At 42.8% G+C, this 72,089-nt stretch overlaps 1 protein-coding gene across 1 annotated transcript; it reads left to right on the top strand.

Annotated features, from left to right (window-relative positions):
* Window positions 1–29,347: 29,347 nt before the first annotated feature.
* Window positions 29,348–53,696, top strand: FAM124B (family with sequence similarity 124 member B). The gene is made up of 2 exons (XM_081261671.1): window positions 29,348–30,369; window positions 51,593–53,696. Exons 1-2 carry the CDS (start codon window positions 29,638–29,640, stop codon window positions 52,220–52,222), a joined length of 1,362 nt encoding a protein of 453 aa, XP_081117797.1. The 5' UTR covers window positions 29,348–29,637; the 3' UTR covers window positions 52,223–53,696.
* Window positions 53,697–72,089: the final 18,393 nt, after the last annotated feature.

Raw genomic sequence — 72,089 nt, 5'->3', positions numbered from 1 at the left:
TAGCAAGATCCTGTCTCAAAAAAAAAAAAGGGCTGGGGAAGTGACTCATTGGTTAAGCACCCCTAGGTTCAACCATTGGTATCCCCCCCAAAAAAATAAACACATACAAAAAAAATACTGTAAATTGTTTAATTTTAAAAAATAAATAAACTTTTAAATTTAAACTTTTTAATTTAAAAAAATAAAATTTTTAAAGTTTTAAGATAATTAGATTCACATATGAATAAAATGCTATATATAAAATACATACATGTGCATTATATATAATTTAAGTAATAATAAGTCATTTCATTTACCCTTTACCCAGTTTCTTGCAGTAATACCATCTTGCAAAGCTATACTGCAATATCAGGCAGGATATTGACTTTGATACAGTTAAGGAGTGCGAGCATTCTAACACCATAGGGGGCCCTCATGGCACTTCGTTAATGTTTTCTAAATCCCAAGATTAATCTGTTATCTGTTTGACCATGGAACCCTTGGAATCACCTAACATCTACTGATTCTTAGGCTGCACTTTGGAAAAGGTTGCTTTCTGTCTTTAGTCCAAGAGAGTAATTAAGAACCCGGTGTACATAGCACCTTAGAGATCAGACAACCCTTTGTAAATGCATATTTGTCTTGAACTTTACAAGCATTGGATCTGTAATGGAACATCTAATTTGTTTCTCAAGGGCCAGCAGTGAAAGCCCTAGTGGTCTGGCGCCCTTTCTTGTGTGAGTGGCTCCTCTCTCAGAAAGGCAGAGCCTCCCCAACTTGTCACAAGCTCCCAAGCGGCTGGGATAAGCCTTCTCAGGGGCTTCTGAACTACATGAGAGGTACAGCCAGAAAGAAATGCATAATTCTGACTTGGGTTCATGCTTTTGACATCTCCCTTCCCACCTCCCACCTCCTTCGTCTTCTTCAAAATACATGGGCTCTTGAAAGACAAGTGGGGCGGTCCTTACCTCACCACATGATGCCACTCTAAGAAAATTTATAACCCTGAGGAGCCTAGCTGTGCCTTCCATAGATTGAAGATATCAAAGGCTTATCTTTATAAAACAGGTAACTCTTAAAGCTAGCCGTCTCCAGTTTGGCGCACATTTGACTGGAGATCAACTCACAGAAATGATGCCTACCAGGCTCTAGCTGAGACCCCCTCAGAGAAAAGGCTTTGTTGAAGAAGAAAGCAACCCAAGGATTAGAGGGCTTCTTGGAGTCATACTTGCACCTGGCAGGAGAGCAGATGGAGGAAGGAAATTCCAGGATTAACTTTTAAAAGAAAGTTTCACATTTTTTTCTTAAATGGTTTTCCAGAGTCAAAATCCTTTTGGAAGACCACAGTCTGCCTCCACTGCTAAGGAAAACCAGCATGTGTCCTTTCCTGTCCTGGTTGGGAGGGGAGCAGGAGCTGACATGATCCACTGAGCAGATCCTACTGCAGTGGAGAGGGAGAACAGAAGAAGGGACCAGCCTAAAAGGACACTTGCACACAAGCCAGACGCCGCAAAGGCCTCCGGTAAGAATTTGTGCAGCGTGATGCCGGGAGGGCAAGAGAAGAATAGAAAAACATTAAAATGAAACTGGAACTCTTAAATGTTTATTCTCTTTTTGGTTTTTAGTGGGGAGGGAGATTCTGTGAGCTGCAAAATAGCCGAGCCGAGCCGACTGGGTTTGCAGCAGGAGTGGTAGCGAACACCAGGCAGCCACCGACTTCTCTGAGGTCTTCAAGCTACCTGCTGGGTTCAGGCGGCCTTGAGGAATCTGGGCGGTATGCAGTTCTGAGGGCTGGTGGAGGGGCTGGAAAGACAAGCCTGAAAGAAAGGTCACCTGTGCGAGATGCGATAGCTTTGGACCTAGCTGTGTCCTTCAGGAGGAGTCACAGGTTGTTCTAGGGACGAGGAGGGTCACAGCCAAAGCGGTGTCGCTTAATGAGATGGCAGAGGGGGAGTTACACGTGAATCGTCAGAAAGGGATCATTATGGAAAGGACAAAGGAGGCCAACATTAAATGCTCAATTTGGACAAGCGGGGGTCTTAGTTCCGTTATTTGTGCTGCGGTCCTCCTGGAAGCCTTCCGGGAGAGCGCCCCTTCCCCAAAGGCCCCAGGTAGGCCTGGCTGGACCTCAGGCGGCCTCGGCTCAGCACGTTCTTGGCTGTTAGGGGACGTGGCTTCTGCAGTCGAGCCAGGGGCTTGTCGGCCACAGGTGGGGACCGCGGCGGGGCGGCAGTGACCCGAGCGCGGTGGAGGTGGCGCGGATTCCAGACCCGAGGGAACCGAGGGCATCCCAGAGCGTCTGCGGCGGCTGCCTCCGCCCAGGGGCACTGGGGCCAGTCTGGTGTCCCCGGGCTGCAGGGGCTGCGTTCCTTCGGGAAGGGAAGCGGCGTGCAGGTGCCAGCGTCCGCCTGCAGGTGCGGGCGCGGCGTCCGTGAGCTGCGGGGCGGCGCGCTGGGCTCGCGGGCCGCGTTCTCGTCGCCGCCCGGGTCCCGGGTCTCTGGCGGGGTCTCCTGGCCCGCTGTCGTCGGGTTCCTGACTCAGCGCCCACGGCCTGCGGCTTCGCATTTTTAATCTCCCCAAATCCGCCTTCCCTGAGCCCGAAGCCGCTTCTCCGCATTTTCCCAGCTCAGCCGCCACTTGGCGCCACAGGCAAAGTCACGGGAACTCCATCCTTCACTCCTCACCACCCCCGGCCGGACCCCGCGCCCTCCCGGCCAGCGCGGAGAGACCTGGCGGGGGCTGAGACCCGGGTTCTGACCGGGTTCTCCCTGGGTTCTCCCTGCGCGGGCAGGCCGTCCCGCCGAGCTGTCGCCGAGCCCCGTCGTCTCCTCGGACCCCGTTTGCGGGACCCCGCTCTTAGGTCTCCTCGCTGATTTTCCGCTTGTGGGCGACTTTCTTTTCTCCTGTGTGTTAAAAGGTGAGCGGAGATGCCAGCTCACCTTTAACGTTAGAGGAAAAGGTAGGAGGGGCTGAGAGTCTCTGTCGCCGGTGAAGCCACAGGTAGGTGAGTGGCGAGCCTGCAGCGACACGGAGGACTCCCCGCCCGAACAGGACGTGTCGGCATCCTCCCCCTTTCCAACCTGCGTTGGATCAGGTCGTGCGTTACCGAGGCCACATTGGTCCACTCCCTCTGAAGTGCTGACCCGTGACGGAGTGAAAACAATTCAAATGGCAAATCTGCCATTTACTCGCCATACTAATACCTTAGAGAATAATGGTTCGAGGTGCGGGGGGGGGGGGTGGACGGGGAGATCTGCCCCAGTAACCTCAACAACTCTGAGGAGTAGGAAATAATCCGTGGGGAAGAGTTTATCCCTTTACATCTTGCTGCGAATCAACAGAATTCAAGTTCAAGTGAGTGGGTTAGGTAGCTAGAAATGTCACGCAGAGCTGGTCCCCTACACGCAAACACGATGTAGAGGAGTCATTACCTCACAGCTGTAAGCTGGAGATTATGGGGCAAGGGAGGATTCTGAAACACTTTTGAACTAAGAAGTGAAGAAAGGAAATTGTGAATAACTCCTTTCCAACAGTGATCACTTTAATGGATTGCATAATTGCTTGCAAGCCAAAGATGGGAAATGTATGTGACTTAAATGACGAACCCTACAAAGTGTTTTGTAAACTGAGGATATTTCATCTTCTCTCCTTTCAATGCAACTGTAGGAGAACATGGAAGTTGGGGTCAAAAGAAATCAGTTCAGATCCTGTGTGACTTAATGCTTTGTGACCCCAAGGGGAAGACTCAGAGATTCTGCTTTCATCTGCTAAACGGGATTGTTGGGCAAATTAGATGATATAAAGTCCTGTGTACACTGGGAGCAGCTATTCCTAAATATAATTGTCACCACTAAAATTATTATTCATGACAATATTTGTGTAGCAATTATACTACTGGTTAAATAGGCACTCAATAATATTTTTTATAATAGAGAAAAGATCCTACTTCATAAACAATAGTGTCTAAGTCTTGTAGTCACACTTCCTGTTTCATCGGATTGACAGTAATTCACAAATTCAAATATTAGCATTTTCTTTGTTCTGATCTGTTCCATTTAAGAATAATAGAAAAATTTACATGCTGCCTTATAAAGAAGTTGGTTACCATCTGTAATCAAATTTATAATGGATTAAAACAAAACAAAAGACTGAGAATAGGGATCTTAGTAGGACTGCACAGAGAACTCCTTGTCCTTTTAAATCTATTCTGGTTTAGGATGTTTTCATATTTGTATTGTCATTCTCAAGTTCAGCATCTAGTCCTCCTAGGGTGCGAAGGTGCTTTGGAATGTCAGAAATAAAGTAAAAGCTATTTTTTTTTTTTTTGTCCAGAAATCCTTACATCCCAGGGGTCAATGGTGAAAAGGAAGAATAATTAAATAGTAAGTAAGTTAGTATTGCTCTCATTCCACTCTCAGGGACCATATAATGGGATTTACATGACAAAGGTTGAATTTACATGATAAAGAAGTCCTTTAGGTATTTTATAACTAAATCCTCTTAGGCAAAGACCTGCTCAGACTTGCCTGTGCTCACTAAATGTTATTTACAAGGTTTTCCAATTACATAACACACGGAGTGCACTGGGATATGACAGATGTTTGGAGCACATCTCAAAGGACCTGGAGTGGGAGTGTGTGGGGGAGGGGTGCAGCTGGGAGGGACCATGGACAAAAAAGCTCTCACATGAGTGACAGTGGGGGGCAGTGTGCTGTGGTCACCAACACAGTGGCTGTTGCATCACTGTGACTGTCCTAGTGATGATAAAGAGATGGGATGTGGAAGATCTTGGGCTGGATAGGAATCAGTTCCTGAATCCCTAAAGGGCAGAGCCCTTAGCATGCTGAAGAGGTTAGGAGAGAAAAGGAATGGGCTACTATGAATGAGCCATTGGACCCTGGGCGGGAATTTAGTGTGACGCAGGGGACCAATAAGAAAAAAGAATGACAAAGTTCAAAAGAAACTCAGTGTGTCTTTTGTGGCAGCTGCAGAATTTCCAGTGTAGGCAGTGATCTGGGGCAGCCAGCTCTAAGAGCATTTGCCTGGAAGCTCATTTGCAGGGCATATATCTTGGTTTCGTGTAGATTGCACATTGATTTGGAGTGGGTGGTGGTTGATTAAGGAGATGGGGTGTCTGCAGTGCCCCTCCCAACTGCTTGGATTATTTAGATCCTTTAAACTGAGACAAGGAAGAGGAGAGGAAGGAGAAAGGGTAACTATGAATTAGGTTCTCCAGAAAAACAGATGTAAGTAGATATAGGATATATAGCATATATATGTATGTATGTATCTGTATATATATGTGTATATATATGCAAGTATATATAATGAGATTACTTATAATGAGATTTCTTATAAGGAATGGTTCACATGGTAGGGAGGCCTGAGAACCAGGAGTACCAATGATATAGACCTCAGTCCAAGGGCCATGCAAGATCAGCTTCAGTGTTGGGGGTGGGGAGAGAGAGGATAAAGAAGAAGACATCTTGATTTTTTGTTTTTTCCAGACAGCATCTCTGTTGTTGCTTAGGCTGATCTTGAACTCTTGGGTTCAATTGATCCTCTCACCTTAGCCTCCCTAAGGCCTGGAACTATAGGTGTGGGCCACCGTGACTGGCACTTCCTTCTTTTTGTTTTATTCAGTCCCTCAATGGTTTGATGATGCTCACCCACACTAAGGAGACACACCCAGAAATATTGTTTAACCAGATACCTGGGCATCCTGCGTCCCAGGCAAGTTGACACATAAAATTAACCAGATATTAATTGCAAAACAAGGGAGTTTTAGTATAAGGACTCATTATTTTCCACAGAAACCCAGCACCCTCCACAGGCGCCATAAAAGAATCCTGATCGGTGGGCAGAGCAGTCATCCTATGTGTCTTCCTGGAGGGAACCTGGAGCCTCTGTTCTGCTCCAGTCACTGCTATTAGGAGCACCCTGTGTCCTCTGCTGCCATCTTCCCTCCTGGTCTCTGTGTGGCCCATTCATATCCCTTTAAAATGCCTACTGCTCCAATTTAGCCATGAGGTCAAATTAGGAGCCTTGTCCCTCACAGATGGCAGGGGAGTCACTCTGGAAGACTGTACTAAGAACTGTCCAGGATAGGCTGGGGCAGAGCTCAGAGGCAGAGCACTTCCCTAGCAGGTGTGAGCCCTGGGTTCCATCCCAAGCAGGGCAACAACAAACTCTCTGGAGCTGCTCCTACAGCAGAGTCCTGTAGGAGGGACCTCCATAGAAGGAGTTGGGACTTCCCCACCCAAGACACTGTTTTTTACTCTGAGAATGAGCTCAGAGCAGGAGCAAGGAGGACCAGGAAGTGTGCTCAATGTTCAGCAACTCCTGAGTATGTGGCTAGAAAACTGCCCCAGAGAATGTGAGGAACATTGTCCACCTGCAAGGACAGCCTCTGTTTTTAGCCTCTCTGGCTGGTCATTCCAGCCTCCTTTTGAATGCAATAATTGCAGTGATAACCCAGGGTTCATTACCTTGCAAGTACTGGCATAGCATTACACACTTTCTCTGCAGAATCCCCCATTTTCACAACTCCTCACGGGTGAGGTGAAGCATGCAGTTTACAGATGAATCATATATTCTTGTGAGACACACTAGCCCAAAGCTTAAGTGGGCTTAAAACCACCACTGTTTTATTTTTTTCAGATCCTGTGGGTCAGGGATGCAGGTAGGGCCCCACAGGTCCTTAGTGACAGGCATCTGACTGTCTCTCTTGTGATGTCCATTGGAGAAGCTATTGGGGGCTGGAGGATCCAAAATGGCCTCACTCACAGGTTGGGGCCTCAGTAATGGCCATGGTCTGGGGTTCTGGGTTTCCCCTGGGAAGTGTCTCTCTTGTTCCTGTTCTCCTTTTACTCTTTCTCCCCAGGGTCTCTCATCCTTCAGTAGTTTAGCCCAACCTTCTTTACATGGTGGCTGTCTTCTAAGAGGGCAAATACAGGACTTTCTTGAGAGGGAGATCAAAATATCCCACCACAAATATATTTCTTTGGCATATTTTGAATTGGTTATTCAAAGGAACTGCAGTCCTCTGCAGATGTAGGAATGGCTCTGAAAAGCTTTTTGTTTGTGAAAAGAAATTTACATCTGTCCATGTTAAATACAGATGCAGGCTAACACTTTTCTCTTTGATGTCTCCCTATCTGCCCAGGAATGATATTTTCACAGGAAGAAGAAATTGGGGTCTGACACCTTGTCCAGGCAGAGATGATGGTCCTCTGATGACTGTTACCTTGGAGACACCCTTTTCGCACCTTGCAAGCTTCCCTTCAGCTCCCATAGATTCTTCCCACCCCCACCTCCCAGCAGGTGCACATCCCTATTTCTTTCAGTAGCTTAAAATGCTACAGCTGCAACTATCTAGCCCACTTTTGAGTCTCATATTGTATGTGTGGCTTCCATGGCACAGAATAAAATTTGTTATGTTTGTTTTTTTTTTTTCCTGTTAATCTAGTGTTAGTTTACTTCATACACAAAGATGATCACATCTTCAGAGGAAAAATAAAAGGTTAAAAACTTCCTCAGTGGTGCACACCTGAAATCTCAGCTACTCAGGAGGCTAAGGCAGGAGGATGGTAAATTCAAGGTCAGCCTGGGCAGTTTAATGAGAACCTGTTTTTTTTTTTTTTTTTAAATCCCCACATGTACTAATCACATAGGGCTACTTCTGCAGTCATGGGCAGAAGCAAGCCATAAGGTCAGCTCATATTCTGGGGAGGAGAAATGAACTCTCCCTTCGGATGGTTGGAATGTTGCCCTCTGTCTTTGTAGACCATCTGCCCAAAGATGTGCTCTACCACGCGGCCTGCGCAGTGGTTTCATTAATGAGGTTCTAGGCATAAAGTTAGTTAGAAGAGATCGAAATAAAACACACAGACAGTTACCTTATTTATATTGCTAGGGCCGAGACGGCTCCCCTCTCTGGTTCCCACCTCTAACCGCCCAGCAGGGCAGCGAGGATTACTCAGGGCTAGCAGGAGAGAGAGAGAGCGAACACGCCTGGGAGTAGCCCTTTATTGGGGAACAAGAGATTCAGGGGAGAATTCCATCCAATGAAGGTTGAGGGGGGCTGCACTCCAAGGTCAGGGTCAGTGATTGGGTCCCCGGGGTCAGTGGTCAGGCACACCCCCACACAGATGGGCTCTCTCATCAGGAAAGGGTCGGGAAAGCTTCGACAGAGCCAAAGCGCCTCAGGCCCTTAACGGGAGTCACCCAATCACGTGTTAGAATGGCTTCCCACAATGTGCTCATTAAAGATGGTCCAGACAGAGTTGGACACACAAACATCCATGCTTGAAATTGTCTCAAATTTCCAGTAACAGCCCAGCCATTTTGGGGGCATTTTTTACTTGTTAGGTTTGTTTGTTTCATATTTAGCTGAAATATGCTTCTAGATCTAGGGTGATAATCTGAGTTTAGACTCCTTAAACATTCCTACAGCTATGCCATGGACTATTTTTAACAATTGGCCATGGTGGTTCTGGTAAAAGACTTCAGTGGTAAAGGACACTTATATACCCTTTTCTGCTATAAAGTGGTTTTGCACTGGGCTGGTCCCAGGGGATAGAGAAAAATGTCACAAAGATTCACAGTGCAAACCCTTGGATACTTGATGGACCAATCTCACACAAAATGGCAGTGCTTATAGCTCCAAATGACTTTTCCTCCTTATCTCTCACTCATTTGAATATGCCTCTTCCCAACTATTTTAGTTCTTTTCTGCCTGGATTCATTGGATGAATTATTCAAGAAAGGACTTTTACTGAGTTGCACCTTCCTCATTTTGTAGTTTATAGGTTCTCTGCTGAGAAACACTCTGGAAGGCTTTGAACCATCAGATTTCTCAGCAGTGGGTTCTTGGAGCTTGAACTTTTCTGGTAAACTGAATATTTAGGAGTAAGTATTTTAGCCCTTGTTGGAAAAATCTCAGAAAATATGTTAATTTCTGGCTTTTGTAACTATAATAGATGAAACATGTTTGAATTTTGTTTCACAAGTGAACATCCCTCCAATATATGTCGGCTTCCGGACTGTTATTTTCTCAGGCATTTCTGGTATGACTGATTGCCAAAGCTGAGTGTGCAGATATTGGGAGGTAGCTTTGTTGACAAAGTTGTAGTTTTAGTATAACTTTCCTTTTTTTTTTTTTTGATAAAATTAAAGGCAGACTCTCTTTTCAAAGTGTACTATCTACCTGGTGATTTTACTATGAACTTTAGCAAATTCTTTCAACCATGTGAAGGGAAACTATTTTGTCATTGTAATTGTGGTGCATTTTACCTCCTTTTGTCTGGTTCAAGAGGAAATAACTGATTAATATGTGATTGGTCTCCATAGCACACACCGCCAGCCCTTCCTCAGAGGAAGTTCCTGAACAATAGAGGAGGTGAACTTTTATTGGGTTCTGGTTATAACAAGTAGGCATGTCTGTCCTTACACATTCTGTTTTGAGTTTCCATTTCAGTTCAATCTTCCCTCTCTCACAAATTTCCCCACTAGACTTTTGAAACCTGCACAAAAATCAGATTTACATATATAACCATAAAAACAGTTTTAGGGCTGGGTGGCATTTGTATTTGATTGGACAAAGTTTAACTTTGAAAAAGAGTTATTTGATGATATTTATTTTAAAAAGAATACCGCTCCAATATAGTGGCGTTACTTGTCTGATATGATGCACATGCCAGGTCCAACTTAAATGTACACTCAGAAAGTGTGATAACTAAAGATGCTGTGCAGTTATAAAAGCTAGAAACCTTTCTGTGGTTAAAGCAACAACAACGACAACAACAACTTAGTGTAGACAGTGTGGGCGTTTCATCAAATCAGTGTCCGCAGCTGTGTCAGTTGCCTCTCGTGTTTGCTCTTCACAGTTCCTTCCACTCGTTCATGCATTTACTTCCCATGCTTTGAAAGACCAAGTATGTGTCAGGCACAGGCCAGAGATCTGAAAACGAATAGCTCTGTGGCCCTTCCCCTTTGAAGACAGACATTTTAGGGTAGTGGTAACGAGCGGTGAACACCCTGAGGCCCACAGAGGCCTGGGGAGGGCTTTAGAGGGCATGTGTCCAATCTCTAGGAAAGAGTTGAAGCTCTGAGACACCAGATTCAAAATAGGGGTGAGGGCCAGACAAGGGCATGGAATAGGGGATTCCTCATGAAGAGGCAGAAAGATGCAGCCTGTTGGGGAAACTGCCAACAGGTGGGCAAAGCTGAAGGCCTGTTCTCCTGAGGATGGTTGTCACACCCAGGAGTTAGGGCTCTTTTCTGCAGGGTAGACAGTGGGACCCTCAAAGGGTTTTAAGCATGTTTAATTACAGGGATGGTGACAATGAAGAGGAAGGTTAAGGTGAGAGTGTGTTGAAGCAGAAACGGAGAGGCAAATAAGACAGGAGGCAAAGGTCCCTACCAGAGCCTGGGAGGCACTCTCTGGGTTGAGCTGTTCCCTGTTAGTTGTGTCTCCTTGAAACAAGACTAACTAACTGCTCTGGGCTTCCATTTCCTCATCTTAACAGGGAGATGGCCATAGGATCTATTTTATGAAATTGTTGGGATACTTCAATGATTTAACACATGTAAAGCATCTGGCTCTGTGTCCAGAAGTTGGTGACACCATCAAATATGAACTCACAAAGCTTGTTCTGGTGGTCCAATAGAGAAAGGTTTAGGAAGAGGGGCCAATGAGAAGGTGTTTGAAGTTCACCAGATGAGGGAGCTTTGGGTCAGTGGTGGAATCAAAGGACTGATTCAAAAGATCTTTGGAAGTTTAACTCTTTAGGACTTGAAGGATAGGATGAACAGATAGGATGTGAGGAGAGAGAGGAATCAGTCAAGGGTGATGCCCCAGGTTGTTGGCTTGGGGGTTTGAGGAAGTGAGGTAACAAGGGGAGAAGAGGAGGAAGGAAGGGGTGGGGTGTTGGTCAGCATTTTGTCACTGTGACAATATTCCTGACAAGTACAATTTAGAGGAGGAAAAGTTTATTTTGGCTCATGGTTTCAGAGGTCTCAGTCCACGTTGGCTGACCACCACTCTGGTCTGAGGTGAGCAGAGCATCATGGAGCAAGGGCGTGGCAGAGAAAGCTGCCCAGCTTGCAGCATCCAGGAAGCAGAGACAGGTGACAGGGACAACGTAAAACCTCAAAGTCATACCCCTGTGACCAGCCACACCCTACCTGCCAAAAGTCTTCACTCGGTACACTAGTACTTTCAAATCATCAACGTATTAAATGGACTAATTCGCTGATTATATTACAGCTCCCATAACCTAATAATGAGCTTTTGGGGGATACCACATGGCCAAACCGTAAGAGGTGGGGAGTAGTGAGCTCAGTTTGACATGATGAATCTGGGGTGTCTGGGGACACCAAAGTGGAAATGCCTGGGTGGATCGGTGGACCAGCCCCAGGAATAAGGATTTAGACTCATGATGATATGAGTAGTAGGAGAAGCCATGGGAGTCGACCAGCTGGTGCAGAAAGGAAGAGCATGAAGGCCAAGCAGGAACCTGTGGAGATCCAGGTCTGAGAACTCTGGACCTCCCTCTCCTGGGCTGATGTTGACTTTGTAAGGAGTGGGAAGCTGTTCTTGTGTTGGACTGATCCACCAGGAGGCCAGCAGGCTGGAAGGGAAAATGACTACTGGTGTCAGGAAGGAAGAAAGAACCTGAAGATGACGGAAAGGTGGATAGGGATGATGTGGGCGGGGGGGGGGGGGGGGGACAGTCTTTCCTCCCGTCATGGGTTTGAGTCTCGGGCTTCTACAACGAACATCTGTTAACTAAAGAAGAAAATACCTTTACTTAATCTAAGTTACACAACACAGGAACTCTGACATGTGAGAATGAAGCCCTGAAAAAACAGTTAAAGCTGAGTGTTTTAATAGTTTTAATAAGATGTGGAGAGAGATAATAGGCAAAGAGAATCATCTAATGGTAGTAAACTGGGAAACTTGGCGAGCCCCCCGCCCCCCCCTTCGTGTGCTCAGATTCTTCTGTATTCCTTTGTCATTAGAGATAATGATATTCCTTTCCTTTGGGTGTAGGGAGGGCTCCTCTCAGTGAGGGCCTTATGACCTGCTTCAGGGGAGACCTTTCTGTTTTTGATGTTTCCTCAAACTTGTTCATCTTAAGTGTAGTCTGAGGTAGTGTGACCTCAACCCCACCGTCGCAGAAGTTGACAGAGCCGCTGTAGAAATGTTCCTAGGCAGGAGGGGGCATTAGCCAAGTGGTGACTAGCTGATCATCGGCGTTGGCTTGATGGTGAACAGCAATGGGGACAAGGGAGCTGGATGCAGCTGCTTCTCAGTGACTGCTGTTTATTGAGCACTTCCTGTGCATCCCAGATGGTGCCAAGCTTCTCAGATTGACGTGTTAATCCTCACAGCAACGTTCAGAAGTGGGCACTATTGTTATCCACATTTTACCAATTAAGAACCAGTTGGAAAGGGATGACCTGCCCAGTTCCACGTAACCAGCTGGCAGCAACAGGCTGTAAAGAATCTGGATGTGGCCACCTCGGGAAGCTGGGGTTGTTTCTTGACCATATGGGTCAATGTTTCTTCAGGAAATAAAGCATGTTCAAGTTGAGTAATTTGAGGTGAGTTTAATAAAGGGGCTATTTTTAAAGGTGTGAATAGGGTATAGGGGAGCCAAAAGAAATAGCATAGGACAAGGGGCAAGAAACCAAGAGGCACTATGGTGGCTTTCAGGCCTGGTGGGTAAGGGGAGAGGGCAAGGGTGGGATCCTAGAAGGGGTGGTGACAGAGCCGTGGTCTTTGGAGGTGGCCAGCCTGACATGACCCTGCAGACTCCAGGGAATCTGAGGCATAATTTCCTACCTTTGCAGCCTCCAGCCTCCAGAATCTCCTTAGTGGCCCAAGTCTCTTCCCAGCTTGCTGACAGCTGTGTCCTTACGTGGCAAAGAGAGTGAGAGAGGGGCTGGTGTTTCTTACAAGGAGACAAATCCTACTGAATCAGGGCCCCAACCTTTAGGACCTCATTGAACTACGATTACTTCCTTGGAGGCTTCACCTCCAAATACAGCCACATTGGAAGTTCGGGCTTTGCCATAAGAACTTTTGGGGTGAGGTACACACAGACAGTCCACAACACTAACCAAACTGGTTGAATACTGGCTCCCAAAAAATGTGCTGTATTCTTTGAGTCTGGTTTTCAGCATCATTGAAACTTTATCTCTTCTGTGTTCAGATCTCATTCCTGAATTGCTTTGTGAGATGTTATGTTGTTTGCTTTCTGAGTACCCCACTAGGATGGGGGAAAGCCAAATTTTTGTCTATTTTATCTTTAGAATAATACCTGGCGCACAGTTGGACCCAATAAATAGTCACTGAATAAAGGAAGGAATAAAGGTATGGATTTTTAAGTTAAGAAAAAAGAAGAAGCAGAAGAAAGAGAAGCAGAAGGAGAAGGGGAAGGAGGAGGAGGAGGAGGAGGAGGAGGAGGAGGAGGGGATCCAATTACTAGTATTTTTTAAAGGGAGGAAATTCTGAGTTTTCTGAAGAGTGATAAGTTTCCAGGCCATCCCACAAAAGGGTTTGCAGATTCAAAGCACAGAGCCTTTCAGAACACCCTTGTTCCTGTTTTTTTCTGGTCAGTTTTAATCTAAGCATTCAGCTGGGCTCAAAGCTCATCGTATTAGGTGGAAGAGTTAAAGGACATTCTGTGGAATAAAAAATATATTTTTTTCTTATTTTTGGTGTATTTGATGGTTTTTCACCATGATGATATTTGAAACCCAATATACTAGAAATTGTTTCTATAGTAATTGAAATATTCAACTAATTAAGCTGTCCTTCCATTACCATTTAGGAATTGTGGTGTTGCCACAGCAGCGTGTATTTAATAGTTTCCCCAAACACTTAAAAGTAATTCCATAAACAACTGTTATTTTGGCATATGATAACTATAGGAAATTAATACCTAAAAATATTGTTAAAGGTGGCTGGGGCCAGCACAGAAGAAAACAGGAACACTTTATTTCAAATTGGCCTCTTTTTTTGTATGGCCAAGTCAGCATCAGTGGAGAGGAAAATGTCTACTCTGACTTCATTCATACCACTATTTTAATACAGATGAAAGTTGAGAGCAACTCTGGAACCAATGAACCCACGTTCCTCTTTGTCCTTTCCAGTGCAATAGGTGCTGATTAGTCAACGTTACCGAACTGAATTCATGAAGCATTCCTGAGGTGTGCACAGCCACGCTGAGCGTCATTTGGAGGTAGAATCTCTGCTGCTCTCTGGTTTGTGGCCTCTCTGAGGAGGTATTAGTACTAGTGAAAGCGCTGTAGATGGTGGAGTGGAATGAGCCTGTGCTGTTCATGGAGTGGAGCTGCTCTGCCCTGGGCTGTCTTCCCTCTTTGCACTCACTCTCTTGGTGGTGATGTCAGCGAAGGCTTTTTAATAGCTTTATATAAAGTCTTTATGCTGTTGATTCTCAAATGCGTGTCTTCTACCTGGAGTCTTCCCACGTGCTTCCCAAATTTGCACGTTTGCAGCCTCTCACCTCCAGGACCAAGCACCGTCTTCCTGTCACCACCCCTCAGGCTCTCCAGGCCAGAAACCTGAGAGCATTTTAATTTCTCCCTTTCTTTTACCTCCCATATGCAACTTATCCCAAATCTTATAGGCTGCACTTCTTTAACCTCCCAAACAATTTCACCTATCTCCACACTGGTTGGAATCACTACTGCTGGAGTTTCAAGATGGCAGAAGAAGGTGACCTTCCTCTTTCAAGAAGATTACATTCCTGGCCGCTCCATGGCAGGAAACCAAGAGAGCATACAGGCAGCTTGTCAGCAAGGGGGGTGAAAAAATGGGGAGCTCTGCTGGAATTTAATACTGGACATTCAAAGCAGATCAGGGACTCAGGAGGTTGGATATGATAAAATAAGAAGAAATACCCAGTTGTACTGTCAGAGGCACCAGCCAGACGGTCCCTCCATGAGCAAAGTGGAGGGATGAGGGAATGAAAGGAACTCCCATTTTTAGGCAGCCTGAGGCCTATCTGGGTACGGAGAGATCAGAGATCAAAGACACTGCTCAACTAAACTGAAAAGTACGCTGCACAACATCCTTGTGCAGGAAAGAAGCCACATCTCTCCTGGCTGCCAGGGAGAATGGAGGAAGGAACCATTTTACAGCCGCACTGCAGGTACCAGCAGCTGAGGGAGCTGATTGCCAGCAAGCCCGAGTTTGGCCCAAAACACAGACCTGGCAAACGTACATGACACGACATATGGTGTGCCTAAGTGACCAGGAGAAAATCAAACGTGGAGAAGGGTTTACACAGAAAAATAATGGTCATGGAAACCCACCTGGCTCCCCTACTCCCTCTCCAATCTGGCTGCTTGCAGAACCCACTGGGAGAGACTCCCCTGGCTGGGAATTTGAAAAGGGAAAGGACCCACGTGATTAAGTTTGGAGATTATATGGGGTGATGGAAGGGACTAAGAGTTGGAACCCAGGGGAGATTCCTGGGGTGCAGTCTTCCTGAGCAGACAGCCAACTGCTGGGCCCTGGAAGTGTGAAGATTTAAAGTCTCCAGACCAATCACCATGCAATCAAGAACCTGGAGCATACCTAAGCCTAAACCCGGCCTCCAGGAGCTCCGCCTGCAGGATTTCCCCTCAGAATCCAGCAACCCCACCAGACACTGCTGAGAAGGGAAGCTGAGAATCTTTTGAACTACAAACGGAAGCAATTCTTCAACTTTTTATTGAGATTTCTTTTTTAAAAAAATTCTTTTTTTTTTTAATATTTATTTTTTAGTTCTCGGCAGACACAACATCTTTGTTGGTATGTGGTGCTGAGGATCGAACCCGGGCTGCACGCATGCCAGGCGAGCGCGCTACCGCTTGAGCCACATCCCCAGCCCTAAAAAAATTCTTAATTAATTAATTAATTTTTAGTTTTTCTTTTCTCTGTTTAATTGTGACCTGAATGGTTCATGGACACTTATACATATTCATATTTGTTTTCCCCCCTCATGTGTAGCGTTTTTGAAGCCAGTTATTTTTTTATGGATCAGTATTTTGGGGAGTAGGATGTTTGATTAGTATATTTTGACTTTGTTTTGTATTCTTTTATTTTTAATTTTTAAAATTTTTACTATACATATATATATTTTTTTCTCACTTATCTGCTTCCCTTGATTCTCTTTCTCTCTTTTCTTCTGCTAACAGCTGATCTCCATTGTTCTCTCACTCTTCCTCAAACCATGACTCTCTCTCACTGCATGGCACTAGCAGCCTTCTAACTGGTCTCCTGGCCAATCTGTTCTCTTCTCAGCAGCTGGCGTCGGAAACATAAACTCCATTCTATTACTCATTTAAAATCTTTCACCATTGTCCTCACCTGGGGTAAAACCACTCACAGGTGGAGATGTGCGAATGCATGTGAGAACTGGTCAAATCTGAGTTATGTCTGTAGCTAGTTAACCGTGTAATACTGAGGGTAGTCTCCTCTGTTGATATTGTACTACACTTACATAAGGTGTGACCTCTGGGGGAAATGAGTGAAGGACTGATGGAAATCTATGTGATGGAAATCTATGTGATAGAAATCTATGTACTAATTTTGTGATTTCATAGGAGTCTATACTTAGTTTAAAAAAATAACAGTTTTTAAAACAGCTGATTGAATAGAAAGAAACCCCTTCATTAACTTCCTATGACAGCAAATCCAACTCCTTACCACGGCCTGCAGAAATTATCGTTTACTGTGACTCCTGCCAACCTCATTTCCAGTCCTACCCAGTGTCATTTGCATATCCCAGTTTCTCTTCCCCAGCTACACTGGATGCCTGGCAGTTCCTAAAACATCACAAATGCCTTTCTGCTCCAGGACATTTGTATATGCTGTTCCATCTGCCTGGAGGGCGATTCCCAGGGATAGGTCTTCCTCATTCTTCACAGAAGTCTCCTGACAACTGATACATTCTGGGACCCCACTGGGCTCTTTAATAGAACTGCTTGTGGTCTGTAAGAGGTGTTTTTGTATTCATTGTATTCATTGGTACTCATTATATTCTAATGAGAGCAAGAGAAAGTGAACAAATTTTATCTATTTATTTATGAATGTATTCTTGTTCACAAATACAGTACAGGGCTGGGGTTGTGGCTCAGTGGCAGAGCGTTTGCCTGGCACATGTGAGGCACTGGGTTCAATCCTCAGCACCACATAAAAATGACTAAACAAAATAAAGATATTGTGTCCATGTATAACTAATATATATATATATATATATATATATATATATATATATATATATATATTGCAAACAAGTGAATATGCTTTGGGGTCCCAGAAGATGGGGACATCACTGTCAAAATAGCTTTAAGTATGTTTCATTTGAAGGCCTGTTAAAACTTGAATTAACAAAAGGTATTGGTAAAATGTTGGGGTGTGCATGCATGTCTATATGTTTGCACAATTAGGATTCAGTCTTCAAAATAGAAATATATCTCATGGATATGTACAATTTTATTTCATGTTTTGTCTACTTTGAAATTCTGCCATCTGTTATAAAACCAATTACAGAAGCTACAGCATGGTCTAAGTCTTTTTAAGTTCCCACCAATAACCTTTGAAATTATTTGGACTAATTTTGATATTTTCATGTAGAATAAAGGAGGGAGATGAGGTGCTGCATTTAGGCTAGTTTATCTAAAATACTTACTGTTTTATTCTTATTAAATATTTAAATTTTCAATTTCAAAAAATTTGAAAAATACATAAAGATAAAAACAAAAAGAAACAACCTAGTTATCTCATTATTCACATTTGTATTATCATATAAAGGACATTTTCTACAAATGTTTCCTTATTAAATTTAGAAACATACTATATATGAAATATTATATCCTCACTTTAAAATTGAGCATAAACAAGCAATTTTACATTAGTAGGTGTTATTTGAAACCAGTTTTGAAGGAATAGGTGCCAGAATTTATTTTACCATTCTCCCAGAGTGTGGATACATTCCAATTTATTATTATTTTCCTTGAAATGTATGCTACTTTTTTCTAGCTTTTACAAGTTTGCAACTAACAAATATCTCTGTCTACAAGTGCTTCTCTTATTTGCTTAGAATAGCTTCCTAGAAGGGGAATTACCGAATCAAACGATATTAACATTATTACAGCTCTAGATAACATATGGTCCGATTGTTTTCCAGAAAAACAAATGCATCTCCCTCTCTGCCTCTATATTACAGAGCTTCTTTGGCATTCCGCCTTCCTCTAGACTGAAATCTGTGTGAATCAGGCCCATCTTGGATTTGTTCCAAGAGATATCTTACTAAAGTACAGGAATGGCCTCACTCTGGGGTGGTCTTGCATCAAAAATGACCCTGAAGAATGGCTACCCAAAGACAGTATGATCTTAAGTCTCCTGCACATCTATTTCTTCTTTATTTTAGGGAGAGGTGTTAGTATTCAGGTCTGTTTTCTTGAGCTATGAGTGGGAGAGAAAAGTAGAGGGGGCTGGTTCGTTTAAATTCAAAGAGCATTTCTTCATATCAGTGGAAAATTACAATTTTTGAATAGATACCCGTATTTTGGCTGGCCCCATGGTGCTTGAAGAATTTAGGGCATGATTAAAAGAGATGAAAGGAAACAGTGTCAAAAGACCTAGAAAATCTAGTGTGGTGAGCCTGAAAACGGATTTCAAGCTTTGTGACCGGCCTAGTCGCAGCTGTGCCCCCTGTCACATTCGGGCCACTGGGAAACGACACGTGGAAGCCAGCGCTGACATTTAAGGAAGATTTTTTCTTTTTAATGTGACAACAAGAGAAAAATTGGAATTCCAACAGTCTGACAAGTTTTCTGGAAAAACCATCATTTTTATTCTTAATGGGGTAGGAGATGACTCCTCTGAGCCCAGTGGATATTTTTGGCTTGTCCATCTGTGTTTTGAGTATTTAATTCCAAAATCCTCTTGACTGAACACAGTGAGGAATTGTTCACAGTTTTGACTGTGGAGCTAGACAGTGAATTAACAAGGAAACAATGTCGTGTGTGTGTGTGTGTGTGTGTGTGTGTGTGTGTGTGTGTGTGTAGGGAATGTTGGTGCAGAATTATTTATTCTGTGGACAGGGAATCCAATCAGTACACCTAGGTTGCAAGTTCCCTCGTGGGCCTCCTCAGAGCCTGTGTGGTCACTGGTGAGGAGTCCTGGTCACCCCAGAGCAGCTAGACTCTGCATAAACATGCCTATCTGCAGAGCAGCAGCTCCCTGTGTTTCCTGTTGTTCCAGGACTTGAACAGCTGACAGAGATCCCAATCTGGGCTGGCCTTTGAAGGCGGCCTGGGTGTTAACTAATTATAGGCAAATGGACTATTACTTCTAAGAGTTTTTTTTTTTTTTTTTAACAGCATGTTTGTTGATAGTATGATTAGGCTATTTATAGGAATCTTTAAAGCACTTTTCTGAGTATCTTTCTGTAAACGCAGTAGGGATGGCAGAGAGGAGCAGCAGCCAGGGGAAGCTCTTTAGGTGAGAACAAGGTCCTAAGAGGGTGGGCATGACCCAGGAAGACCAGTAAAACAACTGTTGCCGAACAGATCATCCAACTCATCTTCACCAGCAATCTCAAGCTGGAGCCTGTCTGTCATGAGAGAATCCAGATTAATGGGAGAAAATGGTTCAGCCCAAACTCACCTCCTCCTGTGGGGACTCTCGTGGAGATGACTTATGATTACCATCCTGCAGCATGATGACTTTCTTCTTAGCAGAGAACTCAAATTATGCTTCATGAGCCAGCCATGGCTTGACTTACAATGCCAGGTGTGGACTGCTAAAGCGGATCCTTCCGGTGGGGACACAGGGGGCATGTGTGGTTCCCAGGAGGCAGGAGGGGCAGGGTGTTCTGAGTGGCTGCAGGAAGCCCTTGGTGGTGCCGGTTGCAAACATGCCTTCTGTCCAGCAGTCAGTAGCTTGCTCTAGGCCCGGCTCACACCATACCACAAGCTCTCAGTAAAGGTCCCTTGGTGAGACCTGGCATAAAGATGCACTTTCCAAACCACATAGCTGGCCTAACCCATGAGTGGAGAGGAGGAGACTAGCAGGGCATTTGTTGATCATGTGATTAACACTTGAAAACTATAGCTTCTTTTTATTTAGTTTTTCTTTATTTTTATTTGTCCTAATTAGTTATACATGACAGTAAAATGCATTTTAACACATCATACAGACATGCAGCATAACTTATTATTTTGGTGGTACATGATGTAGAATCTCAATGCTCATGTAATCATATATGCACATAGGGTAATAATGTCCAATTCATTCTGCTATTTTTCCTCCCGCTACCCCTTTCCTACTCTATGCTCCTTCCAGCCAATCCAAAGTACCTCTATTCTTCCCTAGTCACCCTCCCCTTATTGTGATTAACATCTGCATATCAGAGAAATCATTCAGCCTTTGATTTTTGGGGGGATTGACTTATTTCACTTAGCATAATATTCTCCAACTCCATGTATTTACAGGCAAATGCCATACTTTCAGTCTTCTTTAAGGCTGAGTAATATTCCATTGTGTATATATACCACACTTTTTTATCCATTTATCTGTTGAAGGGCACCTAGGTTGGTTCCATAGTTTGGCTATTGTGAATTGAGCTACTATTAACACTGATGTTACTGTGTTGCTGTAGTATGCAACTGGGATAGCTGGTCAAATGCTGGTTTCATTCCGAGTTTTCTGAGGAATCTCCATACTGTTTTCCAGAGCAGATGCCCAGTGTGATGTCCTTCTGGGTCTTTGTGGCTCTCCATCCAGTTTGTAGACAACCGACCATCTTTCCACATGGGTTGCCTTTATAAGGTATGCCACCCGCACCAGCTCTGTGAAGTGCCTCCCTGGAAAGGAGACTACCCTAGGTGGAAAGATGGTAATGAAATTTTACTTCCACTTGGTTCGCTCTGATCTTTTTCTCTATTCTGTTCTCAGATGAAATGAATGATCCCACAACAGAATAGCAGTTGGTACCAGCCTTTCCTCTAGTAACCTTAAATCTTACAGTACATGTGCACGGGGATGTGGTGATAGGTCTTAATTCACAGCAAAGGCAATTACCATTTAAAAATCACGACTCTTACCTGAGATATTTAGAAAATGGTTCCCACCACTTAACTGCTCTGGACTGCATCTGTGGACAAAGTCCGATATGATTGCATTCTAGTTCCCATTGAATCATTAACTGATGACCTGAGGGAACCCATCCACCTTCCTGGCCTCATATTCTCAATCTAAACAGCCAGGCTCGAGTTATAAGGCCCCACCCAGCTGCTGAGTTGGATGACTTCATCAAGTTAATGGCAGCTCCAACTTTCCCATTTTGTTGCTCCCCCCCTCCCATTAGGGACCTCTCCAAGCAGGCTCTTGTCTTCCTGTGAATGGGGAGGCTCTGTGATGGTCAGGGAGCCGTGAGTCAAGAGGCCCTTGTTCTTAATCTTTGCGTCTCAATTTGCTGAACAGGGGATTTCCAGTCATGGTCTACCTGGCGTAGGTTTCCCACATATAGAAATGACTCGCCTTCCTGCTTAAGATTCCGAATACATTTATGTTAAAATGTGCTTGAAACAATGTGTTCTGAGGTTGCTTAGAATTGGTTGGATTAAAAAAAAATGAGAACAAACAAATATGGAAGCACTGAGTGGAATAGCTGAAATTCAGCACATGTTGCCTACCCTAAAAGAGAAATGCATCCTTGTGTCTACACCCTGGGGCAGGCACGCACAGCACAGGCTCATTTCACTAATGACACAGTGACCAAAGGAAGAAACTGACCTGCCTATTCAAGAACAAGTCGGGGAGGTGGACCTTGCACATTCCAGCTAGGATTCCAACTCAGGTCTTCCCTCTTAGGCCAATTCTCTTTCCAGTGCTCCAACTCAGCTTTCCAAACTGTATATTTGAGCAATATCATTGTTTATATTTATGCTATGTGTAATCCAAGAGCTGTTCCCATTTTTTCTCATGTGTGATCCTGCGGAATAGATACCACCGACACATTTAGAAAGCCTTTCAGAATGATCCGCATTTGGCGAAAGATCCTGCCACAATACATTCGTACCAGGCAGAGAATCCACAGCCTCCATTTGTGTCTTATGAAAGTTCTTTTATAAAGCTGAAGAGACCAAAATTCCTGCTTTGTATTTTAAAAAGATTGGTTATGAATGCCGATGGTTGGTTTTCGCCTGTCTTCTTTCTATTTTTGCTGTCTGGTCGGCACAGCCGTGGCCTTTGGAAGCAGCTGGGATATAAATATAAAGTGGGAATGGAGGCCCATTAGCGAAGGGAACAGCTGATGAAGCACAGCAACGCTCCCACTCTGCAGGGCGGCCCGACCAGCCCTGGCACGTTGGTTTCGGTCTGATTGACTTGTCGGCTTTATGCTGAGCCGGCTTTAATGATTTAAGGGTTGGCATAGGAAGCAGGGTTTCTTGCCATGAGACGATCCATCTCTATTTGTAATCTACGTGGTAATTAAAACCAGACTTTTTGTTGGAGCATCAGCTTCGGCAGCATTCTGAAATGTGCAATTACGTGATGTGCCCACTTCCAGCTTATTTTTAAAGGTGCACATTATGTGTTAGTAAAATGTTTTTTAAAACATCATTTATGGTTTCATGTTGGTTGATGGGTATCATCCTTGTCAATTTGTAGATGGGTCGGTTGGTGACTATAAGTCCTCACCTTGGAAAGGTGCTAGTCTAAAAGCAAGGTGAGCGTTTATGATGACATTTGTGATTCCTTTTGCCAACCCTGGCCAAGTTTTGTTTCTATTCTCTTCCTTTGTTTTTTGGAGGGGCTGTTTCTTAAACTTCTCAGGAGGGAAGATCACGATTGATCGTTAGTAATAGTTGGTTACAACTCAAATTATTCACTCTAACGTTTTTCTATCAGGGAACTAGAAGTCATATGCGTGCACCAAGTAGAAAACTCTCCCCTTATTTTGCTCTCTGCTCACTATAGCAAGCACTGAGGAAGTGTACACGAACTGACAGCCACCCTGGCATAACAATGGTTGGATGCAGATGTGACCTCAGCTTCTGCAGGAATGCACAGCTCTTTTGCCTGTTCAGCGAACTCCAAATATTTTGTAGGAAAAAAAATACAGTTATATATATTTTTTCTATTACAATAATTAACGGTTGCTTTGGCTTTAAATATCCAGAGAGCACATGACTCAGACTTCTACCCTCCCATGTTTTCCATATGTGCCAGTGTTTAGAACAGTGCGTGGCTCAGTCTAAGTGCTCCGTAAGTACTAGCAACTATTCTTAATTGTCCATTAATTGTCTTGCTTTGCTGATTCTCTGGGTAGTTAGGAGCATTTTGAATCATGTGACATTTTTTCAGAGGTTCATGCATCAAAAACCTTCCTGTCACCACTCCAGGCAAACTTGCTCTTCTTTCAGAATTTCCTATCTTGGCACAGGGTACCACCAGTAATGTACGCTAGCTTACTCCACTGGCCTCCCACCTGCCACAGGGTCTTTGCATACACTGTTCCCTTTGCTAGGATGTTCTTCTTGCTTCTCCCAGTTAACTCCTGCTCTTTATCAAGGACCACACAGCTTAAGCCTCCTTCTGCAGAGATGGCCTGTTGGACTCCCCTGAACAGTCAAATCCTATGCACCCCCGTCTAGCACTTAGCACATTGTGCCATTTTACATTTAATCATGTGATTATTTTTTTGATTAATGTCTACCTCTTCCACCAGTGTATAAGCTCCTGAGAACTGAGGCGCTATTCAGTTTTTTTTTAAACATCATGTTATCCCTAGAACACAGTTGTGTCCCTGAATAAATATTGGTGAAAGAACGGATTAGAAGGTTGTAGCCCAGGTGTTGTGTGGAGTGGTTCACTTATTGTTTATAGTTTAATTACAAAAGTGATACAAAGTATTTGTAATAGATGGTAATAATGTAGAAATATATGAAGTAAGAATTAAAACTGTTCCTGTACCCTATAATCTCCTCTCCCAGATTATCCACTATTGACACACTATTAACACAAGCTTGGCTTACATTCTTCCAAAGTTTTTTCTCCCTCTATATTTAGTAATTGTATGCACTTATATAGTTCCTACAGGAAAACAGGATCATATGTATATTTTTGTTTGTATGTTTTATTTACCATTTTAGTGGAACTGTCTTTGTAGGTCTCTGCACAGTGTCTCATGATTATTCAAGTGATAATGAAATACTTCAGAAAGGTCTAAGGAAAATAAAGTGAGTACTCTTGAACTTACCACCCAACTTAAAAAAGATAGCAAATTCCCCTCCACCTGGGGTAACCACTACCTTGAATTTGGTGCTTTTTTATTCTAATGTATGTTTTTATTCTTTGACCACTGAGGTTTACATCTATAACCACTGAATAGTCTTTGCATATTTCTAAATTTTATATCAGTGGTCTGCATGTATTTTCTGCCTCCTGATATTCGTACTCAACATTTTGTGAGATTCATTCAAACTGAAACTAGTAGCCCAGGCAAGTTCATTTCCCTCACGCTATAATTAACAATCCAGTCTATTGTTGTGCATTTGGGTAGCCATTCCTCCTTCTCCTTTTTTGGATATTTCAATCAATGCAGCTATAAACACTCTTGCATCTGCCTTCTGCACACAGGGGAGAAGATTTCTCCTACTTGGGAGGGCAAGGGCTGGAGGGCAGGAAATGCCCATGTCCTTAGACATGGCCAACTCTAGTTCCTGAAGTTCTTTTTTATTTTTTGCCTACATGGTATCTCATAAAAATACCATACATTCATGTATTTCATAGTAGTCCATAAAGATGATGTACACTGATTTATTTATCTGTTCTCTACTGCATATACTGGATTTATCTGGGGGGCTTAAACAATATGAAATGTCACCTCTCTCTTGTCAGATGACCACAGCGGCAGGGCACGGGAGGGCTGGGAGGCCCTCTGCAGTACTGGGACTCAGTGGCCCCTTCCCATGGAGCTGCAGGGAAGTTTATCCTCAATGGATGGTGGAACAGGGATTAGGAACCTCTAGTCCTCAGTGGAGCTCAGCAGAGGCAGGCAAAGGGCTCAGGCCCCCAGCTCACATAACCCGCCAGAGCCTGGGAACTGAGTCCCAGCGGTAGGCCACAACAGAGAGGCAGGAGGAAACATGCTCCCTTTGTCTGCACCTGTAAAAACCCCAGTATCAGCTCCTGGGCTGCATTGTCCTGGAAAAGGGGAAACAGATGGCAACTTAATAGGAACCTGAGAGCATTGTTTGGGACTGAGCAGGGAGTGTCCTCTGGGAGCTGGGAGAGAAGTTTCAGCTAAGAATCACAGCAGCTTAGAGAAGGTGCTTTCTGCGCTACTTCCTCCCTCCCCACCTTGGCCCTAGGAGCTTGGAGCTGGAGAAGAATGCGCAGGGGCCTCCACTGTCAGCCTGCCCAAACTCCCCAGGGGCTGTGCCCAAGCACCTTTGGTGTGTGTGTGTGTGTGTGTGTGTGTGTGTGTGTGTGTATGTGTGTGTGTGTGTATGTGTGTGTGTGTGTGTGTGTGTGTGTGTGTGTGCACGCTGGGGGAAGGAGGGTTGGGATGGTGGAGTAGCTGGGATGGTGAAACACAGGTTAACCAGAGGGGCCTAGCCCATGAGGCATGCGTCTAGGCCTTGGGAGTAACTCTCACGTCCTTGTCTTCCTTTTTTTTTCTTTTCTGTGTCATGAACCTCAAAAGCTCTTGCCTCAATAGCTACAGATGCTGGGTCTTGCTTTCCTTAGGAGTGGTGGGGAACACGGTCCCCAACTCAGAAATACAAGCTGTGCCAGCAGCCAGCCACGTGGTGTTGGGAAAGTCCCGCAACCTCCCTGGGATTCTTACTGCTGAGGAGATGCCCAGGGTCCCCATCCACAACAGAGCCATTTGGGGCCTACTCTGCAGCGCAGATTACAGGCTGCTGTCGGGTGTCAGGAACTGAAAAATGAGCCCCTCCCAGTCTTACTCCAGTTCTGCCTCAGCTCTATGGTGCCTGATCTCTCCTGCACAGAAATGGAGAATCAGAGTTAAAGTTCTCTTGGGAACAAGAAAAACTGAGGCTTCGTGGCTCTGAGGTCTGCTTAGTGACAGCTGCTTCTTTTGAGTTAGCCTAGTTGAGAAAGTATAGTAAGTCCCAGATGTTATCCTGAAACACGAAGTGACAGAGTGACCATGTCTGCCCAGCCAGAGCCATGGCCTCAAATCCTTGCGCCTAAGACACAAGCTCCCACACAGGGTTAATACCCTAGGTACCTCTTCAATGTCACTTGTCCCCAGAGTCCTCCTGGTGTCCCATCCTCTTCCTACTTCCACTGTGTATTTTCTTCCTGGGTAACTAGGTGATTCCCATGGCCACTTCAAGGCCAGGGCTTCCCCAGACCATATCTCTGATCTGCTGCTCCTCCAGACATTGTGTGGAAAGGGCTGCTGGGGGTCTTCACCCTGGCGTCCCTGACATCCACTGACCAGGTCTACACTGCAGCCCTCATCCTCACCCAGACTCTCATAGGTACCACTCTGGGAGGCCTCCTGGACACATTCTGCCCACGTACCCCCAAGTTAACAAGCCCGCCCATTGGCTTCCCTTGTCCCTCCTGTCCATGGTTCCTCAAAGCACTGCCTCTTTTTCCAAGCCGAGTCCCCTGTGGTTCTGTTCATGTTACAATAAAGCCCCAGCCCTTCCTGGTGGCATGGGAGGCCCTTCCTGACCAGCCCACTGGCTGCTTTCCAGCCTCTCCCGCCTGCCCCCCTCTGTGCCCCCCTCCAGCCATCTTGGGCTGCTTGCAGCTCCTTCAGTGGCTTGTGGTCCTGAGGCTCCTGTTCCCATCAGCCTCCTCTCTCCCTGGTGCCAACCTGAGCGCCTTCCCTGTCTGCCTGATGCCATACACTTGTCAGGACTTAAGCAGCATCTCTTTTCCTCCAGGCTGCCTAGTGGCTCTCATCTAGGTGGCTCCATGGCACGCTGCAGTGCCCTCAATCACAGCACTGATGACATTGTTTTAGGTGCTTCTCCAAAGTGCAATGTCTGCACAGAGCCTGGCTTTCAAGATGTGGGATAAATAGACATAAGCTATACATTAAAAATGAAAAGAAAGTTTCTCAAAGTTTTCTTGGGGGCTAGGGTTGGGACTATCAGGGTTTTAACATATTCCACTGTATTTATGTGACTTGCAGAAGGGACAAATTTCCAATGACTTCCATGGGTTTCAACAAATCCTCATAACTATCTGGTTTCTTCGACTTCTTTTGACTACTTGTCACCAGCATCCCCACTTTGCTGTGAAGAGTGGGCCACCTGGAACTGACGCCTGGTGAAACCTGGGTGTCATTACCAAATTTAGGGAAAAAAAAGGAGGAGAATCACATGTTAGCTGCCTAAATGCTGAGGACCAAAGTGGATGGTTCCCCTGAGTCTTTTTGTCTGGGCCTTCCACAGAAGCTTTGTGCAAAATTTAAGATCATGGTGGATCACAGCTGAGAATCTGGCATTTGCAGCGGGCAGTGGGGGTTACGATGACGTGAGAGTCCATATTTCATGTTCTGTTCCTGGAGAATTCACTGCAGAGACAGCCTGCCCCTCACCCCTGCAAGTTCTTAACATTTTTGATGCCAACAAATTAATGAAATTTTAAATCCTGACCAAAATGATAACCCCAAGAGGGATAAAAATGTTTTTTGGCATAGGATAAAACTTTCCTACGTAAGAGCTCAAATATTTGCCTTATACGACGTGTTTTGTCTCAGGGGTATAAAGTTTCTCCTCTAATCTCTAGAATTATTTCTATTATTTCCAAAATTTCAAAAACTGTTTTAAAAAATCATGGTTTTATCTAAAGTGACCCATCATAGCTCTGTAAGCAGAAGGACAGTGGAAAGAAGAGGGGTTTATATCCAGAGATGAGAAGGTTATTATATTTAAATGCCAGCATATGACATGAATTAAGAGTTTAAAAAAATCGCAAGAGCTATAACACCTTAAAAAATACTCTAATGATTTTTCTTTTTGAAATTTGAAGCAAAGTGAAGTTGTTCATGGTAATTAAGAAGCAATTTATCTGTTGTAAGCTATATTTATATATTTTTCCAATGAAGAAAGCATGAGAATTATGAAATTCAAATGATTAACATCGTATATAGATTTAAAAGCAAATCTGAATAGAAATTATTTCTGTCCTTGGATGACAATTTTTCACTTTAAAATTGGTTATTGTACTACTAAAGGAATCCACCTATATAAAATCAAAGTTGGAACAAGTTACAGTTTTAATCTGAAAAGTTTCTTAATTTTTAAAAAGCAAAGTCACACTGTGTTCCATTATGGTGTTAATAAATTGCTTTTTAAAAAGAATTACATTTAGAAAAATGTGCCTGTCCACACCTTTTAAGAAGCACAGCTATTAGAATAGCAAATGATTTTTGAATTGCTATTTAGGACACATTAGCAGATTGTGTTTGAAGCTTGACAACACTCGGATGGAGGGCCATTCAATTTTAGATTCGCAGCTCACAGTCTCCCACAAATGTGTCAACTAGAAATTGCTGAGACATCCTTTCCCTACCAGTAGGAAGAAAATCTGGGCTGGACCTTCTGGGCTCCAGAGGGGCAGTGCAGGATGTGGACCTCTAGGTTCCTGGATTCAACTCTTTCTATGGCCACTTCTTAGCTGAGAGATTGTAAGCCAGTTACTCGGTTTTTCTATGTCCCAATTTCTTCATCAGCAACTGGGGACTAATGTTCCCTTCTTTTTAAGTTTGTAGGGTGATTAAATCAATTGATACGAAGTGTTTATGATTGCACTTAGTAGATCCTCAAGAGATAGAAGCAATTACTATTGTTGATTTGTAAATCTCTTTCCAAGGAATTTGTATGAATCAAGGGTTATTTTGTTGTTTGATATCTTCTTAGTACATCCAGACTCTTCTGTAGAGCAAACACTTATTTTTGTATTTAGATAAAATATTTTTCTCTCTGTGTCCTAGCATTAAAAGTTCAAAAACAAAATAAAAAAGACAAAGGGGTGGGGTGGGGGGAACTGGCAAGGGTTCAAGTTTTGAGAATTGTTTTAAAGAAGTCATTGTATTCAGGTGGCCTGGCAGGCTACTGTAAACACCAGGAGATGTGAGTAGGAAGTCAGAGCCCATTGTGGCTCAATCAAGTGGATGTCTTTTCAACTAAACAGATGGCTATCAGGCTACCAGGGCTGACTCCCATTCTTTTCTGCCTGGTCATTTCCTTTGCCGAGTGTCTGCAAGAACCACCCATTCGGGTGGTTCTCAGGATTATAGGTTTTTAGGTCAAACAGAAACCCTGGGGAATGCCTGAAAGAGCCAAATGAGCAGTTGCATGCTGCGCAGGCCGGGTGACGTGGAGCCACTGATGTAGTGTGTAGCGGAGGCTCCTGAGTCCATAACCATGTGACATTCCCTCCCTGTGCATCCACGGGCAGCCGAGCGTGTGCTCTCTGCCTGGGGGCCGAGTTCTGAAGGAACTGTTGGAGCTGAAGGTTTTGTGGTGGGCAAAGGCTCTGTGTGAGACCCCAGGGTGGCCTCACCGGCTCCTTCAGTGACCTCAGAAGTCTGAGCAGCGGCCTGCACGCTTGCTTTGCTTCGCACCACCATGGATGAGACCCAGGAGCCGTTGGCCATGACTGTACACCTCCTGGCTGACTCTGGGCATGGCTCGCTTCTGCAGCAGGCTCTGGACCAGCTCCTGGATTGCATCTGCCCAGGGATGCGCCTCTTCCTGGTGTCAGAGCGCGTCCGACCAGTGAAATACTACCAGAGGTACCACCCGAGGCGGTCCCGGTTCCCGGGGATGTCTGTGCTGCTCTTCCTGCATGAAAGCCGTGGAGAGGAGCGGCTGCTTCGTGTTCTGGACTCCCTGCAGCGTCCACCCTGGCAGTGCTACCCTACGCAGGATGTGCAGGGGAGACTTCGTCCCTACCTCCTTGCAAATCAGGAGTTCTACAGCTTGGACAACCAGATGCCTGTCTGGGGCGTCAGGCAGGTGCACTGTGGCACCGAGATCCTGAGGGTGACGCTGTACTGCAGTTTTGACAACTACGAGGATGCCATCAGACTCTATGAGATGATCCTGCAGAGAGAGGCCACTTTGCAAAAGAGCCACTTCTGCTTCTTTGCGCTCTACACCACTGAGAACTTGGCTCTGCAGCTCTCCCTGAAGCAGCTGCCCCTGGGAACTTCGGTGGACCCCAAAGAGTCTTGCGTGCTGCAGTTCAAGGTTCAAGAGATCGGCCAGCTGGTGCCTCTTCTACCCAACCCGTGTATTCCCATCAGCAGCACCAGGTGGCAGACGCAGGACTATGATGGTAACAAGATTCTGCTGCAGGTATTTCTCCTCTACCTTTGTGGTCTTGTACATGACATGGAACTGGGTAGTTTCACATCTCAGCAGGTATGAGTGTTGATTTAGTCTGATGGTTCTCAACCTTGGTTGCATATTAGAAGCCCTTGGGAGTTTTCAAAAAATTCCCAGACACTCTAGACCAGTTAGACCAGAATCTCTAGGTGCTCAGGGGCTTTTTTTTTTTTTTTTTTTTTTTTTTTTTTTTTTTTTAAACAAAGCTCTTTGGTCAATTCTAATATGCACTGATCTAATTAAGTATGCTCATGTGACAGGTAAGAAAGTCAGACTTGATGAGAAATTTGCAATACTATTGACTTAATTTTTAAGTATCTTAAATCACTGTCAAATTTTACTACAAATCAAGTTAGATGGTTAGGATCTCTTCAAATCTTAAAATTAAAACCTCCTTTCCTAACCATCCTATTGAAAGCAAACACAGCTAGTGTATATCACTGTTGTCTCTTACGTGTTCAATGTGGCAGCTGAGCTTTGCCACTTAGTAGCTATGTGACCTTGGGTCTCAGTTTCTTAATTACCTCAGTGAAGAATATTGCCATCCGCCTGCAACAAAGGTTCTCATCTGCACAGAATGCCCTAATACTTACCAACCACATCCTTAAGATAGTGCTCAAAACTTTATTTTATCTATTGTTGTTTCTATGTTGCCCTAAAGTTTTTAAATTGATAATTTTTTAATACTCATAACCATCTAGGAAGTTGCTTTTTTCTCATTTTGCAGATCGAAAAGCTGAGTTCAGTTACTTTCCCAAGATAAAGCTTAGTAAGTGTCTATCAGACTTCAAAGTCCATGTGGTTAACTGCTGTATCTCAGAGCTCTGAGTGTGTACGGGTGTGTAAGTGTGCACGCACAGGGACATATGCGATGGTTAGAACAAAATATTCCATGGCATCTGTCTTTGAGAAATGATCAGAATCCCTGTAAGTCCTTTTGGATAAAGTAATGACAGACTACAGTAGGACTTGTTTTTCCTTTTAGTTAATTTTTTTTGACATTGCTTTGACTTCTTAGTTAATAAAACATGAATCATACTGATTCTACATTAAATGCTTTCTGAATCATTTACCTTCTTGTTTACAAACTATGGCTAGGCACTTTCTTTTAAACAACTGTCTAATTTCTAAGGCACCTGAAGTTTCTCTTTCAGTTTTAATCTCCAGAACTTAAAGTCAGCCTCACTGGCAAACAAAAGCTGAACATGCCTGAGTGGGGCAGGAGACGCCTTCTTACTCATGCCTGTTTTAAAGGCTAACTGGTGTTTTCTTTGAAACCACAGCTTATACAATTAGTTACTGTGGAAAGTTGAATCAGAGTTGGAGAGAGTAGAAGGGTTTTTTTTTTTGAAAAGTGAAAAACCATGAAGAATATGGAACTAGCCCCCTGTCCTCTGGGGATTGTTTAGGAGTCTGCATTTGTCCTTTATTCTCAAAGCCCACCTGGAGACACTAACTCCTTCCTGGTCTTATCCAGAGTTCTCCAAGCTTCCTGTATTTCCGCTTTTCCACTCCAAAACACTAGCCTTGCTTGGTCCCACCACCTCCATGACATGCAAACAAAATGAGAGAGTGTCTTCTGGAAAATTCTGCCCTGGCTTCTTGTCATAATAGTGCTAGAGGAAAGTGCACAAAGGCTTGGTTGTAGTACACCACAAAAGACAGCATACCGTAGTTTCCGCTTGACTCTTACAGTGGAGTGAATTTTTCAGAATACAAAGTCCAGGGCAAGCTTTCTGGGAATGGAGGAAAAGGAATCGGGAGGGGGTAAAAATTTTGGCTTTGTAAGTAGTCCAGGTCCTAAACAGCATGCTTGGGATCCAACTCTCAGCTCTGCCACCTTCCTCTTGGTTTTGCCCTCAGCCAGCAGGCTGCCAACAGCCCCAGGGACTACATTCTTCATATGGCTCTGTTTTGGTGTGGATATGAAGTGTCCCCCAAAAGCTTATATGAGAGATAATGCACAAATTTTCAGAGTTGAAATGACTGGGTAGTGAGAGCCTTCACCTAATTGGTACATTGATCCACTGATATGGGTTAATTGAGTGGTAACTGTAGGCAGGCAGGGTGTGGAGTTAGGTCACCGGGGTGTGCCTTTGGAGGGCTATGTTTTGTCCCTGGTGAGGGGATTTTCTCTCTCTGTTTCCTGGTTTTCATTTACTTAGCTTCTTTCCTCCTCCACACCCTTCAGCAATGATGTGCCGCCTCACCTTGGATCCAGAGCTACGGAGTCGGCCATCTAGGGACTGGTAACCTCTAAAACTGTGATCCAAAATAAACTTTTCCTTCTCTAATTGTTCTTGTTGGATCTTTTGGTTACAGTGGTGGAAAAGCTGACAAAAACAGGCTCTGAGTGCCCACAATAGTCCAACCAAATTCCTGGATCCACTCTAATCAGACCCATTTGGACCTGATTCTCTTCTCTAAATCAGTAACTACACTCAGGAGAATGGGACCGTGGGTTCCTTTAGTCCTGAGGTGAAGGCCCTACTTTCTACCCTAAACTGCAGAGTCAAACTGGCCTCCGGGACTCTCAGGGAAGAGACAGTTTCTCCAGTGAAGATCAGAGCAGAAGAGACAGATACTTAGTGCCTCCAAATGATTGATGTCCAGTAAATAAAATCTATTCAAGGGAAAACCACAACCTCAGATTAATCCTCCCACAGGTAATCCCTCCTTGGGGCCAGGATGGAGGCATGTGTGCCCAGGGGCCTGAGTGTGTGGGGTGCTAGACCCAGGGGCCATGGAGAAGCTTTCCTAAGGAACAATGGCTGACCTGCATGAGCTGGATGGACAGAAGGAAGTAGCCAGCTGCAGAAAGGAGGAAGGGCATTCCTAACAGAGGGCCAGCAGGGCACTTCCATAGCAGGGCACATCCAGCAAAGTGTCTGGAGAGCTGTGTGGCTACAGTGAAGGCAGGAGTCGGGGGCTGGGGGGATGATAAGCAGGTGGCCAGAGGCCAAATCGTTAGGAGCATGGTCTGCCATGGGATATAAGAATCTTTTCTAGTTTTCTCCCGTGAAGCTGAGACCTAGACCAGTGTGTGGCATGTGGTGGGCAAATATATTCTTGTATGAATGAATGGGTTCCTTGATAAGTTAGTTCAAGTATAACCTTAGTGTAATGAGTGGTCACTGATGGATCCTACAAATGGTACTGTCATGTATAGTCTGTTATGTGGCTCAAATGAGAGAACATATGTGGAGGTGTTTGGTAAAGTAGAAATTGCCAGAGACCGTGCAAAAGCAATGCAGGTATCACCTGTGCTTGTCAGAAGGCCACAAGCTGTCTTGCAGAATCCATCCAGTCCACATGATCTTTCATCACTGCAGATTGTCTGATGTTTCTCAGAATCATGCTTCTTTATTCCCCAAATATTTATTGAGTGCCTTCCCTGGGCCAGACCCTGTTCTCATTTGGGCTGTTTTAATCCTGCAGCTTCAACTCTTAGTGGATGTACATATAGAGTGGATTTCCTCTTCTCTCTCCCCATTTTGCAGTCCCTTTTCTTTCTCCCTGTGTGTTTTTTAAAAATTTATTTATTTATTCTAATTTGTTATACATAACAGCAGAACACATTTCAATTCATAGTACTCATATAGAGCACAGTTTTTCATATCTCTGGTTGCTCACAAAGTAGAGTCATACCATTCGTGTCTTCATACATGTACTTTAGGGTAATGATGTCCATCTCATTTCGCCATCTTTCCTACCCCCATGCCCACGGCCTTCCCCTCCCTCCCCTTTGCTTTATCTAAAATTTCTCCATTTGTCCCACGCTTGTCCCCCATCTCCATTATGGATCAGCATCCACATATCAGAGAAAAACCTTCGGCCTTTGATGTTTTGGAATTGGTTACTTCGCTTAGCATAATATTCTCCAACTCCATCCATTTACCTGCAAATGCCATGATTTTATTCTCTTTTAATGCTGGATAATATTCCATTATGTATGTATACCACAGTTTCTTTATCCATTCATCTACTGAAGGGCATCTAGGTTGGTTCCACAATTTACTTTTGTGAATTGTGCTGCTATAAACATTGATGTGGCTTCATGGGATATATAAAGAACTCAAAAGACTTAACACCAAAAACAAACAAACAAACAAACAAACAAATAACCCAATCAGTAAATGGGCCAAGGAACTGAACAGACACTTCTTAGAAGATGATATACAATCAATCAACAAATGTATGAAAAAATGTTCAACATCTTTAGCAATTAGAGAAGCATAAATCAAAACTATTCTTAAGATTTCATCTCACTCCAGTCAGAATGGCAGCTATTAAGAATACAAAGAGCAATAAGTGTTGGTGAGGATGTGGGGAAAAGGCACACTCATACATTGCTGATGGGACTGCAATTGGTGCAGCCAATAAAGAAAGTAATATGGAGATTCCTTGGAAAACTTGGAACAGAATCACCATGTGACCCAGGGATCCCCAAAGGACTTAAAACAGCACACTATAGTGACACAGGAACATTTCCCTGTGTTTTTGTCACTGGTGGAAGCAATGATGCCTGTGTGTGTTAAGGGAAAGTAGAATGGGCAATGATACCCCCCACATTCTTAAACTTCCTGCAAGTTAAACCTGCCCTCAATCAAATAAGCTGTTTAAGAATGAACCACACACAGAATCTGTAGGTCAGCGCTGCTGATTCTCAGCTTTCCACAGCTGAGCCCCATGCTCCAAAGTTGCATTCATGGTACTTCTTGTAGTTTCCCTCCCCAAATTTGCATATGTATTGTCCCTCTGCCCTGTTTACCTGCTGTCACCCACTTCTTCCTTGGGCAATCCCAGTGTGGACTCCATGGAGCTTCTGCAGACTCAGGTTTCCAGGTCGCTGAGTTAGGATAGATGACTTATTCTGTTTGTTATTTACTGGGGAAACTTCATAAATGAAAAGGATAAAACCTTCCTGGAAGCTACTTGAAAAGTTCCAGCAAAGTCTACCGGTTTTGACCATGTGGGAGATGAGGCTGCCATGCTGTTGTTTTATGGTTTGGATCTTAAATGTTCCACAAAAGCACATGTCTTAAAGCCTTGGTCTCTGGCTTGGTGCTGTTGGGCGGTGGCAGAAACGTTAGGAAATAGAGCCTACTGGGAGGTCTTTAGATCATTGGAGGAATGACCTTGAGGGAGAGAATGGGTCTCCAGCACTTTCCTCTCTGTCACTTCTAAGCCATGAGGTGGAGCATTGCTCTACTACCATAGTTCCCTGACAGGAAGTGCTGCCTTGTCATAGGTCCAAATGCATCAGAGTTAGCTAACTGATCATGGATTGAAACTTTCAAAACTGTGAGCCAAAGTAAACCTTACTTGTTATAAGTTGATATCTCAGGTATTTGTTATAGCAGGGAAAGCTGACTAAACGTTTCGTTACCCTTCGGTTCAATGTTCTGTGTGATGCCACACTGCCCTTCCAGTCTAGTGAGGTGTGGATCCATCTCCCCATCTGTGCCTGTAGTACCAGGTGACCTGTGATAAATCTGAGTAGGGAAAGGCAAGCTTAAAATGACGAGGGGCATAGGGGAAATGGAGGACATGTGACTTGGAGGATGATTGAATTATTATAGCTGAGTGGGCTGGAGATATGACTCAAGTGGTAGCGCGCTCGCCTGGCATTCGGGCGGCCTGGGTTCGATCCTCAGCACCACATACAAACAAAGATGTTTTGTCCGCCGAAAACTAAAAAATAAATATTAAAAAATTCTCTCTCTCTCTCTCTCATTCTCTCTCACTCTTTCAAAAAAAATATTATAGCTGAGTGTGGGGTGGAGAGTTCAAATGAATTTAGGAGAACAATTTTTGGTCCACTGAGAATGGGTGCAGAAGGATATCAAGTAGAATTTGAAGAAAGTCATTTGTTCAGGATTCTAGAGAGGAGGCAGACACGATCATGTCTGTAATGTGTAACTTAGGACAGTAACTCTGGTACCATCAAATAAGATTGGGTGGAGAACAGACTGAACATTTGAGGTAACTTTAATTGACCATTTAAGAGTCAGCAAGGTTTTGAAATAGGAATTCATAGTGGGGCTAAATAGCTGCTGCGTTGATAGGAGTTGAAATGAATTAGACAAAGAGGGTGAAGAAGAGAGAGGTGATGATGAGTCCTGCCACATTGGGTCTGAGGTGTTTGCAGGTGATTCAGGTGAGGACATTCCACAGTCAGTGGCCACTGAGGGTTGCAAGGGGTGACCGAAGCCCTAGGAAGGAGTGACATTATCAATAAAGAGATTATAAAGTGAAAAGAGATGAAACAGGACTTAGAAAATGTCTTATACTTCAAGATGGGGCGAGGAGAAAGAACCAGTGAGAGAAACTGAGAAGGAGCCATCAGGAGAATAAAATCATGATGCCACAGAGGCCAGCATGTCAGTAGGTGTCCTGCAGTCCACAGATGTGGCCTCTTAGGTATGCTGAGCCAAGTCTCTCAGGTTGTTCCATCTGGCTGCCTCACCAGGCCACCGGTCTCTTGCTGTGTTGACCTCACCCTTGAGAGATCACCACCTACGGCAGGCCCTCTCTCCAATGGTAACTGCCACCCCTACCACCTGGGACTATGGGAAGGTTTCTACCATCCTACTGGGACTGGGGTATAATTTTAATAAGATCTTTCTGAAGATTTGAGGATAAAGCAGAAAAAGACAAATTCTGTATAAGAAGAATAACTGGCAAAGACCAGTAGATGTCAACATTCTCAGAGTCTCCTCCCAGGCCAAGATGTGACTGTTAGGTCCTTTATAGATGTTCCCCATGTTTCCTCCACAAAAGGAGGTTCAGGCCAAACTCATAGAGGAGGAAGGAAGATGCCTCCCTCCCACTCCCACCCCTTGATATTCACCTTCCAGGCCTTTTTTTTTTTTTTTTTGCTAGGGTATCTCCTTCCTAAGTTGGTTGAAATGGGAAAGTTCGCATCTCCCTCACCTCCCATGCCCAGGGTTGGTTTCTTGTGCCTGGGACCTGGGTGGGAGAGATCAAGTCCCTCAGCATGTGAGCCCTGCGTCATTACAGTCTGGGGTTTCCAGTCTCAACAACTGGTGGTGGTTGTCAGCCGTTCATTCCAGTGGATTTGCCAAACTCATTCTTCCAGATGAGCTCAAGCCTCTGCATCCTTTTTTTTTTTTTTTTTTTTTTTTTACTTTCTTATTTCAGTCTCATTGCTTTTTTTTTTTTTTAATTTTTTATTGATTATTTAAAGCATTACATAGCTCATGATATATCATCTTTCATACATTAGACTCAAATTGTGTTTTGAACTCCCATTTTCACCCCAAATACAGATTGCAGAATCACATCTGTTACATATTCACATTTTTACATAATGCCATATTCGTGTCTGTTGTATTCTGCTACCTTTCCTATCCCCTACTATCACCCCTCCCCTCCCCTCCCCTCCCATCTTCCCTCTCTATCTCCCCTGCTGTTGTTCAATTCTCTCCCTTTTTTTTCCCTCCCCCTTGCCCCTCATAGCCTCTTGTAATTTTATGTATCCTTGAAGGTCTCCTACCATTTCCATATGCTTTCCCTTCTCTCTCCGTTTCTCTCCCCCCATTCGTCTTTGTTATCTGTAGTCTTTTCCACATGCTCTTCCTTCCTGTTCTGTTCTTAGTTGTTCTCTTTATATCAAAGCAGACATTTGGCATTTGTTTTTTAGGGCTTGGCTAGCTTCACTTAGCATAATCTGCTCTAATGCCATCCATTTCCCTGCAAATTCTATGATTTTGTCATTTCTTAGTGCTGCATAATATTCCATTGTGTATAGATGCCACATTTTCTTTATCCATTCATCTATTGAAGGGCATCTAGGTTGGTTCCACAGTCTAGCTATTGTGAATTGTGCTGCTATAATCATTGATGCAGCCGTATCCCTATAGTGCGCTCTTTTAAGGTCCTCAGGGAATAGTCCGAGAAGTGCAATAGCTGGGTCAAATGGTGGTTCCATTCCCAGCTTTCCCAGGAATCTCCATACTGCTTTCCAAATTGGCCTCACCATTTTGCAGCCCCACCAGCAGTGTACAAGTGTACCTTTTTCCCCACATCCCCGCCAACACTTGTTGTTGTTTGACTTCATAATGGCTGCCAATCTTACTGGAGTGAGATGGTATCTTAGGGTGGTTTTGATTTGCATTTCTCTGATTGCTAGAGATGGTGAGCATTTTTTCATGAACTTGTTGATTGATTGTATGTCCTCCTCTGAGAAGTGTCTGTTGAGGTCCTTGGCCCATTTGTTAATTGGGTTATTTGTTATCTTATTATTTAATTTTTTGAGTTCTTTGTACATTCTGGATATTAGGGCTCTATCAGAGGTGTGGGGGGTAAAGATTTGTTCCCAGGATGTAGGCTCTCTATTTACCTCTTTTATTGTTTCTCTTGCTGAGAAAAAACTTTTTAGTTTAAGTAAGTCCCATTTGTTTATTCTGGTTGTTAACTCTTGGGCTATGGGTGTCCTATTAAGGAATTTGGAGCCCGACCCCACAATTTGTAGATCGTAGCCAACTTTTTCTTCTATCAGACGCAGTGTCTCTGATTTGATATCTAGCTCCCTGATCCATTTTGAGTTAATTTTTGTGGATGGCGAGAGAAAGGGATTCAATTTCATTTTGTTGCATATGGATTTCCAATTTTCCCAGCACCATTTGTTGAAGATGCTATCCTTCCTCCATTGCATGCTTTTAGCCCCTTTATCAAATATAAGATAGTTGTAACTTTGTGGATTAGTCTCTGTGTCTTCTATTCTGTACCATTGGTCCACCCGCCTGTTTTGGTACCAGTACCATGCTGTTTTTGTTACTATTGCTTTGTAGTACAGTTTGACCTCTGGTATCGCTATACCTCCAGATTCACACTTCCTGCTTAGAATTGCTTTTGCTATTCTGGGTCTTTTGTTTTTCCATATGAATTTCATGATTGCTTTGTCTATTTCTACAAGAAATGCCGTTGGTATTTTGATTGGCATCGCATTAAACCTATAGAGAACTTTGGGTAATATCGCCATTTTGATGATGTTAGTTCTGCCTATCCATGAACAGGGTACATTTTTCCATCTTCTGAGATCTTCTTCTATCTCTCTCTTTAGGGTTCTGTAGTTTTCATTGTATAAATCTTTCACCTCTTTTGTTAGGTTGATACCCAAGTATCTTATTTTCTTTGAGGATATTGTGAATGGAGTGGTTTTCCTTATTTCCATTTCAGAAGTTTTGTTGCTGATATATAGGAATGCCTTTGATTTATGCGTGTTGATTTTATAACCTGCCACTTTGCTGAATTCATTTATTAACTCTAGCAGCTTCTTTGTAGACTCTTTTGGGTCTGTTAAGTATATTATCATGTCATCCGCAAATAGCGATAGTTTAATTTCTTCTTTTCCTATTTTTATGCCTTTAATTTCTTTTGTCTGTCTAATTGCTCTGGCTAGTACTTCGAGAACTAAATTGAATAGAAGTGGTGATAGAGGGCATCCCTGTCTTGTTCCAGATTTTAGAGGGAATGCCTTCAATTTTTCTCCATTCAGAATGATGCTAGCCTGAGGCTTAGCATAGATAGCTTTTACAATGTTGAGGTAAGTTCCTGTTATCCCTAGTTTTTCTAGTGTTTTGAACATAAAGGGATGCTGTACTTTGTCAAATGCTTTTTCTGCATCCATCGAGATGATCATGTGGTTCTTGTCTTTAAGTCTATTGATGTGGTGGATAGCACCTCTGCATCCTTTAGCAGCCCTTCACCTCACCTCTGGGTCCCCTGCAGTCAGCCTGAGTCAGAGTCCACATGAGCTTCCAAGACACAGTCAGGGAGCGGAGATGTCACGTGTCTTTGAAGAAGATTCCATTTCACACATGCATTCCTCTTTTCCCTCTGCAATTGAGACTCGTTCCTAGGCTTAGGCCGCCTTGTAAAATTCTCTGTGATGATGAAAATATTCTATGTTTGCACTGTTCAATATGGTGGCTGCTGGCCCCATGCGGCTCCTAGGTACTAGAAATGTGATCAGTCAGGTTAAAGAGCAGAATTATTAATTTTATTTAATTTTAACACTTTAAATTTAAAGAGCCTCAGGTGGTCTGTGACTATTGAGTTAGACAGCACTGTTCTGGGTTATTTGTAAGGTCTCTTGAAACCTGAAGCTTCTGCAAGGATATAGCTTCATCTCTTGAGTGTGAAATTCCATTTTTGAAAAATAATTGAGAGATTTAACATCAATTTTACTGAAAATGGCAGGTGGGTTAAGCAATATGTAGCATTATTTTTTTTAAGAGCACAAGATATATACCTCTCTAGTGCCGAGGATGGCTGTTTTATTCTAACTCTGAAAGTCAGATTTCCTAGGTTTTGAAACACTAGTTATTTATAAAGCCTCCTTTCTTTCTTTCTTTCTTTCTTTCTTTCTTTCTTTCTTTCTTTCTTTCTCTTTCTTTTTTTTTTTTTTGCAGAAACCCCACATCTAGTCAGTCACCCACCATTCTGATTTTCTTTTGAAGTCCTTTCTTCTTCCCACCTTCCTGTTTTAGGCCCCCATGGCTTCAAATGTGCACTATGATTATGGCATTTTAACTCTCTGCTCTGGCTCCAGGCTGCTGTGTTATCCTGCACACTATTGTCACAAAACCTTTGTAAATGACTGTCTGCGTTAAGCTCCTTCTCAGTTCAGTAAAAAGAAACAAATAATATCAAAGACCCCTGGCTCAGCTTCCAACAGCCTTCATATTCAGGGCCACCTAACGTCTCTCTTTGCAGCCTCTTTCTTGGTCCACCACTGTCTTTCTTTCCCCTCTTTCCAGAATTCTAGACTCAATCAACACATGTGCTTGTTTTTAATTATTTTTTTAAATTGTGGCAATATATATATATATATATATATATATATATATATATATATATATGAAAACTTCACTATTTTTGATCTTTAAAAATTTTTACAAAACCTCTTTTTCTTTAAAAAAATTCTTATAAAAAATTTTGGTGAAATACATGTAACATTAAATTTACCTTGTTAGAAGTGGGGTGCAGCAGCACACACCTGGAATCTCAGCAACTGGCCACGGGAAAGGCTGAAGCAGAACTGTAAGTTTGAGGTCAGCCATGGCAACTTGGACCCTGTCTCAAAATACATAGTAAAATAAAATAGAAAAGGGCTGGAGATGTAGCTCAGTGGTAAAGTGCCCCTGGGTTCAATCGCTGTTACTGCAAAACAGGAACAAAAACAAAACTTAACTGGGCAAGGTAACACATGCTTGTAATCCAAGCAATTCAGGAAGCTGAGGCAGGAGGATCATGAGTTCGAGGCTAGCCTCAGCAACCTTTAGCAAGGCCCAAGTAACTTGATGAGATCTTGTCTCAAAAAATAAAAAGGACTGGACATGTAGCTCAGTGGTAAAGTACCCCTGTGTCAATCCCCAATACCCAAAACAAACACAACAAAACAAAAAACAAACACCAATTTTTAAAATATACAATTCAATATTGTTAAGTACATTTGCAATATTATAACACCATCACCATTATCCATTTCCAGAATTTTTCATTATCTCAAACACATACTCTATATCCATGAAACCAAACTCACCACTCCCTTCTCCTTCTAGTTTCTGGGAGCCTCAAAAATTCTGTTTTGCCTCTGTGAATTTGTCTACACTAGGTGATTCATATAAAGCAGAATCATGTGGTTATGTCTGCCGCTTACATGTTTTTATGTCTGGTTTATTTCATTTACCATAATTTTTCAAAGTTCACCCGTGTTGTAGCCATTATCATAAGCCCATCCCTTTTTATGACTAATATTCCATTGTATGTATACCTGTATCTGTGTATTGCCTGATCTATATGGTATCCAAGGAAGTCTTGCATTTCCTCTTCAATTATCTACCATTAAGGCTCTGACCAAATTATGCTCCTCACTGAAACCTTCTGTGAAGCTCAAGGGCTATTAATTCCTGTTCCTAACTAGAATGTTTCACACTAAATCTTTGTAGTACATAACTGATTATGTATTTTCCCATTTTTACATCATATACTTATAATGTGGAACTTTATGACTCTCTCTTTTTTCAGTATTTTATGAAATGTTTCTATTCTTTTATTTCAAACAACTAATCAAGTACATAAAGGTGAACATAGCTAAGCATCTGTTGATGAGATGATGTGAAATGCATGCATGCTTATGCACAGAGCAAAAATTCCATTCCAAATGGAGAAATAGGGGCAAAAAAGGAAGGGATGGAACCAAAGCAAGACTGAAATCCAGCTGGACAAACAAGTCCTGTAGTGCCATGTCCAGCATCTGGGGAGCATGGCATTGTGATGTTCTCTCTAAAGGGCTGTGTAGTTCTGCCCATATGTCCTTGTTGGTTGCAGCATAAATAACTCTCTCTTGGCTTGTCTCAACTTGAATCCTGCAGCTTTCTTTGGGAAAATTTCCACATCATTGACACCTCTTAATCTTGGGAATCTCCACTGTGGTTTCAGCTCCTTTCTCACTTCTTCATGCATTCTCCTCCCTGCTGCTGTCTTTAGGGAGTCTCACCCTGTAGGACACTGCCTGGTCCCCTAGGCTTTCCTTTGAAATCTTGGTGGAAGCCTCCATGACCCCTTACTTAACTTTACCATCTGAATTCCTGAAGAACAAGTGCCATGTGGACAATGCCAAGGTCTGCTGAGTTCTCAAGCAGTAGCCAGGCTTCTTGGAAACATGGCTGCAGTGACCTCTGAGTGCCGGAGCATGGTGAAACAACTTTCTATCCTCTGCCCTCCCGCCTGTGCAAGCAGGATGCCCCAAAGTCTCTTCTCAAAGGAATTTTAACTTTTACAACTTTGAGCCTGAGATAGATGTGGCCTTGTTAATGCCTGCAATGCTCTTGAGCCATCTTTCCTATTGCCTCTGTGTAAAATACTTAGAATCTCTTTAGTGGCTGCAATCTCTTCAACAACCATTACTTTCTTGGCCCCAGTTTTAGACACATATTTTTCTGGCCAAATTGCAAGTTTTTTGAATCTTTCTGCTCTGTATTTCACTTCTGATTATTACAGTAATTGTGGTTAAAAGCCACCACCATCATTCTATCACCTGAATGCTGTGCTGCCTTGAAATTTCCTCCACCAGAAATTAGTCCACCACCTTTCAATTTAGCCTCATAGAAAGTCTAAGGACATGGGTAGATGTTGACAACTTCTTTTCCAGAATGTAACATGAGTAGCCTCTAATCCAATTTCCAATAGAGTCCTCCTTCTCTGAATCCTCATGAGCCCAGTTTTTACTGTCCACAATTCTGTTAGCATTTTGGTCTTCTGATCTCCCACCAGAATCACTCATTAAGCTCTGCTTACATTGTAAGTCTTCTCCAAATTTCATCTCCTAACTTTTTCAAACCACTCCTACAAACCAAATGCTTCAAAACCACATGGTCATGTTAGGCATATCAGTAATCCCAGTTCTTGGTACCAATTTCTGCTTTTGTCACTTTTTCCTCACTGTGACCAAAAACCTGATAAGAACAACTTAGAGGAGGAAAAGTTTATTTGGGCTCATAGTTTCAGAGGTTCAGTCCATGGTCAGCTGACTCCATATTTCTGGGTCAAAGGTGAGGCAGAACATCATGATGGAAGGGTGTGGCCGAGGGAAGCAGCTCAGGACATGGCAACCAAGAAGGGGTGAGAGAAGGAGAGAGAAGGAGAAAAAGAGAGGGAGCACTCACAAGAGGGAGAGAGAAATGAGCTAGAGCCACGGACAAAATATAAACCCTAAAATCACATTCCCACTGACCTACTTCTTCCTGCCTACCTTTACCACTCAGTTAATTCATTCAAGCGGGTTCATTCACTAATCATGTCACAGCTCTCATAATCCAATCATTTCACCTCTGAACATTGAATTGTTTCAAAATTGAGCTTGTGGGGGACACCTCATATCTAAATCACAATAGCAGGTTGATATCAGTGGTTTTGGCTAGTTGATCTAGGACTTTCTAAAACATCAGTTAATTGGAAAAGACTCATTTCAACTCTGAAATAAATCTGGCAGTATTGGGGGGTTTCTTATTATCTACATAATTCTTTTCCATGCAATCATTTCCCCCAGTGTTGGAGGAATCCTCTTTGGCTGTTCTCTTGAAATCATTTTCATGTTTAATCATTTTTTTCTGATGCATTTTATCTTGTTTTTTGAGGAGGCGAGAGTCATAAATGGGTGAAAATGATTTCCCTGTTCCTCATGATAGTTGATAATGTTCCCTGAACTTGGAAAACCCTACCCTCAATTTATAACATTTCACAAACATTTCTTAGAAAGAAGAGCTCTAAATAGCTAGAATTCCTACAAGGGCACTTCAATTTTTTTTTTTTTTTTTTTTTTTTTTTTTTTTTGGCAAGAGGAGCTTTATTTCTCCTCAAGAGATTCGTCTCAATCACTTAGCATTATGTTTCTCCTGGAAATCCATTCCATCTGCACGAAACTGCATTTCTATGTTAATAATGTTGCACTCAATTTTGCCATATGGTCTATGAATCTTAGACTTCTTTTTTTTTAAAGTTGACATTTTCCTCTCTTAAACATCCATCTATAATATCAAGTCACTTTGAATTTTTCTTATTTCCTTTTTTTAGCTGAGGATTAAACCAGCCTTTGCACATGTCCAGCACATGTTCCACGCTGAGCTATATCCCTCAATTTTCTTAAGAAGACTTTATAGCTACTTAATAATAACCAGGAGCCAAATTTATAGGGTGCTCCCTTTTCATTCATTTCTTTGTGCAAAAATTTATACTTTTTCATCTCTTCAAAATGTTAAGCCTTACTTTACAGATATTTAGTTATCATTTATTATTAATTAGGCACTGTGCTAGGTACCAGAGATATAATGATGAAGAGATTGTACACAATCCCTGCTGTTCCGGATGGCAAAATCTAGGGGGAAAATACAGAGGGATAAATAGCCAAGGACAAACAGTTTGGTAAGTACTGAGACATGGGAATTAGATGCTGTGAGAGCTGCTGATAACATTAATGATGATGATTGAACCAATCCATGTAGAGCTTTGCTGTGTCCCAGGCACTGTTATTATTTACCTTCCACCACAATCCTGTGATGTTGGCACTTGTTATTATTTTCTTTTACAGATAAGGAAACTGAGGCATAGAAATACTTAGTAACAGTTCAAAGTCCCATAGCTGGTACATGTGAGTCAATATTCAGCAGCTTCTAACCCGAATTTCACCCAAAGTGAAATGATCATAAACTTGGAATTGACATGAGTAGAGTTTTCAGGCAGAAGGATTAGAGGAGGTCCATCCCAGATAGAAAAAATAACCTACACATACACTGGCATTAAGAAAGAACAAATCATCTTTAAGGAACTGAAAGAAGTTAAATTTCAGCATGTGGGGATCGAGAGAGAATTATCAGATTAGAGTAATGGGGGCTGACTGTGAGGGGTAAAGTGAGTCATAGGTGAATTTGGTGGTAGGAAAGGAGAAGGTTGCTTGGATTTCATTTTAAGAAGAGTAGGAAGCCCAGGAAGCAGGATGCTGACACCATCACATCTGCTTTCAAACTTCCTCTTGGAGTGGAGACTGGAACAGTGGGAAATAAGGGTCCACAGGGAGGTAAATGGCTGGTGCAGTCACTCTGGGGTTAATGGTGGTGAGACTGGAGAAAGAGGAGGAACTGCTGCTCTTTAGGAAGCAGAATCTTTAGGGAATGGGTGCCAGGGTACACATTGGATATACAGAAGGACTCTTTTTTGAGAAACCTGGGGACTAACAATGTGCTAACTTCTGAGATAGAAATGAGGAAGCAGAATGGTTCTGTTGTGAAGAGGGAGGTGAATTCAATCCAGATGATTTTGGGTATGTTGAGATGCTGGTGCATACAAGGCAGCTGGACAGATAAAGGTGAAGTTTAGAAGACAGATCTGAGCTGTAGTTGTACCTTGGGGAGCCTTTATCATTTTGATGGTAATTGAAGGTATTTGGTGTCTCAGAGTGCTTAAGGGAGTATGTGTGGAGAGGAGGACCTAGGTCAGCTCTAGGTAATCACTACATTAGATGAACCAATATGAAAAGAGGCACCTTTAATCAAAACTGAAAAGAGGTAAGAGAAAGGAAGGAGAAAATCCAAAACAATAGATGGGCATAAAAGCTAAGGAGAAGACAACTACAAAGGTAAAGGTAAAGACTTCAAAGTAGAATTCCACTAAGTGCTCAAGAAAATTCATGACCAGGAAACTGAGTGTAAAAGTAAATCAATGTAGATGATCTTGGTAAGAGCAATTTCATAAGGGGTAGGAGGGCAATCCAACGCTGTGGGCAAAGGACATGGGGGGAGGTTAGTAGGAAAAAATGTAGACAAATTCTATAAAAAATTTTGAATGTGAATGGGAAGTAGAAGAAAACTTTAGGGGAAAGAGAGTAGAAGGCTACTTGAGAAAGTTTAATTGCTGTTGGAAAGGGGAAGGAGAAAGATTGAGAGAGAAATTGAGATTGAACATACAAGATACTAAAGTGGGAGAAATGAGTAATTATTAGGTTGCGATCATGGGAAGGGCAGGAGGTGATGGAATTCACAGCACAGGTTGGATGTTCCCTTTCCTGTGCAGAGGAGGAGTGAAGTGACAGGTGAGCCTGGTGTTAGGAAAGGAGAAGGTTGCTAAGTAATGGTGGCTTTTGCTTTCTCTGTTATGTAAATGGTGATCCACCTGGTGGGAGAGTGAGGGAGAGTGTGTCACTGAAGGATTCAGACAGTTCAGAGGGTTTGAAACCACTGCTGTGATGAGTAGAGAGAGCAACTGTGGGAACAGGAGGGCTGGAGGGCAGCCTGAGTGAAGCTGGACACCACATCTTCCTTGTGACGCCAACCTTCATGGCTGTGTGTGTGTTCCCACAGGATCCTGGGTGCAAGCTCAGAGAACTTGGGTGAGTAACTCCAATCCTCACTCCCATCCAGGGAGGGGAGATTTTGAAGGATATTGTGGCAGAAAAGGACCAGTGCAGGAAAGTTGGAGGTCTCGGCAAGGAAACGGGTGAAGTGATAGTCTTGGAACTCCAATGAGCCATGGAAAGAAGTGAAGATGGTGGGGGACGGGGACGGGGACGATTGAGAAGGAGCAAGTAGGAGATGGTGCTGGTTTGAACAGCAGATGTAATGGGAGAACTGAGTTTTGGAGCTGGTGGCCTGCTGGCTTTCAGAGATGGAGCACCTTAAGGGAGACAAGATCCAGTGAGGTGCCACGGGACCGGGGACCAGAGCTGAGGGGAGGGTGCACGAGGCTGGCTCAGTGGGGTCCACGGACTTTGGAGGTCCAGGAGAGTTCTTCCTGGCTGCACCTGTCTTGGCCTGGACGTGGCTTCAGGAAAACCTTCATTCTGATCTGAGATTGTCTTGGGAGTAAGAGAACTGAGGCTTCTCTTCTGATTATAGTTGTTAGAAAATGAAATAGAAGCCCCAGAGTCAAACTTAAGGCTTTCTTTCTCTATTCTGGGTAGTCTAATATCAACCTTGAAAGATTTCTGAATATGAAAAACAACAACAACAAACAAACTCATGCCAGTTTCCATTCTTAGAAGGAAAAAACTTCACTGGGTCAAATAAGAAGATACAATACAATGTCCAGTGATTTCACAAGAGACAAAGATGGCAGTTGAGCCCTTTGAAAAATGGAGGGAGTTTGTTTTCCAGTGAACGGGAGATCCCTGTTTATAGATGGCAGATAGTATTTTTTTCCCCCTCTAATTAGGCCAGGGTTAATAAGCAAGATATTTTGAAAGAGTGAGAACTTGGAGTTCTTTGAAGTTGGGGGTGGGCAAGTCTTTACTTTGTACTTTATACATTTGTACAATAAAATCATTTATTTATTTATCTTTTAGTTGTCAATGGACATTTATTTTATTTATTTACTTATATGTGGTGCTGAGAATCGAACCCTGTGCCTCACACTTGCTGGGTGAGCACTCTACCACTGAGCCACAGCCCCAGACTCAATTAAATTATTTTTATAGTTAACAATTACCACTTTTATACCAGTTGAGTAATAGGTCACAGTTAAAATTCAGGTGCTTTAAAAATATTGTATAAAATTATTTGGGGGCTATATATATAAGGTGTATGTGAAACAAATAAAATTTGTGTTTAGACTTTGGCTCCATCCTTCATGATATCTCTTTACATAAGTGCAGATATTCTGAAACATGAAAAAAAATCTGAAACCCTTCTTGTCCCAAGCAATTTGGATAAGAGATTCTTGACCTGTAATAAGATATTTTTATTAAAAACTAATAGATGAAAAGAAAAGACAGGAAGGGAGGGCGGGGCAAGGGGTTGGGGGGAAGGAAAGGCGGGGACAACCAGAGCAAAGGGAAGTGCAGGGCGAGAGCAACAGGAAATGAGGTGGAGGAATGAGAGCAGTGAGAGCAGGAGGTGAGCCACGGGCAGTTAGGAAGACTCAGATGGCCCCAGGAGAATGACCTCAGGCACAGGTTCTGGATATATGCAGTGTTTCCCAACCTTGGCTGTGCATTAGAAGCACCTAGGGAGATGGGACACTTCCTGATGCCTGGATTGCACCCTGGTCTGGTGAAATCAAGAGTGCTTGGGGCAGGAGCAAGCAGCAGTGGTGTTTGGTGATCCCTAGGTGGTTCCATTGTGAAAAAGCAGGTCTAAAATGAGTACACACACACACACACACACACATTTTCTGGGGACAGAAATTTCTCTTGTGGGTTTATCAAAGGGCACATATGGAGGTACAGGGGCATCTCTTTAACAAGCAAAGTTCCCCGGTGTGTGTGTGTGTGTGTGTGTGTGTGTGTGTGTGTGTGTACTCATTTTAGACCTGCTTTTTCACTGTCCCGACTTTCTCCTTATTGCCTTATTCCTCTGGAGAGTGTTTCTGATGCTGGCAGGAGCTCTCTTCAGTGCAATTTGGACTCTGGGCTAAATCGCATGGGCTCTGGGAATCAGATGGGTGAGGCGGGATTCAGGCAAACACAGCTCTCTGGGGGAACAGGTTTGGTCAAGGGGTAGAATTTAATGATTCTAGAATAGTGGTTTTCAAACTTGGTCCTGAGAAGCCAATTGACCTTGTGAGGGGGTCAGCAGTCACAACAGGAGGGGATGTGGGCAAAACTAAGGGAGTCCCAATAAGCTGGGTCTACCCTGTCCCAAACTGTTCTAGTTAGACTGCTTCAGATATTGGGCTTCAAGTAAGGCAAGGGTGGTGTGTGTGGGGATAGAGATAGAGGTAGATACTGAGGGAATGAGAAGCATTGATGTGGAGAGAGCAGGGATTGGCCAATTATGGCCCTGCCACTTAGAATAATTTTTTTTTTTTACTTTTAAATGATTGGGAAAAAAAATATGAGATGAAAATTATATGAGATTCAAATTTCAGCATCCATAAATAGAGTTTTATTGAAGCACAGCCACACCATTTATTTACGTCTTGTCTATGGCTGCTTTGCAGCTGAGCTGAGCAGCTGGGTTAAGGTTTATACGGCCAGCAAAACCTTAGATATTTACTACATGGCCCTTCATGGAAAATGTTTTCCACTTGTAAAGAAGCAATGGAAGTTCCCCTATGTGTGTGTGTGTGTGTGTGTGTGTGTGTGTCTACTCATTTTAGACCTGCTTTTTCACTATCCTGACTTTCTCCTTATTGCCTTGGGAGGTGAATGTGTACCATTCTCTTTCCCCCCTTTAAATAGACTATTTTTTAGAGCAGCATTAGTTCTCAGCAAAATTAAGCAGAAAGTACAGAGATTCCACATCTCCCCTGATTCCACAGACACACAGTGTTCCCCACTGTCAACACCTCCCACCAGATGGCACATGTGTTACATGAAGGAGCCTTCATTGGTAAGTCATCGTCACCCAAAGTGGAGAGTTTGCATTAAGTTGTACATTCCATAGGTTTGGGCCAATACACAATGATGTGCATTCCATTATGATATCATCCAGAAGAGATTCCCTGCCCCCAACGTCTTCTGTGTCTGCCTGTTTATCCTACTTTCCTCTAATACCTGTCATTTCTTGATCTTTTTACTCTCTCCATAATTTTACCTCTTTCAAAAATTCTATATAGTTACAGTATGTAGCCTTTAAAGATTGGCTTCTTTCAATCGGCAGTAGGCATTTAGAGTTCTTCCCTATCATCCTTTTTGGCATATGATTAAGGACTGGGCTAGGCAGGGATAGGTCCTGAATATCCATTTCTAAGGGCTGCTAACAAGATGGAGAAAATGGTCTTGTCCTGAAATCCTCTTGGGGAGAGCACTGTGTAAGGGGTAGGTTGTGAGGCCCCTGAGAGTCCAAGGATAGAAGATGCTCATGAACTCCACTTGGAGCATGCAGCTCCCTGCAGGGTAGGGGTTCTGCCAGTAGGATTGGAACTAGAGTGGAATTGCCAGGGAAGAAAGCACAGTGTCTACATAGCAGCTCCCCCTTTTTGTTTTCCCACATAATAGTAGCCATTGCTCTAGTACCTGAAGAATGTAAGGAATATTTGTTTATAAAAGGTGCCAAATTATTATTACCCTCCCTGGAGTATCCACATGTCTTGGAAAAGCCCAAGAGATACATAATTATTAGCACTGTTTAAAACAAGGACCACAACCTTGGAAAATGGAATTTAAAAAAAATAATTAATTTTGTTTTTTTAAATACACGACGGTGGAATGAATTACAATTCTTGTTACACATATAGAGCACAATTTTTCATATTTCTGTTTGTATATAAAGTATGGTCACACCAGTTCATGTCTTCATATATGTATTCTTATCCTAGTCCCTATCTGGCTGTCACCTCATGTTTTGGTGGCTTTTTTCTTTTTTGCATGGTTGGAAATACATCATTTGTGTCATCCAAGCTGAACAACATCTTTGAATATTTTTATGTAGTTTAAACAACTGAATCTACCAGAAGTGTGTGTTTTCATCAAGTGGCCTTTTGTTTCATAATGTTGTCCTTGTCAAAAAGTTAGCGTGGGGGCTGGGGAGAAAGGAAAAAAGAAGAGCAAGAGAAAAGTCATGTTTCTAGCTGATGCTGACCCTATTACCTCATGATGATGTTTACCTATGACTTCTGCTCGATCAAGTCTGCTGTAGTCATGGCGTGGCAATGGGTAAATAAGGCGGGGCGCTCTTGGCATTTAGGCAGTGGAAAACTTGTTTCATTTGTTCCTTCTTGCCTTGTCCCACAGGTCCAGTTGAATCCAGAACCTGGTGTTAGGAACCGCGAACTTTCTTTTCTGAATGGCACCTTGGGTTCTGGCTTGCTCCATCAGAGCTCCAGGCTGACCCCTGTCCCTGCACAGAGAACCCTAGAACCAAGGAGCCGGAGGATCCGGGGCAGGAGGTTCAAGGTGCGTTCTCTGGAGTTCCCTGAGCCCAGTAGGGCATCAGACAGCTCTAGCGCCACTTCATGGAAAAGCCCTGGTTGGTCATCCCCAGCCAGCAGCTCAGTCACAAGCACCCAGCTGCATCCTCCACTTGAGCCCAGGGTCAGAATGAAGGCCCTCTGGGAAAACAGCCTTCAGAAGCTGGAGGCCGAGACCAATGTTGACACAGGCTTCACCATCATCAATTCTGAGCCGAGGCCATCTTTTCTGAGCAGATTTCCAAGGGATTTGTGGATTACCCAGCCATCATCCTGCTCGCCAGACTCTTCTTTAGAGGGGGCTACCTCTAAAAACAAGGGCATTCTTAGGGAAAGAATCCATCCCTTGTCACTTGCTAGCAAAGGGGACTCTGGTACAAGGAAGATAATCTCAAGATGTTCCCTTCATCTGCCAGTCCAAGGAGGAGAAAAAGAAGAAGAATTCTTTATATAGCATAAAACAAATGTGTTGTTTAAAAATACAAAATCAGATAGAACGTTCTAGAAATGGATCACTGACCCAGAATCGTCTTGTTTCTTGTTCATCTGAGGGCACCTGCATGCTAGCCACATACAGATCTGTATTGCTTTCATTTCAAATGTTCAACTTCTGCAGGTTTCAGGAGTGATTGTTGGTTTGCTGTCCCAGTCATAAAGGAACACAGACAAGTACAGGGAGATAGCTGGATGCTCATGATCCCTGGAGGCTCACTGACCCAGCTGCCTGTGTTGAGTTCAGCATTTATCAGGATAACTGCATTGTAGGCAAATGAATCGGAAATGTTATGCAAAGCTGATTAGTGTATGTAATTTGGTTTTAATTTTTTCTTGGGTTACATAGCTCATCTCCCTAGACAGCATGGACTATTTATTCTTTAGTGCTTTTTAATTTTTATGTGACCTCCTTTGGTAACTAGGCCCTTGTTCACCACATACCCTCTTGTGATTTTGCCTTTAAAGTTATTTGCATCTGGAATGAGTGAATATGCAAAGTATTTTGAAAATTACAAGCAACATTCCCCCTCCCCCCCTTTAATGAGCAGAAACCCTGGAAGTTAGAAAAATCAGGTTAAAAATTAATGCTAGATGCTAAGGTTTTCCTGGTCTTTGGAGTATCATTTGTTTTTGCCCTACTCTGAAGAGGCCAGCTGCTTGTTTTTTTTTTTTTTTTTTTAAACAAACCAAGGAAGACATAGGATTATTGGATAATTTGAGATCTCCATTGGAGCAAGGTGGGAAGATTGGATTGGCTGGGTCACTGGAGCAGAACTTTGTTGTTTCTGGCCATTTTTTAATCCTCAAAGTCCTTTATGATACATATCATTAATTTATATATTCACTCCACAAATATTTATTGAACACTGTGTTTGAATAAGACGTCATATATCTGGTACATACACATTCTGTGACCATCAAGCCCCCAAAGTGGTTATGATTTTGCAATGATGATAAACCCATTCTACCAGCTGTTAGAAAGATGTTGATATCCAAACCTGCTCCTCCAAGAGCTTCTCTCACAATCGAGGCACACACTTGCCACACAAATTTGTAGTAAGTATTCACAACTAGTGGATGGAGACTGGGCATATTGTGAATTGCAATTATAATTCCAAGGGAAAAGCTCTCTATTGCTTATGTGCTGGGTTATTTGTGTTAAGGTTTGTGCACATGTCTAAAAAAAATCTGGGATTTTGTATTTTAGTTAATTTATAGGGTTATTTGGCTCTATGAACTTCATTTTCCAGGATGGATATTATATAAGAATATAAATATTGATTTTTTTTTCAGTGCAGGATATCAAACCCAGGTCCTTGCCCATGCAAGGCAAGCACTCTATCACTGAGCTCCATCCCCAGGCCTGAGCTGGATCTTTTAAAGTCCTGGAAACTCAGTACACCCAACTTGAGAGAAAGATGAGCTCAAGCCTAACCCCCCAAAACAGTAGAAGCCAGGTCAGTTGATAATGGACAAAAACAAGACTTTTAAATGGACTTTTTCTGTCTTTAAGGCATCAGTGTACCTCCTCATTCTCATGATCTCTCTTCTCCAGATTAAAATTTTATCTTAGAAAATAGAATGAAGAACTTCATTTTGGTATTGATGTATCATGAGTTTTTTTTTTTTTTTCTTTTGAAAGTCTTATACTAGTTGAGCTATTGAGCTACCATGAGAAACATAGCAGGGAGAAGTTTTAAAACTTCCTTCCCACTTTTTTCCCCCCCTGAAATTATTTAAATTTCTTTAATATAATACATGGGTAAGAATATAAATACATGGAAATGATAAAGAATATTTAGAAATTTGAATGGGTACCTAACAAAATTGGCTTGTAAAATAATAAATTCTTAAGATAACATCTACTCTATTCTGCTCAGTGTAGGATCTAATTTATGGAAAGATGGGGGTGGAAATACCAGTAGATCAGGTTGCAGATGGGCAGATTTTAACCTTCCTATTTATGTGACCTTTAACATGTCAGGTTCATTGATCTTTTAGTGCTTTATCTATTGTAACAAAAGCTGTTTGGAGCATTGAGATGATGTATATGAAAGCATTAAGATGTCAGTAGCCCCTATAAATGTTTTTTTTTGTTATTATATTATATTTTATATTATATTGTATATGATATTATTAATACAATCGATTGGTCCTTTATACCCACAGTTTAAAAATCTCATAAGAACAATTTTTTTTAAATCAAGCAGTTTTTAGTAAAATCAATGAGTCAATAAAAAGGAAATTTACCTTTCTAAGGTTTTTACTACATGCGTGATTTATTTTTTAATCCTGTCTCCTATAGGAGAATTATGTATAGCAAATAATCAACTATATCCTAGAGTTCAGTAGGGATGGTATGCAATAAGACTAGGCCGTGGACTAACTTAATTCAATTTAACAAATTAGTCAGACCTGACTGTAATTATGCTTCTTCCCTAAAATGTAAAATGTATCATTTTTAAAATGAGAGAGTTACCTAATTCGAATATTTTATTTTTCTTTTCAGGTAAATTAACAAACAGTGGCAGCAGTTTTCTTTCTACTTTTAACCTTATTAAAAGTATTTCACAGTTTTTTGCAAGTATCTTCCAGACATTACTAGACATGAATAGAAATAATAACATTTGGAAATTTGCAAACATATTGGTAGGTTGGGAGAAGTAGAGGAAGGAATGTAGACTTCTGGGTGGGAGGAGCTAAGACTCAAAGGATGGTCACACCTTGATTCATGCAAAGAGATGGGGCTGTGTCAGCAGCAGCGGCCATCTGCAGTCTCCCATGGCAGCTCTGTAAAGGTCTGGTCTTTCTACCACACCTCAACGACCCTCTGGGCTGGTGCACCTGTGCCTGAAGGAGGAGCTGGTGGGAGGCCCCTTTCTTCCCTCCCAGAGAATGGGGAAGGGAGATGCAAGAGAATGGAGCCACAAGCACACACCCCATTTTCTGTTGATTAAAAACGTGTACATTTTATATCATGTGATCCAACATCTTCAGAAATACCGTCTGACTTTCCACAGTCTTCTCCAAGTCCTCATGCATTGGGCTCCTCTCCCCACTTTTCCTTTCTTTTCCTCCCACCCTCCCTCTCCTCCTTCTTTCTTTTTGTGTGTGAATTTGGTGTTCCATTCTTCACTCTTGTTTTAAAACACACTCTCTTTGCTGGGTCTCCTGGATTCCTTCAAACGGATGACATGTGGTTGCAACTTCTAAAGGCCTCCTTGACTGAGCTCTGAGGGAACAGGAAGAGAAGGCATGCTTTGAGGAAACTCCCTGTTCCAGTTCATCCTTTGAATTCTGCTCAGTGCTGACTACACCCACGTCTGGTGGAAGCAAACCAACCTCCCCTCCTACAGTGCTCTCCTTTCACCCCCATCAAAACTTTCTCTGAGGCTTGAGATGTTTCTTCTCACAATTGGAGATAAGAATAGCTGCACATGGCTCTCAGGGCACATTATTAGGGTTTTTGTTATTAAAGAGTCGATTTAAATTTTATTTCTAAATATACCATCTAAAAAGTATTATTATTCCAGAGAATCTGCCTTGGCTGTTGAAGACACAACAAGGTCTATGCTTTGCAGAGGAGGAAAGTTCTGTTTCCAAATCCCCACCTCTGACACAGACATTTCTGGGGTATTTCTTTTAAGAACAATAATTCTAAACAGGGATAATACTAAATCCGAGCTTACAGTGAGGCTGGCCTGTGGGACATGTCCCTTTGCAAGGGAGTCTCCTGAGCATGTTGATGTTCATGACAGTCCTGTGAGGAGGGCTGTAGTTGTCCCCATCATGCATATGAAGAAATGGAAGTGCAGAGAGGTCAAGAGGTTGATTCAGAGCTGCACAGGAGCAAGCAACACAGTAGAGATGAGAAGAGGCTGTCAGGCTGCAGCCTGTGCGTCCAGCCACTCTCCCTTCCAGCCCCTGGAAGGGTGTCAGAAGAGGCGTCTCATATCAGCAGGGTGTCCACACTGCTTCAACCCCCTGCCTGAAAAACTGGCGCACTGCTCTGCTGCTTCAAGCACAGGGCTCCTTCTTGTCATTTAGCTCCAGGTTACAATCCCTCCACAGGGGCTTGTCCAGCAGATGTCTGCTCCCAGTGCTGGGGCCAGAGAAGTGCTTCTTTGAAAAATTTCTTCAAAGAATACACAGCAAGGGGTGGAAACGTAGCATTCTGCTTCTCCTTCATACTGGGATTGAACCCAGGGGTGCTTAACCACCAAGCCACATCCTGAGGCCTTTTTATTTGTGATTTGGGGAAGGGCCTCCATAAGTTGCTAAGCCTGGTTTTGAATTTGCAATCTTCCTGCCTCAGCCTTCAGAGCTGCTGGGATTAAAGGCATGTGCCACCACAACTGGCAATTACATTCATTTTTAGATCATAAAATAAAGAAATATTTTTAACAACAGTTGAGACATCATATTACTGACTTTAAGGGAAGTAAAGAAAATTAATAAATATTTTATTCACTTAATTTTTTTAAAAAAAAGCTATTTACTGAAACTGGGAGTTACAAACATGCCCCACCTCACCTGGCTGGTGTTTTCCTTCATTGCTCAGGCTGCTGCGCTCTACTGAAACCCGCTCTCAAGGCTCAGGCCTCTCCATCTATTCCACAAGCCAGACCCCAGGGTGGCTCAGGCTCCAGTGCCCTGACCTGCAAGGCTCACAGCGAAACCTCGGCACAGCTCAGCTGAGGGCGTGCAGGGTTGTGAAGGCTTCAAAGGATCAGGTCTTCTCATCAGTCAAAAGATACACTCAGGGGTCACGGCAGAAATGATGCTGCTGACACTTTAATCACAGAGCTGTTTTATCCATCATAAGTCACGGTTCTCTCTCTCTCTCTCTGGACTACACTTTCATTTTGGAATCTTCTCTTGCTTTGTACGTGATCTAATTAACTACCCAAATTAAGTAGGATTGAATTTTACCAGGATTATTATTATTATTTTTAAATGGGGCTTGTAGTTACCTGTTTTTCTTTAACCTACCAAAATATGTCACTAGGGGGCACTGTTGCATAATAATCTAAATTATTGACGGGCAACCAGGCAATCACCGAATTTTATTATTTTTGTTTTCAGCTTCCTTCCAAAAGAAGGCATAGTAGATATTAAAATATTATTCATGATTAGGAAGTTTCCCCACAAGGGTCTTGGTTGGAGGAAAGGCCCACCTGAAAGACAGATGTTCTGTCCTTAGCTGACCTGGGCTGACCTGGACTTGGCCAGTCAGGTCTTGTCCCATGGAACGCTGGTGCTCCCCCCAGGAATGGGAAGCCTTGGTTAGGGTGGGCAAGGCGGGCAGCCTTGCTGTGACCCAGGAAGACACTATGCCGTTTTTGGCTGTGGTGGAAATGGAGCCCTTAGACCTGGTTGGTTCTGTGGCCTGATTTTGGTTGTGATGGTGCTGGTCCATCCCGGTTTGTTCTTGTGTATCTTCTGAGCCCAGTTCTCAGCGTTTTTTTCTGATAAATTTATTCTTAAGCTGAATCAGTCTGAACCAGTTCTGTTCTTGTTCCAAATAGCTAATGTGGATACAGGTGCAGCACCAGACAGGTGTTAAGGCCAAGTACAAAACTTGGGTGCCATATGAAGAAATTAAAATTTCGAAGGAATGAATAAAGATATTAAAAACTATTCGTTTGGGGGTTCCGTGCCTCTCTGGAGTTCTCTTGCTTTGATTGGATGCTTCTTCCTCATGGCTGTGACAGAGCCAGGACCTCCCCACACCCCTTTAGCAGGCGAGGAAGGAAGCAGGACAGAACCTGGACAGAGGGAGGCCGTGTCCCCTCAGAGAAGCAGGTCTGCCTATAGACTTCTGCCCAGGACAGACAAACACTGGTGCCTGCTCCTGGCCCAGACCGTGGCGGCAACGACACTGGCAAAGATTATCCTTCGAGTGTTCCCTGAAGGGGCCCTGCCTGTGGGATCCTGTTCATGTCTCTAACCAGGAACATACCTCTTGACAATGCAAGGCCTTCCAGGACTTGGTGTGTGTCCACCTGTTCGTTTTCTTGATAGCCTGTATTAGCTTCCGAGGTTGCTATAACAAACAGCCACAAATAACATGCTTAAAACAGAAAGTGGTTCTCACATGGTTCTGGAGGCCAGGAGTCCAGAATCAAGGTGTCTGCAGGATCTCCCTGCTGTCTCCCAGGCTCTCTCTGGGAGGTGTGAGGCCTCCTGCAGTTTCTGGAGGTGTCCCTCCCCACCCTGATTAATGGCGGGGGGCAGGGGGGGGGGGCTGCGCAGCTCTAGTCTCTGCCTCCTCTGTCTTCACAGCACAACCTTCTCTTCTTTGTGTCTTTTCTGTCTCTTTGTTATTGGGTCTAGGGCCCCTGGTTAACCCAAGGCTCAAAATCCTCCATTTAATTACATCTAAAAAGGCCCCTTTTTAAAATAAGGTCACTGGTTCAGGGGTGTGGGATAGGGGCATAATGTTTAGGGAGAGCTGCCATCCAACTCACTACAAAGCCCTTTAAATGATAAGGGCTTTTCTGTGTGTGTGTGTGTGTGTGTGTGTGTGTGTGTGAGAGAGAGAGAGAGAGAGAGAGAGAGAGAGAGGGAGAGAGAGAGAGAGAGAGAGAGAGGGAGTGTTTATATTGCCTATCACTCTCTCTCACCTTTTCCCTTTCTTTTTGTTATTCAGCTTTCTGTTGCTGTGACAAAAATCTTGGGGAAAACAACTGAAGGGAGGAAAGATGTATTGTGGCTCAGGGTTTCAGCCCATGGCTGACTGGCTCCATTGTTTCTGGGCCTGTGAGGCAGAACATCATGGGGGAGATGGTGTGGAGGAACAAGGCTGCTCAAGGAAGCTGGGAAGCCCAGAGAGAGGAAAATGTGAGGAATGAGGTACAGTCACCAAGGACTCACTCCCTGCAACGGGCTCCCACCTCCGATAGATTCCACCACCTCCCAATAAATAGTCCACTCGTCTCTGAGTCCAAGGATGGATTACTCCACTGGTGAGATCAGAGGCCTCATGATTCAGTCACTCCCCAAAACACACCTCTGAACATTGCTGCACTGAAGACCAAGCCTTCAACACGTGAGCCTTTAGGGGAAACTTTCTAAAAATTATTTATTTATTTATTCTAATTTGTTATATATGACAGCAGAATGCATTATATTTCATATTACACATGTAGAAGACAATTTTTCATATTTCTGGTTGTACACAAAGTAAAGTCACACCATTTGTGTCTTCATACATGTAGTTAGGGTTATAATGTCTATCTCATTCCACTGTCTTTTCTATCTCCATCCCCCCCTCCCTTCCCCTCCCACCCTTTGCTCTATCTAGAGTTCTTCTAATCCTCCCATGCTCCCCCCTCCCAACCCCATTATGAATCAGCATGTTTATATTAGAGAAAACATTCGGCATTTGCTTTTTTTAGGATTGGCTATCTTCACTTAGCATTATAATCTCTAACTCCATCCATTTATCTGCAAATGTCATGATTTTATTCTCTTTTAGTGCTGAATAATATTCTATTGTGTATATATACCACTTTATCCATTCATCAACTGAAGGACATCCACAGTTTAGCTATTGTAGATTGTGCCTCTATAAATATGGATGTGGCTGTGTCCCTGTGGTATGCTGTTTTTAAGTCCTTTGGGTATGGACCAAGGAGTGGGACAGCTGGGTCAAATGGTGGTTCCATTCCCAGTTTTGTTTTAGAGGACATTTTATATCCAAACCATGCACACACACACTCTTTCTTATCAATGGAGTTTGGGCCTGTGGATCATCTCCATTACTGTATCCATCATGACTATGCCTGGACCACAGCCAACCTCAGTGAGCATTAACTGACTGAAGGAAAGAATGGAAGCCTTGGTCTCCTTGGACTGTCCCCGGAGCACTCACATCATACATTTAGTGCTATCTGAATCCAGTGGAGTGCTGTTGGGTGTATACATAATTTTGTCCCTGGTTTTAACATGTACTCCAAGGCTGGTTTTCATAATTCTTATAATTCAGAGTAATAAAATTTATGCACTCTACATTGTATTTGATGCTGCCCAAGAATTAATAATTAGTAAAGACAAGTATAAATACAGCCTGCATATTGTAGAGATTCGTTTCCTCTTAATTACCTGTTTCAATGGAAGTGATTTTGGTTCCTTCCCCTTGATATTTTTCTTGTATCAAATTATAGGTTCAGCTACCAATCACTGATCCATGTGTGGACAGACTGTATTTTTTCTAACACTTTCAAAAGAGGTAACTTTCCCAATTTTTATTTTCTTAAATTGGTCCTGAACAACTGGGCCAGTTGTGGAAAGAAGCCTTCAGATGCTACTAAACTGGTTTTCATAGATTGAAAGGTAGGAGGCTAACCCCTGGTTTTGATGCCTCCAATCTAACAGTTAAAGGAATCATAATTAGCATGTTCTTCTGACTACACTGTGGCCTCATCAGCCTGAAACTCCTTCCAGGGAGATGTATTCATGGAGTCGTCTTTGCCGAGACACTTTGAAGCCACAGAGCTTCAACGACAGCACCGATGAGCATCCATGCACAGCCCACTGTGCACAGAGGGTTTCACCCAGCCTCCAGCAAGGCCCTCTTGAGCTCCTGCTGCTGAGCAGCATAGTGCTCGACCTTTAGAGATAGGTGCCTGGCTTGAGACGTTGAGGATGTAAGTTGATTCCTGCAGCTTTATCATCAGACAAAAGTTCCCCCATTTCTGAACGAAATACTGTGCAGCAGAGAACCAGGTTTCCATTATTTTGCACACCGCAGTGCTGGATGTGCAAGCTTTAAATGGGCCCTTCGGACACCACAGAAATGTCCCCCACTTGCAAAAGCACAAAAACATAAGCATCTTTTGTAAATGTTGTCCTACTGTACGAACCACAACCTAAAGAATGAAAACCAGATTGGGACCAGAGGCATGAGATACATAATTAGTGAATAAATCACCTCCTTAAGTGGTTACTCACCATTTCTGCTTCACTGATGTGGGCCAGCTTTTGCTTCCAGCCACACCCATGAGAGTCTGGGCGAGTCTGAAGTCAATTAATATATCATTTAACTTTGGGAATATCTGCAGTTTGCATATAAAAAGGAGATAGTTGAATGAGGGTATTGAAGTCTGGGGTAAGGAAATATTTTCTCCTTTGTTGTGTTGATTTAGGAAAGAGGCACAAGTACAGCTGTCCTGGGGCAGCCTTTAGTAAGTGTGAAAAGTGACTTAATGGTGCTTTAAAATGCAGGGCCCTTTTCAGTTCCTCTGTAGGCTGGCACCTCTCTATCCTATATTGTGCTAAAATGAACGGTGTGCGTCCATGTAAAGTTTGTAGGGTTACTTCTGCAGGAAACCTATAGAATTGGATGAAGATGGAAAGTCCTTAATGAAATCAGCTGGTATGTTCTCAGGGGCCACAGTCCTTTTGCTCTAATTGGCAAAGGTTCTCAGGGACCAGGAAAAGGCCACAATGAAAGATACTTTACAATTCATTCACAAAGTGGTGCCCGATGCTCAGGTGTTACCCAGTTGATAGCTTGGCTTCTGTTTAGTTGCCCTCAGGTCACGGGCATGAGCTGGCCCAGTGAGGTCACCTGCTACAACATGAACAACTTGGGAGCTGGGAGTGATGGATGGCAGGAGTACAGTTCTGCCTGAGGAGAGGCTCTGCAGGAAAAAGAAGTGTGTGTCTCTGGATGGTGACTGTCTTATTAGACAAGGGAAAGCCTGGGAGCATGGGAAGGAGGGAGCTGCAGGACTAAATCAAATCCCAGGAGCAGGACTGGGGAAAGGGATCAGATCCAGTTCGTGCTATCTGTTGTCAATGGCCACACAACAGGATTTTTGTTCAGTGCAACAAGAGTTGAATCAATGTCCCTGATGCTTAGTGGAGGGGTACCCATGGTGGGGGAGTGCAGGATCCTGGGCATCTTAAATATGAGGTTTAGAAACCACAGGGAAGAGCCAGAACCCAGCAATGGACCTGGAACTAAGAACTGTGTGTGGAATGCACAGTTCTTGGGTAGGTTAATCATAATCGTGATGAGCTTTCTATATCTGAGCTACTAAGGTGTTGCATCTCGTGTTGGTCATAATCCCAACAGACACAATCCTGAATACCATAATTCTGAATGTTGAAATCTCAAAAGATCAAAATCCTAAAATCTAAAGTTCCCCAAATCATAATCCTGGAGGATTAAAATCTCTAACGTTGGAATCTTGAAAACCAACCTCCTGTAAGTAACATTTCCCGTTGGGAAAAAAAATAATAGGCTGTGCAGGAGAGAGAGCAAGCTGAATTCTGGAGAAGAGATGAGTTCACACAGGATGGCTGATCTTGCTGGGTAGAACAAAGATCTAGAAACTTGCAGGGTAAGACTTTATTTTGAGTGTATCTGCTGGGATGTTTCCAGAAGACACCAGCACGTGGCCAAGCAACAACCAGACTTCTGAAGGACAGCATGGACTTGCAAGGTTTGCAGACCATGAGCAGTCTCCAAATGCAAGACCCATCGGCATCCCGAAGATCACAGGAGTAAAAACACAGCAAAATAATACAGGAAATGGCCTCTGCCAGATGGTTAAGTCACATACGACTTCTGCCCCTCTACATGCGGCATGCTGGGCCAGCCTTGTCTTCAGAATTGCCCTTTGTCAGAGGAGGATAAAAAGATTTTGATGAGTCAAGCGATCTTCAGAACCAGATGTTGAAATCTCAAAAGATAGAGGTTCCTCCAGTGTTAGAAAACATGTTAAATGGTGGAGGACTGTTCTTAGTTAGAGATTTGACTGTTAGAGATAGACTTCCTACCTAGGAAAAATTTACTGTGGTTAATGGAAAGTACTTTTAAAACTGTCCCCATTTTTTTAATGAAATATATACAGATTATGCCACTGTTAGAACTGATTGTTTATGTATTAATGACTTGAAAATGTGAAGCACTTTATAAATGCTTATTTGAAGTTTTAGAGATTTTGAAGAAGAAAATTTCAATTGAATTTTTAACCTATGACTTATCTGGAATTAGTTTCAATCCAGGTTTCTAAAAATAAGGTTTTACCAAGAAAGGTTTTTAGTATTTTTTTTTTTTTTTCAATTCAGCCCAATATGTTTGGCAGAAAATCCAGATGAGTGGGTTGGATAAGAGATACAGCAGCAATGAAGACATCAGTTTAAAAATGTATAATTTGGGGCTGGGGATATAGCTCAGTTGTAGAGTGCTTGCCTTGCATGCACAAGGTCCTGGGTTCAAACCCCAGAACCACAATACAAGAAACAAAAAAAGTATCATTTTTCTGAATTGGCATTCCTTCCATGTGATGAAATTCCAGGAGCTTCTAATGAATTAAAATTGCATTTTAATGAATTAAATTTGCAGTGTGTAAAGCCAGAAAAGTTACTGACTGGTTTGAAAATAATTCTTTGCATGGTGGAGTATGAAGATTCTTGTTGTGTTGCTGTTCAGTTGCTGGTATTGCTCCCACCAAATCTGTGGTCTGTATGTGAGCGCATGGGTGATAGATTTCTGCATGCCCCAAACAACACAGAGGCATGACTCAGAAGACAGGAAATTTAATAGGCAATGCTCATGTCAGTGCATATCAAATCACAGAAGGAATCCAGAAAGAGTGGCTCCAGGTAGAAAATGAATGCAAATGTCTTTTTTAAAAAATTCAGTATGAAAATCACCCTCAAGTGAAAAAATGGTAACCCATGGAGGCAGTCAAATTTTATAATAAAAGATTTTTAAAATCTCAAAATGCTTTTGCTAATTTTCATTGCTAGATAAACTTTATGCAAGCAGTCTCCTAGGCTGTGACTAGGCCAGGTTAGTCAACAACCCAAACACAAGTTTCCCACATACAGAGTTGAGTTTTCTAAGTATAAATATTGCTTCACTTCTTCCATAGTTATGTGAAGTTGAGACTCAAACTTTGTTCCACTGCAGCATAAAATTTTTGTCAGGTGGCAATGACTTACTTGAGTTAAGAAAGTCCTAATTTAAAAAAGTGATTTTTATGGTCTTTCTAAATCTCCAAATTATCATTGTAAAACCTTAGTTGGGTGGAATAAAAAATGCTACAGTTCATCTGTCCTTCTGTTTTTTCCTCATTTCCTGTGCCTCTCTGACTGCACCAAAAACAGAGTCCATGTGATTTATGTTGCACATGTACCTGGTTCTTCTAAGGGGGAACCAGACCATGAAGTCTGAAGATTATTGTTGTAGCATAACTGTCTTTCTCAAACCACCCGGTCATATTTCGCTCATAATAGATCTTAAATATTGATACTTTGAATTTTATTGACAATCATGTAGAATTCTATTTTGATAACATTGAAAATATCAATTATTTCAATGCTTTCTTGTTAAAATGTTTTAAAAGGTAGGTTTTATCATTATTCAGGTATGGTGAGGCCAACAGATCAGGAAATAGCGGCCAGAGCTACAATGAAAAGACAGCTTGTTACAGTGTGCGGAGGAGGGGCACGCGGTACTCTTCGGGGTCACATGGGGAAGTGCAAGGGGTGGTCAGGGGCAGAGGAGTGAGGGGGAAACATGAGCAAGAGCTCTATGGTGGGCTTGTGGAGAGGAATTTAAATGTTTCCAACACCAAATGATACATGTTGGAGGTGATGGCTATGCTAATTAGCCCCTGCACATTGTACACATGTGTCCAGGTACCACATTATGCCCCAGTTGTTTATGAGTATGTACAATTATTATCCATTAGTTTAAAAATGTTGGGAAAAGAGTCTTTGTTGTGGTTTCCATGGGGAGGAATGGGTGAGGCAGAGTTGTCAGGATTAGGATTGGCTGCTTTGAATAATTTCATGGCCTCAGGGGTGCAGGGGATCTCTCTAGCTGCCTTAGCCCAGCCCTGGTGTGATTAGGACAGGGGACTAAGTGGCCTGCATAAGAGGCCCTGTGAGAAGAACTCCATAAAGGAGCAGCTCTGACTGGTTCTGGGTGGATTGGGTTGTCCATGACAGGCACACTCATGATGAGTCTGCCACTCTCTGTAGGAACCTGCCAGCCTGACAGAGCTGGTCTCTCTAGGTCAGCAAGGCCCCAGATGTCAACGCCTCAGGGTGACTAGACATGCTTCATACAAATGGGGAATTCACCTCCCGGCGCGGAACCCAGTGACCGCTCGCTCAGCATTTGCTTTGTGCTGGCCTTGTGCCCAGTGCTTTGATCTCAGTTAGTCTTACACAGGCCTCCAATTTGGTGCTGTTGTAGCTACATTAGGCAACTGGCCCAAAGACACTCTGCTAGTAAATTTCTAAATTAGGATTACCAATCTAGACAGTCTAGTTCCCAAGCAACACAATGGGGCACAGTAATTTTTAATGGAGGTGGCATGGAGCAGTTAACAGAACTCAGCATTTGGTGGAGAAGGAGCGTGGTGAGGAGGTGGGGGGAGAGTGGACTCTTTATTTTTCTGAGTGGAGAGAAGAATGAAAGGTTATGCTTTGAATGAATAAAACATGCCTATGCATAGAATTTTATTGAGCTAAAACAAGTAGATATTCTTAATGATATACCATTCTGGTATGTATTCAAGAAAATTGTAGTTTATTGACTTAGATTGAAATAAACTTCTTAAAAAAAATATGGTAGTAAGGGTTAGCTCCAGCAGCCAATGACTATGTGAGCATCCGCAGCCAACAGACATGCTCGGAGCAAACAGAGCCAGCTCAAGTAGAGAGCTTGGTTGATGTTAGGGGAAGTAGGTACCCCAATTCCACCAAGTCAGGGGGGATTTCCCTTCTGAAGGGTCCCAGTAGGGGCTGTGTGGAGGTGATGTGATGGTGGGAAGTCTGGGTTATCAGTGGCTCAGAACAAGAGGGAAACAAGCTAGCACCCAGGTCACTCCAGCTGGCCCTTAAGGACCTTGCCATTTGTGCAATTTGTCACAATTCTAGACTATTCTCATTTGAAAAAAAAAAATTCTATGATCATGCTCTGTTGGAGCTGTCCAAGCTAATATAGCCAGGGACCCACTCAGCTTCTGCCATGTTCCAGAGGCCTAAACTGTGAGGAGATCACCTTGCAAGGTTTGTGTTAAAACCCGAGAACCTGTGGATTTCCTGCAGGGTAGCATTCAGAAAACATTCATCCAACTAATTAAATTTTGCTGAAAAAAAGCTTGACCTGAGCAGGGGAAAGTGTCACAACACATAGAGTTTCGAGGTGTGTTCACCAATTCCCTGGGCATTGGGCTCCTCTGTGTTAAATGAGAAGGCTCCTGCCGCCACCTTGTGATCAGAAATGGAAGTGGCTTTGGTCTGAGTGTTGGTTATGTAATTCTTTATTTAAACGTGGATTCATTTCTGTTTGCTTTGTACGCGTTTTGTTTGTTTTCTTGTTTTGTTGCTTTATGTATATTTACACGAATTTTTGCTAAATTTAAAAAAACCCTCCTTCCCCACCAGCCCCAAGCCATTAGAAGCAATGATGTGTTGAGCTACATTATTGTTCGAAGGTGGACCAAATCCAGTAGCTTTGGGGTCAAATATCAGGACACCTGTTAGATAAACTGCTAGGGACTCCAAACTGTTGATGACAGATGTTCACAGGTAGATATTACGGGTTTCTCTGTGTTTAACTGTCAAGGGGATTGGAGCTACCTCCTATTTTGGTTTAGCAATATTTGGGGAGCAGGGTGGAGAGGATAATTTTATTTAATTTTATTTTTTTTATTGGTTGTTCACAACATTACAAAGCTCTTGACATATCATATTTCATACATTAGATTGAAGTGGGTTATGAACCCCCAATTTTACCCCAAATGCAGATTGCAGAATCACGTCGGTTACACATCCACAATTTTACATAATGCCCTATTCGTAACTGTTGTATTCTGCTACCTTTCCTATCCCCTACTATCGTCCCTCCCCTCCCCTCCCCTCCCATCTTCTCTCTCTACCCCATCTACTGTAATTCATTTCTGGAGAGGATAATTTTGAAATCAGGCTACACGTTTTGTAAATCTGATCTAGAGAGAACAATTCCAAACATCGGAAATGAAAATAAGCGCTGACAGAGGAAAAAAAAAAACTTTTTACTGCATCTAAACTGACATTCACATTTTTTCCTTTTTGTTTCAGAAAGTAGCTTTTTTTCAAAATAGGAAAATTATGGATTTTAAATGCCATCCATCTCCTATGCAGTTTTCACTGGCTTCTTTCCCATCAGTTGCTGAATTGGCTCTGTAATGACAAACTGCCTCTCAAAGACCGTTCGTGGGTGACTGTGACGCTATTTTAGTGCGGGATTGTTGTTCTTATATTATTTCTTGCTGGTCTTTTGTTATTCCTAGCTTGGCCTCTCATCATTCTCTCACCTTTCATCTCTAGCACCCATAACTGGTTGATTTAATATCCAAAAGGAGATATTCTCTGCTGAGCTCAGAAGGAATATATGTTTGTAGGAGACAAATGTGGGTCTTTTGTTTTTATTGGTTTTATTAGTCTCTTTAAAATATTTTTTAGTCATAGATGAACACAATACCTTTCTTTTCTTTATTTTTATATGGTGCTGAGGATGGAACCCAGTTATTCACATGTGCCAGGCAAGTACCCTACCACTGAGCCACAACCCCAGCCCCAGTTTTTATAGACCTTATTCAGATTTTGTCAACAATAACTTGATTAATTAATAGTATCTGAAAATGCTAGCTGGCATTTAAAAGGAACTGTTGCCTTATTCACTGAGACATCTAAGCTATTAGTTTAAACAGAAATATAGTCTTAATCTGTGAAAAAAAACATTAGGGGGTTGTGTTAGTTTTCCATTGCTGAAACAAAATGCCTGAGAAAACCAGAGTGAAGGAAGAAAGATTAACTCACTGTTTGTGCTGAGGTGGAGCATCATGGTGGTAGCACAGGGTAAGTCAGAACTGCTCACTTTATGGCAGGTGGGAAACAAAGAGGGAGAGAAGAAGCAATGTGGGAAAAATATGTTCTTCCAAGACATGCCCACAGTGACCTACTTCCTCCAACTGGGCCCAACACCAGTTTCCACCCCCTCCCACCAGTTCATTAATTATGAGCCCCATCAATGGATTAATCCATGGATGAGGTCAGAGCCATTGTGGTCCAGTCACTTTCCCAAAGTCCCACCTCTGAACATTGCTGCATTGGGGGAACAAGTCTTCAACCCATGGGCCTTTGGGGGACAGTCCAGATCCAAGGCATAGTAGGCGCTAATCAAGAAATTGTATCCTGGGACTAGGGTTAAAATGACAACTTCTGTTAAGGCTCTGATAGGGTTCATGGGAACCTGTGTGAGATCAGAATGGAGATGGGGCTAGTTTGGCTGTTCCAGTGTAGTTCTTGGATAGCACAGTCCTTACTACTTCCCCAGGATGTGACATCCCTGTCCCAGCTCATTTGCATGTCTTCCCATCAGAGTGATTATGGATTTCTGGGACAATGTCGAGGCAGCCTCCCTAGAATCGTGCCCTTTGACACCTTATGATTACATCAACTCTTTGAATTTTAGCTCTGGAAATGCAACTGAGTGCTCAAAGGAGCCAGAATTCTTGCACATTATAAACCCCCAGTACCACCTTGATCTTTGACCCTCATTGCTGACCATTTGACTTTCCCACAGTCCTGGTCTGAGTTCCCCCCTGGCTAGGAGCTGATTTACCCCTCCACTGCTATCTAGGGAGGACCTGAATGCCCCAGACTTAGGGTCAGCACACGCTTGCTTGGTATCCCATCTCTTCCTCCAGGATCTTATTCTCCCACCTAAATTGGAAGCTCTTTCAGGGACAGGAAACCTGTCATCTCTCACCAGCTCTCTGGGAAGTCCTAGAAATCCCCAAGTACAGGGAGCTCTGTATTTTGTTGAAGAGAATAAAGAATGAAGGGAAAGAAAAGGAGCTGAACAAGACGAAAGAAGGAGGAGGAGAAAGCGGAGGAGGTGTTAGCAGGAATCAGTCTCAACAGAACCGAAGAAATCTGAAGGTTCAAAAGCCCTGGACAAGAATGTCTGACCCTTCTGGGATCCTGGGTATTCGCACCTTCACTCGAATCTTGACATCTGAGATTTGGGTCTTGAGGCATATTAGGACACAAAGTGAGGCAGGATTATTCATAGGATAGAAAAAGAGTCAAGGAAATTGTTTAGTAGAGGGAAAATTCTCTTAAGCGTCTCCTGGGCTTAAAATACCCAATGGGCACAGCTGTTTTTTTATTTCTATACTTAATGAGGTTGCAGACAAGAAGTCTTGGTTGAGATATGAGGTCTGAGCAATAGGATGTCCACCCTAAAGGACAAATAGAGACCTTTCTAATGGCCTTTAAGCCAAGAGGAACTTGGAGTCTGTCCCTGTCAAATGGGGTGGTCAAATTTGCAGACCCTCTGCAAATTATGCATTATTTAATTCTGAAGTCAGGTGTGAGACTGTAGGTAGCCCTACATTCCCAGCACTTGATGGGATCCCACTATTAACTTCTGGATTTTACTCTGAATTCTATTCATAGCCCTCTTGGCTAGCAGGACCGGAAGAGTTCCTGTTGGTAAATAACATCTCATTAGATTCTAAAGCCTTGGGCCATTCTGCAGTCAGAAATCCAAAGTCACCCTGATAAGACACCAGGGCAGGAAAAGCCACTCTCTTGAGTATAACCCACCATTCTAGGTGATAGAACTCACTGGGTTTCACCTGTATTATATGCTTATTTTGGAAGTAATCTCTGTGACCTGGGCTATAAAATATTTGGAATAGCCTAGTTTGGGAAAGAGCTTTTCTCCATGGTTAAACCAGAAAGGAGAAAAAAGTATATTTAATTGGTGCTTTTACCATTAACTGAACATAATATGTATAACTATATATGTACCTCCTATAGACAAGGTACATAAGATATGATACAAAAACAAGTATCTCTTCTTTTTAAAAGGACAGATGTTGAATTTTTCAAATGCCTTTCAGAAATAGCAAGGACAATTAAATTATCTTTGTTTGATTTACTACGATGCTAAATTGTATTAGTAGATTTCCTAGTGCTGAAACTTCCATCACCAATATGAATCTCACCTGGTCATCATTCATCTTTAAAGTACTGATAGAATCGTCTGGCTAATATTTCATTACATTGTATTTATAATTAAAACTGCTCTGTAATTTACTTTCCCAGGGGCTTCCTTTGTCAGAATTTGGTATTAAATGTAATTCCAATTTGGAAAAAAAGAAAAGGAAGGTTTTCTCCTTTCTCTGTACGAATTTAAATAACAGCGAAACAATCTCTTCCTTAACATGTAGATAGAATTATTTCTATCTCATTCTCTTTCTGCATATTTTCTCTACGCTGTCTGTTCAGAAACACTGTCTCCCTTCTGCAGTATCTTTTAGTAATGAATGTTTTCTAAGAATATCATCAATCCTGTAGGGGATTGAACCCAGGGCCTTGCAAATGCAAGGTAAGTGCTCTACCACTGAGCCACATCCTCAGCTCTCTTCATTTTTATTTTGAATAAGAATAAACCCCCAGTACCATCTTGATCTTTGACTCTCATTGCTGACCATTTGACTTTCCCACAGTCCTGGTCTGAGTCCCCCCCTGGCTAGGAGCCAATTTACCCCTCCACTGCTATCTAAGGAGACCTGAATGCCCCAGATGTTGAAGGGGCAGAGTCTTGCTAATTTACCCAGACTGGCCTCAAACTTGTGACCTACCTGCCTTAGCTTCCCCCAGGTAGCTGGGATTATAAGCAGGTGCCGTTATATGTAAATTGCATACAGATGCTTAAAGTCATTTTGCTTAGATTTGAGTAAAGCATTTTATGATTTAAAAAAAATGTCTTCAAGTCAGGTTATTTCTGCATTTTCATTCTTATTCATGTTATTTTCTACCCCTTTTTTCTTGATTTAGATTAGATCAGGATTTCTGAACCTAGGCATTAATGACATCTTAGGTCAAATCTGCAATTCTTTGTTGTAGGAGGTTATCTCTGGCATTAGAGTATGTTTAGTGGCCTCACTGACCACCAATCACCAGATGCCTGTAGCAACCCCTTCCTCCAGTTGTGACAAAAATATCTCCAGACTTTGCCAAATGTCCCCTGGGATTGGGATGGTGCATAATTGCCCATGTTGAAAACTGATAGGTTAGGTAATGGTGTGTGTGTGTGTGTGTGTGTGTATTAATTTCAAAGAAAAAGCTATTGGATTTATTTTTAGAGCTATTAGTTTTTAGTCTCCTGTTTTAATTCTTTTATATCTACATTTTTTTTTTCTTGAGCTTGTTCATGTCTGTCTGAATACCTGGATTGGGTGCCTGATTTATTTCTTCTACTCTTCCTGGTCCTGCCTCTCTGTGGTGTCAAGTGGGATTGGAGGGGCTTCTGTATCCCCCAGCCTAGCCAGACATGCAGATACATAAACATGTCCATGGATGTTTCTTCACTTTGAAGGAGTCTAAGCTTTGCTGAGTGTCACCAAGGTCTCCCACTCTCTCCATGGTTTATTTTAGGGTTTCCTATTGTCTTCAAAGATCTAGTTATCATTTTTCTTTCTTTGTGCATTTTGTTCATTTTAGAGCTGAGGGCAGGGAACCTTGAATCCATCCTTTTATAAAAACAACCCAATACTATACCAGTTGTGTTGGGTCTGATTTGGGCCAACCGTATTGTTGACTGGTAATTTTCAGTAAGTGTGTGCAGTTAGTTGTAGGGCCAGTGACGTGAAATGCCATCTTGTTAGATCATCTTTGAACCATCATCCAAATTTAATTTTTATCCAACTAAATTATATTTCCACTCTGATTTGAGAAATACTCAAACAATGGATCCCAACTGCAGTGTGCTGATTTAAAAGAGTGCCTTAATTTCC

The sequence above is a fragment of the Spermophilus citellus genome, assembly GCF_964194105.1.
Source record: "Spermophilus citellus genome assembly, chromosome: 11".
Taxonomy (NCBI): Eukaryota; Metazoa; Chordata; class Mammalia; order Rodentia; family Sciuridae; genus Spermophilus; species Spermophilus citellus.
This window is presented reverse-complemented; position numbering and strand designations above follow the sequence as displayed.

What these genes read in the sequence shown, in the direction of transcription:
- FAM124B (XM_081261671.1), top strand. Translation starts at nt 29,638, where the DNA reads ATGGATGAGACCCAGGAGCCGTTGGCCATGACTGTACACCTCCTGGCT. An exon ending in GTAACAAGATTCTGCTGCAG is followed by an intron (nt 30,370 to 51,592) that starts GTATTTCTCCTC and finishes CTTGTCCCACAG; the next exon opens with GTCCAGTTGAATCCAGAACC.